The 70,827-nt window shown below is 46.9% G+C and overlaps 4 protein-coding genes across 4 annotated transcripts; 3 read left to right on the top strand and 1 right to left on the bottom strand.

The window, feature by feature from the left end:
* The first annotated feature begins 18,660 nt into the window (after window positions 1-18,660).
* Window positions 18,661-19,705, top strand: P2RY10 (P2Y receptor family member 10). The gene has a single exon (XM_065643480.1). It carries the CDS (start codon window positions 18,663-18,665, stop codon window positions 19,683-19,685), a length of 1,023 nt encoding a protein of 340 aa, XP_065499552.1. The 5' UTR covers window positions 18,661-18,662; the 3' UTR covers window positions 19,686-19,705.
* A 5,654-nt stretch (window positions 19,706-25,359) lies between these two features.
* On the top strand, window positions 25,360-31,555 carry LOC135993440 (putative P2Y purinoceptor 10). The gene is made up of 2 exons (XM_065643318.1): window positions 25,360-25,490; window positions 29,404-31,555. Exon 2 carries the CDS (start codon window positions 29,454-29,456, stop codon window positions 30,567-30,569), a length of 1,116 nt encoding a protein of 371 aa, XP_065499390.1. The 5' UTR covers window positions 25,360-25,490; window positions 29,404-29,453; the 3' UTR covers window positions 30,570-31,555.
* Window positions 31,556-42,775: 11,220 nt separating this feature from the next.
* GPR174 (G protein-coupled receptor 174) lies at window positions 42,776-43,802 on the top strand. The gene has a single exon (XM_065643446.1). The coding sequence runs from the start codon at window positions 42,822-42,824 to the stop codon at window positions 43,800-43,802; it is 981 nt and encodes a 326-aa protein (XP_065499518.1). The 5' UTR covers window positions 42,776-42,821.
* Window positions 43,803-54,928: 11,126 nt separating this feature from the next.
* ITM2A (integral membrane protein 2A) lies at window positions 54,929-65,812 on the bottom strand. The gene is made up of 6 exons (XM_065643523.1): window positions 65,655-65,812; window positions 61,367-61,498; window positions 61,039-61,227; window positions 59,540-59,650; window positions 58,256-58,406; window positions 54,929-56,014 (listed from the first exon to the last, which is right to left on the bottom strand). The coding sequence occupies exons 1-6, from the start codon at window positions 65,736-65,738 to the stop codon at window positions 55,926-55,928; spliced, it is 756 nt and encodes a 251-aa protein (XP_065499595.1). The 5' UTR covers window positions 65,739-65,812; the 3' UTR covers window positions 54,929-55,925.
* Between the last annotated feature and the right edge of the window lie 5,015 nt (window positions 65,813-70,827).

The raw sequence follows: 70,827 nt of genomic DNA, 5'->3' as shown, positions 1-70,827 counted from the left end.
AAAACCAGCAGTTGCTTCATTCCCCCATTACTGTTCTCTGCAACAGGGAGATGAAACACTTGCTGGGGTGAATCTTTGCTCAAAACCTTCAGCCACGTATTTACTGCTAAAATAAAGTTCAGTTGGATGGAAATGTCTGTCAGACCAAGTGGTTAAAGTGCTTTGTCTCAAAACTTTGTAAGGTTCTTTGTTTCTAAGAAACACCTTTTCCTCATTTCATATTTTCTCAATAACAGTGAAATAACCTTCTGCTTTGCCTGCTCATCAATATTTTTTCACTCTTGTTTTCATTTCAGCCAGAAAATGTTTAGAACTCATTTTAAATGATTTTAAGTGTCTTTTGGTTTGGTTTGGGTTTTTTTGTTTGTTTGTGGTTTTCTGTGGGTTTTTTTGTTTGTTTAGGTTTGTTTGTTTTGGTTAGAAATTAACGTTTTCTTATGTTGGTCCATATACGTTGTATTTCCAACTCCACATCCTTAGACTTCTGCACAAACAATTCGAGACAAGGTCCAAAATTAATAACACATTTCCAGTGTTTTATACATATGGATTCCTTCATTTCATTGGTAGCTACCGTATAGCCTGGAGCAAATAATTGCTTACAGAAACTTTACTATCTGAAGTGGAACTGAAGCTTATTGTTACAAATAGTCACATAATTAGGTTAAAAGGGACATAAATCTTCACAAAGTCAAGTTCCTTCCTGCTCTGAAGGCACATTTTCAGCAAGGGAAAGTCCATTTAGCCAGAGCTTGAAGTTGAAAAATAAGCTTAAAATAGCAACTAAGCCCAAGAAGCTAATAAGTCATAATTATGAAATATAGTTATAAAAATAATTTACTCTTTAAATACAATTGCGTGAAATTGAAATTAATTCCATAGCCAGGTCTGCCAGAGAGCAAGAAACAGGTCACAGAGGCTGGCAGGGAAGAAAGGGACTAAACGGCCCCTTTGCCAGCCGTTTCATAGTCGAAAGGAAGAAAAAGCAGCTCAGCAGCTGGAAGGGCACCAGGTTGAAGGAGAAGGGGACCCAGCTCCTGCTTTGACCTTTATCGCCAGCTGTGCCAGGATTTTAGCAGCTCACCCAAGTGAAATTTAGAAGCTTAAATCCCAAGCTGGTAACTTAAAATTTCGCTTCTGTCTGAACTCTATAGGCATATCTGATCTCAACCTTTTCGTGGCTCTAGACAGTGGGCATGGGACACAACTTGCATAATCTCAGATGCTAATCAGTCATCTTGACTTCCCTTTAGTCACTGGAGAAAAATAGGCACTTACAATAGCGAAGTTTTTCTTCTCCTAGAATAGGTATATAAAACAATCACACCCTAAACCATACCCATTTCCTCCTGGTAACTAAAGGAGGAGCCCAGCACAAGTGGTTCACAGCAAAGTGCACATTTGTGCCCCAACGAGGTCCTTACAGACCCTCTGGAGAGGCCGAACCCAACAGACATCCTTATTTATACCCTCCTGATGGCAAGAGCAATCAGATCCCCAACACAGGCAGCTTTTTTTTTGTTGTTATTGTTGTTGTTAAATAAAACAAAAGTAAAAAGTGGCCCCTGGCCTCAGTGCTCCCATGAGGTCAGCTCTGGCTGCTACATCTGCATGGGATGCTGGCTGCTCCAGATCCCATTTTAAGATACTTTACTTTTCCCTGAGAACACGTGGAAAAAAACAGCACCTTATCAAGTTCCGCATCCCCTCCAAAAACCTAAAATTAGCCACTCAAACACTGACCTGCAAGTACTTTATTTGCTCTAGCACTTTTATTTGCAAGGAAGCAGCTATTCAGGCTTTCTCAGGAGGTTGTGTATTATGTATTATTATGTATAATACAACCTCAGGCTGAACAGGAGGCAGCCAGGGAGCAGGAGGGCAGCTGCTCCCTAAAGACAGGAGCCCTGGAAGCCCATGCTGGAAACAAACTATAACACGCATCTAAGGGTCCACCCCAGAGACCAGTTACCTGCACACTGAGGTCCGTGCTGGAGGTAGATCGCAGACAAGCACGTCCCCACCAAGGCAAGAAAGAGGCTGATGGCCCCAAGCTGAGCTTAAATGGAGCTGTGGGCGGGTGTGGGGAGCCCCAGGTGAGATTGGCCAGGGTCATTAAGGGGTATTGACCTTTCCAAAAATTTAGTAAGTGGATGTAACAGCTGCCAAACATCACTGCAATGAGATTGCTGCCTGGGGAGCCCTGCAGCCTTCCAGAATTTTCCACAATAAGACACTGAGTCACTCTCACACTGGCTTCCTTTCAGCAGCCCCCCTAAGAAACCTTCTTCCTTTTCCAGTAAACCCATGTCCTGCCTGCGCAGGAGAGGCCTCTTTCCTCTCCTCACCACCGCAGCTGCTCAGCACAGCGTGGGGATGTGCTCTCGTGCATCCAGGATCGATCTTTTCCCCTCGGCAGATCTCTGCTGGCCTCCTCGCAGCCCAAAACCAGCATGTGCCTGGTGATGGTCTTCACCTCCCGTCCCTCCTGCGCTCCATCGCGTCTGCATGCTGGTGTAGACCCATAAGGCTGCAAGGAGCATGAATTTCCCCTGCAGAAACCATCAGCTGTGGCTTTGGCAGAGGCAAAACCCAAGAGCAAAGGCCCAAACAGCTTCTGAAAGAGTGGCGAGGTCTGTGTGAGGAACAGCCTCCTGCTGCGCTCCTTGCAATTCTATGATTCTATATGCAACTGCCTTCGCCTGCGTTACCCTTTTCAGCATCTTTTCCAGGGCTGCTTAGAAATAAAGGTCTAGACAAAGTGCCACACCAGCAAGTAAGGAGAAAGGATGGCCCAGCCTGGCAGCCAGCCCCAGTGACTGTGAAGTTCAGGTTAGCAAGCACAGAAATGAGGGGAGCTCTCTGTCCTGCGACGCCAGATGCATGTGCTAACAGTACGGCGGCTGCCTCCCTGTCTAGACGGAGCAATGAATGGATCTAGAACCAACTGCTGTTTCAGAAGGGAGTGATTTGAAACTGCCGTGGTCTGCTGGACACATTCTGGTCTTTAGGAAGGCTATAAGGCCCTCAAACCTGCAAGGATCTTTTTGGAGGGCTGCGGGCTGGCCAGCTGGTTTGGCACGGTGGCATCCATCAGCAGAGCTGCAGCGACAATGAACCTCTGCACATGGAGAGCTCTCATTAGGACAGATAGAAAGGCAGAGCCAAATAAACACTGTGCATAAAGGGACTGATACCAACACCAGAAATCAGAAGTTGTTATCTTAGCCCTTCCTGTTTCTTGGTCCTCTCTGTGAAACAACGCTAATACCACTGCCTTTCCTAGTAGGCCAAGCACATTAAAGACCATGAGGTGGTCAAATAATTAATCAGGGAAGTTATATAAATATCCAGACATTTGTCTATGCATCATTTCACAGCTTGGGGGCCTTCAGACCTGGGGAACTAATAACAGTCTGGCCACAGCTGCACAAAACAGTGTGGGCTGCGAAGCCTGCCCGCAAAGCTGCAGAAATATCGTGCGAGGACCTGTGTGGTGACAGCCAGACTGCTCAGGGCTGGAGCAACGTGGGCTGGGGGTAAAGCATTCTGCAGCGCAGGGAGACACGGGGATTTGTGGTCATCAGTTTTCCATCAGCAAGAACCCTCCTAAATGCTCCAGCTGAGGTTGGACGAAGGATTTGGGATTCTCACAAGTGGTTTTGGCAAGACAGAGGTACCAAAACTGCTGCCACAGGCAGCCACCACTGCTCTGGGTGTGCTCAGGTATTTTAGACACTTTGCATTTCCACTTGTGCTACAGAAAGTGCCTGGAACTGACACCAAACTCCTGTCCCAATCCATCGGGAATCCAGGAAAGAGCTCTTTATTCCTTCAAGCCTCTTGGACAACTCAGGTCCCCCTGTGTTCGGGGCACATGTACACTGGCAGGACCAGGCTCCTCTTTATATGAGCAGAAAGCAGCCATGTGCTGCTCTAAGCCAGTTTCAGATGGAGGTTGTATAAAGCCTTGCCTGAAGAAATAGCTACTTGGGCTTAAACGTGTCATTTTAAAAATACAGCTGTGATGGAAGAGGCTGCTAAGCTATGTGTGATGAGTTCACATCTTCATGTGAAAAGGGTCATATTTAAACAGCACCATCATAGGATTTAAATGCCCCCCCTCCATCTTTTGATCATCTTTTCTTAACAGAGGATTGAACGAGGACAGAAAATGAGTCCCTCAGCTGCAGAGCTCCTCTCACTTCTGCAACCGCTTTAATCTGTGCTTTAGGAAGCAAAAATAAATTTTGTTGTCATTGCTCATTCACTCCCACCAGAACAGGATTGATTACTTTTGCCACGTTTGACAAGAAACCACACTGCCAGCAAATAACGACCGTTTCCTGCTGCCAGATTTGGCCTGACTTCACCAGAAATCCCTCCTGTTTCTCTCTCACTTCTCTGCAGCTTCTGTTCTATGGTTCAGATTTGTCTGTGCCCGACACCGGCTCAGACTGTCCGTGGTCCCTGTTCCTGCCTCCTCCTGCAAGCTGCTCCACGGACCGCTCACGATATACATTTTCCTTTCTTTTTCCTACACGGCACCATTTTTGGGGGCAACGGCACTTCTTCCTTGTCTGAACTGTCCCAACACGCAGAGGCACAGCCGAGCTGCCGTGGGTACAAGCCGTTCAACTGCTCAGCCCTGGCCGTATCCTCACGTGCTCGGGCTGGAATTTCCCTCCTGCTCTAACACACGCTGGGGAAGGTAAATCTTTCCTTCCTCCGGAGCATCTGTTGAGACCACTGACAAAAGGCAGGATATGGTTTTGATGAAGCCTGATGTCTGGTGCTCTACAGCAATCTAATAAATACATGTTAATAGAGCTAACTTGAAATCCCTGATACAGCGACTGTTCTGAGCTGCTTCTAAATCTTAGTTCTCTTTCCAGTTGGGAAGAAAGAAAGGAAAAGGAATCACCATGGCTGATCTTTGCTCCCTGACACCATTATTCAATTGAGTAAAACTTGCACATCACTGTGCATGTCTTGACCGCAAACCAGTGGTTTCTTTTTTTTTTTTTTTTTAGTACAATAGTTCTCAGGAAAAAAAATGAGTGTACCATGTATTTATGAGATGCAGTTATCCAAGACAATGTATTTTGTCGCTTACTGAGGCTAAAAATGTTTTAATCTAGGTGCAAAAATGTTGTGATGTCCTGGGAATAGTACAGATATTGATGTGGAAGAGGAACCTGAGGATTACCAACAGATCTGGGAAACATCTGTGTTTTGGTAATTAAAAGTAAACAGAAAAACGAACAAAAACCAAACAAACAAAAAACCAAACAACAAAAAAACCCAAACAAGAACACTCTCAAAGTGTTTTATGAAAGCTCAGCAAGAAAAAAAAAATCCCCAAACCAAATAACCCAGCCTGAAATGAGAAAGCATGGAGTCCAGTTCTAGTTCAAAGGCAATTATAATTTCTCAGTCAAAGCCCAACACAAACTGGGATTAGATAGGGCTGAACTGACAGAGGGTCGTAGGACTGTTGTGCATCCTTCCACTGATTTCACGGAGGAAAAGTCATAAGAAACTTTGCTTTTAGTCTGAAATTAGACTTTTTAAGAAGCCTCAACTGTTTCTCTCTTTGACAACTTGGTGGGATGTTCCATGTGTGAAACCCCCCATACCACACTCTTCAGTTTCTCAGCAGGTTTTAAAGCCAGAGGCACATCTCCATCTCAAAAGCTTTCTTCTCAATCTCCTGAACAGATTTGCAAAGGTTTTCCTTTCAAAGCACCAGAAATTGAAAGTTATCAAATTAAAAGCCCGTTAGCAGCTTGCGGGATACTTGTTTCCTCAAGGGCGGGTGGGACCGTTGCGATCTGGCTTCTTAATTGGGTATCTCAGCAAAACCTGCGCTCTGTGTGTGTGGGAAGTCGTCTGCAAGACGTGTTTGTGGTAAATGCCCGCAATGCTTGCGCACACGGCTCCAATGCACGTCAAGCGGTCCTGATTTCTGTGCAAAACACTTGAATAGCCCCAGAAATGATGTGGAATGTTTGCATGGGATTTTGTCAGTTCAAGCTCAGATGTAAGCCCGAATGAACAGATAGGAGTTGTGGTACTGGCTGAAGGGCAGTGCAACTGGTAGTTGCACTTTCCCTCTTCAAGTGCAACTGTAACGGGGGGAGAAATAAATTTAGAATGACAAAAAAAGCAATGAATGTTCCTTCTCCAAGCTCATTAATCCTATGTTTGATCATATATGGTTAGAAACACCAACTTAGAGTCAAAACCCTTAAGGCAACAGATAATCCAGCTTCAGAAATACTACTTAAGGAAGAGGTAGTTTGATATAATCCACATTATGGGTAGAAAATGAAGTAGGTAAGAAGCAAAAAAAGTGAGAAAATAAGGAAAAAAGTAAGAAAAGTAGGATGTAGCTTAACCATTGTGTTATGCCAGAATTTGAAGGATGCTTTCTGCTTGAAACATGGCGAAACTGCAGAATGCTGCAGACATAATTAAGATATTGTTGTGTTGCATTTCCTCCCCAGGTGTCAGAGAATAACAGTGATTGATGACTGAAAGACTAATTTGAAAGAGAAAATAGGAAAAAAAGAGACAACTAAATACAGAGATATTGGAGAAACTGTCAAAAGGAGAAGTAGTGACTGAAGAAATCAACAGGGCCAGTGAATTATCATTGCCAAGGAAATCTTGACTCCTCTATCCAAATGAACTGCCTGTAATACTAAAGCCTTACTCATTCCTTCCAACCCACAGCTGGATTTAACAGTCCCTGTGGGATGCCAGCAAAGGACAATGTTCTCCAAAATGGAAAGCAGGCCCCAGGTTGGACACGCGGTCCTGTTGGCTGCTGCTCTGCTCCCTCCCACCGGTGCCAGAGACCAAATCCACCTTCTCGTGGGATGCCACAGCTCCTTTCCAAGCCTCTTCTCAGCTCTCCTTTGCCTATTTGCCTACAACTTGCTGGGCTGTAGGTCTTCAGTGCAGCTCTGTCTGTACCCACAGGGAGGCACAAACTTGGTGTTCACAACTGGTGGTGCTCAACTTCAGGGGAGGCCAAGCACAGCTGGGCACTTGGTGCAAGAATCATAGAATTATTTTGGTTGGGCAAGACCTTTAAGATCATCAAGTCCAACCATTAACCCAGCACTGCCCAGTCCACCTCTAAACCATGTCCCTGAGAACCCCATCTTTTAAACCCCTCCAGGGATGGTGACTCCACCACTTTCCTGGAGGTGTTTAAAAGAGGTGCAGATGATCACTTACAAAATATCTTTATAAGAAAAAAATCCCAAACGAGATTATCCTTGGCTAGTGATTCTCAGGAAGGGCTGAGGTAAAGCTGCACTATCTCCATGTACATACATCCCTGCACCTCTGCCTTTGGGCAGGGAAATTAAACCACCTCTCAAGACTTTATCCTGCTCTGTCAGAATCATGGAAAGTAGTGATAGGGGCAAAACCTTCTCATGTCTTTTCATTATTCCAATCAACCAGCAAAATCCTTGTCGTGGATGCTTGGACTTGTAGGGACTGCCAGCCCTGTTCCTCATCTTAATGAAATGATAAAATGATTGTTTCATGAGCCTGTTTTCTGCTATGTATCATTCTCCTTGGAGTCCTTTACCAGACAGGAGCTCCCCAAAGTAGACCTTCAAATCTGACTTGTGCTATTATATTAGCCCTCGGGCCTTAGCCCATGCTTTGCTGGCTGTACACACTGGATTATTACTTTGAAGGATGGCCAGGGAAGTTGAGAAGGATTTCATCTTCCTTCAGCTGCAGTTGGCTTTGGTTGAGGGCAGAAGACATTAAAGGGGTTTACGCCAGATTATCTTTAGTGCCAAGCCCCAATCAGTACTTAAATATATTGAGTTTAGTTGACTTTTGCTCTTGTAGGGTTTGATCGGTGCACCAGTCTCGATGGTGTACGTTAGCAGTCTGACCTCATTCTCGTCAAGCTATTCCTAGCTTTTAAATGTAATTAAGAGCTCTGTTTGCTGGAACCTTTGCTGCTGTCTACCCAGATGAAGTGAAAGGGGAAGCAACAGCCTTTTGAAGCAAACGTGATGAAGAACATGAGTGGAGGTTGCTCATATTTGTTAGGAGGGTATTTTCCAGTCTCGGGAATCCCCTGTGGAGTTCATTACTTTCTGTGTTCCAGTTTGCATGAAAATGCTTGTTCTTCACTTTGCAGCAGCCTGCAATGTCACAGACATTATCTGGGGCACTGGCACACCCATGGCTTTTGAAGCAGCTTCATTTTCCTTCCATTCTTCCCGATCCCCATTCCTCTGCCTCTCCACACATGTTAAATCATGATGTGCACTCCTCTGCTGGTAACCAATGTCGTGTAACGGATGGGAACTCCTTTGGTCTGCTGCGAGGAGGTACCACAAACATGCAAATAACTGAACTCAGAGCCGTGGATCTTCCCACCCCAGTTTCACAAACTTTTCCCCGCTGACCCAGGCACTGCCGCGCTTTACTTATCGTAGCAGCTTAGGCGGGAGGGTGAGCTGCGGGCATGGGGATGTCCCAATGGTTCCAAAACAGGTTGAAAAATCTCATTTTCTGAAAGCCAGCTGTTACATTTCAGGTAGGTTCCCAATGGCAGCAACCCAAGGATGTATGAGTTCACACCACTACCGCAGACTTTCATTACCGCTACTCATAAATAGTTTGCCAATCCAAGTGGGGTTAGTCACCAGCAGGCATAACTCCAGCAGGTAACTTCTGAGCTGATTTTGGTTCCCTTAGTGCGATGATCTGGTACTGGAAGATCCTTATGCAGAGAGCTCTAAAGCCTGGTTTAGTTGGATCTCCGCAGATTGTGCCAGTCTTTCTCCTCCAGGAACGTTGCTGGGCAGTGTGCAAGGGCAGCATAAAGCTCCTAAGGGCACATAAAGGGTGTGTTCAATACGCTGTGCAGGTAAGAAAAAGGAATCGCATGTGCATGCTCGTAGTAGGTGCTACAGGGTTACTCACCGCTATATAGACTCCCTTGGAAACAGAACTTTGCAAGCGTTTTGGCCTAACTGGGCAAAGAAATTAAAATCACCACTGACAAAGATAAGCACGTGTTCCCCCCAGGTCCTTCTCCCACAAAATTTTCTTTTATCCCCTCCGAAAGGCCACAGGTTACTGGATTCTGCGTGTTGTGATTCTGAACTGGAAAGGGTGGCAAAGACGTTCTAGCAAAGACAACCGACGAAGCTATTTTTAGTGTCAGTTGCATGGAAAATACTTCTCAGAGGCTCTGGTGTGCTAGAGTAGAAAACATATTTCCTCCTTTTTAGTTTCTGCTGAAAAACAGAACTTCGGAAGTAAATAACAATAATAAAAGGGCAATGGTTCTGATGGGTAAGTCCTTGCGGCTGGTACTGGCAAGTCCTGAATCTCCCATGAGAAAAATCTCAGAGTTTCATCCAGTTCCAGAGGCTCAAGGTGCTCAGCTGGTCTGAATAAAATCTGGGGTGAGCTTCCAAGGTTTTGGGTACTCCAAATTCCAAACCGTTCTAAGATTTCCTTTCTCTTTCTGCTGTCGGAATGTTTCTGTTACTGTAGAAACAGTAGGATATGAACATTTTTGGTTCATTATCTCTCCACTGTTTCAAGAGCCCACGGAAGGGAGTGAGTGTTGGTGGATGTCGTCAGGGATGAACTAAGAACTACCAGGCTTCTCTATTAGGAAATGCTCCTGTTTTGAATTAAAAACCTATCTATTTCAAACAGAATCCGCCTCTCTCTTGGACAAAAGTAACATGTACGTCTGTGCTAGGACTGGAGGAAATTATTAACAACATGATTTAACTATGCTATGTCATTTTAGCTCTGCATCAGCAAAAGGATCACTAATGAGCAATGATATTTCAGTTGCCACAAAAATACAGGCAAGTAATTAGAAATTATTTCTCACCGTACACACAGCTTTTACCTTTTCAATGTGTTTTGGTTTTTTGTTTTGTTTTTTTCCCCCAAGGGAAAAACTGCTTACCATCTGGGGGCCAAAATACATAGATAAGAGCACAGAATTTTGAAATGTTTGCCATTCTGTGTTCCTCTTTTTGTTATCTGACTTAGGGCATGCAAGAGGATTTCAGAATAAACAACACATTATTACCTTTCTGTACTTTAGTCTGCATGTATGTTTTTCACTTTCTCTTATATAAGTGATTGTACTCCTTAAAAAAACCCTAATTCTCCATAAGAAGAAAGGTAATCAAGATACAAATGTTTACTTCCTGTTTTTCATAGCAGAACTTTTGACAATAACTTCTTGACAATATCTTACACTGAATATCTGCTTTTCTTCACTACAAAGACTTGAATTGACAGCAAAATCAATTTGCTATCTGTGCTACGACATGAAATCTAACTCTAGATCTTTATTTCAGGCAAATGTTAATAATTATATAATATTAGTGATACTAATAATAGTTTAGACATGCAGGTTTTTTTGCCCTGGTTCCCACTAAAGGGCTGTAATTTGTTTTGTTGGAGACTGATTTTTTTCCTCACGGGACTTCTTCCCTTGTACATGTGGAAAACATGCATATCTGTAACAACCTGCTTCAAACATTCTAGGAACTAAAATGCATTGATGCTGTTATTGCCTGGTAAGAGACATAGTAACAATCTAATTTTGGATTTTGGAAAAGAGCTCCAAAAGGAAACAGAAGCATGAAAAAGGCACAGGAACATGGTTCTACATGTGGTCATTCCTGCATGCTCGAACAAGCCCCCCAACTGACAAACAGGCAAATTTGCAGCTACTTTTTTGCATTTAAGCCAACTGAGCGTGTATTGCTCAGTTATTCACGAAGTAAGGGTGGCGGGGCCCACATGGTCCAACACCTGCTGCGGTTGGACCCCCCAAGCTCCCAGGGCAGCCCCTTCCCAGGGAGGTGCATCTACACGGGCTTCTCCATTCTAAAGTGGAGGACACAGCATCATCGAATCACAGAACTATTTTGGTTGGAAAAGACCTTTAAGAACATCGAGTCCAACCATTAACCCACCACTGCCAAGTCCACCTCTAACCCGTGTCCTGAGAACCTCATCTCCGTCTGTTCAACCCCTCCAGGGATGGTGACTCCACCACTGCCCTGGGCAGCCTGTTCCAATGCCCCACAGCCCTTTCCATGAAGACCAGCCCATGGAAGGTCCATGAGCAACCAACCCCGAGCAGCACAAATACAGCAGAGGTCAAGGCCCTCGTCTGAACTCCAGGAAATATTGCCCATGGTGTTTTGCAGGAGCCGAGGTCTCCTCTACCATAGGTAATTATGGTAGCGAATATTTCTGGCAAGCTCATTATGGTAAGCGCTAACCAAGAGCAGGAACAGACTTTGACATGCTATGCAAATCAAAGCTTTACCTACCTAATTTATGCAAATAAATCTATTGGGAAAGCACATCTGTAACCAGTATCACTGTCTGCAAAATCCCTCAAGAAAGTTCAGTTTTACCAGCAGAAAAAGCCACTTCCTCACTCCCCGCCTGTAGGATAACTGATAAGCAACACTGGCAATCAAGCTTCCAATCCTCCAGGCTGGCCAGACCATGGTCCTCTTCCAGTACCAAGTGTGCATGGCACTGGACATGTCACCCACAAGTTTTTTGAATGCATATAATCTTCTAGCTGAGTTTTACAAAAGTCCAGACAGCAAATGCCCTTCAGTTACACACAGGAAAATGTTTTCCCCACTTTGCAACCAGGGAGATTTAAGGGCAAAGAAATTCAGCAGAACTATTCTGCAGGTTTTACATGACTCGTGCATCTAAATCTCTGTCTTGGTCCAACATTTCTTGTATAACAATCTGCCCTAAACCAGGCTGCTGGGACAATGGCTGTGCATGAGTAGCTGCAGCTCATCTGTAAGTAGACCTGTTCTTAAGTATGCGATGTATTTACACAAGCACCTATTTTATTGTTGTAATTTACTTTTGTGACTGCAATATTTCACATACCAACACGTACAAGTGCAGCTACACTTAACTTCGTCTCTCCTTTCTACAAAGATCATGGCTTTTGCTCAAATCATGCAGGTTTATGAGGAAGAACTGAGCAAGGGATGAAAGCGATAGGGATGGAAGTTCATGCAGACAAGAGAGCATCTGCAGAAGAACAGGAAATGTTTGTTTTCCACACATGCCAGTCAGGTCAATCAACAAAGTGTTTCTGAATTGCTGGTCCCAGCTGAGGCTCTGCTTAACTTGCCGGGCTGAGGAGTATAGTGCAGTGATTTAGCGCTAGAGACAACTCTGTGATTGGATAAATTCCAGTGAATATGTTCCCATTGCTGATGAACAACTTGAAAAAAATCAGCTAAACAGGATATACTGATAAACACCACAACATCAGCCAAAAGCTCACTATCGCTTTTCATGAGGCCAATGTAAATAATTTTGAAATAAACATCTGATAGTCTCCCAACTTCTACCAACCTCCTTTGACAATTCATGGGAACAGGGCAGTCTGTTACAGCACAGTGCTGCATTTTAGAGGGTCTTCATTGCGGAGTGTTCTTATTTGAACCAGAACCATTAGTTTTGGGCTGCTGAGCAGCCGGACATCAACATCTATATTGTCCCCAAGTCAGTCAGTGGGTGTAGTGATGTTCTGCTTCACACTTAAACCACAGCAGAGCCGAGTTTAACTGCTGAGCTGCAGGGACAGTTGTGCCACAAGCCAGAGGCCGATCCTGGAGGGGCCAAACAGGTCGGATTCCCAGCACCTTTCTGAAAATCCAAACAATTGGATTCTCTAAGTGGGCAAAGCCCTAACCTCACTCATGCATTTACCTCCCGGGATAAGGGTGAGGCTGGATTTCACCCCATTGCTTGAAACAATTAAAGAAGAGCCACCACCTGACATTGCTGGCAGCGAGCTCCAGCAAGTGTTAACTGCTTATTTGGTTCAAGAGAAATGTCAAGCCAGAAACCGGGCCCACACGGGCGCTATGAAAAGCCATTGGGAAGTCGGACTTCAGCAGCAAGAGGCTTTAGGTGAAGCAGAGCAAGCAGACCGGACTCACACACAGCGATGACCGTCTGCAGCCCCGCGACCGGGAGGTGACAGCAAAGCTGAACTTCCCAGGGTGAACAGGAACCTTGGTAGTGTTTCCATGGTCAGGTCAGAGCTGGGCTTGGAGAGGAGGAGGAGTGGGAGCGGAGGAAGGGCTCGGCACCCAGTGCCACTTGGCACCTTCTCCAGCAGCAGCCCAAGCAGCGCTGAGCAGAGAAAACACCGAGGACAAAGGAACGTGACCCCGATTTGGGGACAATTATACATATGGGTGACTGGGACTGAGGTCGGCATGGCCGGGAGCCGAGCGAGCAGGTCCCACAGCTGCAGCTTGGGGTTGTGAAGCGGAGCTGCAGGCAAAGCAGCACCTTGCAGCGCCTGTGATGTCAGGCGGGTCCCTGTGCACATGTAAACACGCCGGTGGGTGCAGCCGGGACACTCCACTTCCTCCCGCCGGCCGGGCTGCACGGCGCCGGGCGCTGCCGCGAAGGTAAGGCTGCTCTTCTGCTCCCTCTTCGTGATCTGGAACCAGCGCTTCCTACAAAAACGTTACTCTCCTCGGGCTTTTTTTCTTAGGGGTTGGCTCGTGCCAGGAGAAGATTTGTGGCACTTTTGAGTCTTGAAAAAAACAGCAGCCCTCCTGGCGCTCCAATCTGAACACACGGAGGGGTCGCAACAGCGGCTGCATGAAATCGCTGTTGCTAGAGAAAGCAAAATGCTACAGCGTGGGCAATCAGCAGTTCTCCAACTGCTCTACAGTGTCATTACGAGGCACAATTTCCTTCTTTTGCCTGATTTCTCTGGGAATATATTTTAGTTTGAAATCAGGGAAGGGAAACTTGCAAATCTGGTTTTTTCTAACAGTGGTTTATATTACCATAAAAAAAAAATCTACACGCTGCCTTTATGCCATCCAATGCTCTTTGATCGAGTTGCAACATTAGGAAATTAATATTAGTCAGGCGGACACAATATGACAAAAATAGTAAGATTGCTTCCACTTGTTTTTGTTAATGAGAATCATGATGCAGTTTTAATTTATAATTCAGACTGCAGTCACTGGTCTGGATTAAAACTTAACTTACTTCATGGACCGAAGCTTTTAAACCGTACTTTGTACAAGGCAGTTTGCGCTGGGCTTGCATCCACTTGCACCAGCAGCTCAGCTCTGCTGGGAGCACAGCGAAACACCGCGGACGCAGTTTGGCGATTACGGGCAGGATTCATAGCGGGTGGCCCCCGAATGTGAAATTTCTTAAAGTAAATCAAAGGGAAATTGCACTGAAGGTAAGTCAGTTTGTCAGACCTGGCTTGCTGCGGATTTTGGTAGGGGAGGACTTGAGCAGTGGGCTGGAGCAGGAGGGTGTGTGGAGTCAGAGGGTGATTTTGCTCAAGGGCATGTTTTCTGGTGCCAAGTGAAAGTGCTGGGACTGACGCAAACATCACCAGCCATGGGAACCGCATCCCTGATGCAAGCCCGTCCTCTCCAGGATCCTGATCCAACCCATCCTCATGTTCATACCCGACCTCTTCAGCCACCCAAGCTGCAGAAATGAGAATTAGGCTCGTGTTGCAAAATGAAAATATCTCATCGCAACAGATCAGGCAACCCAGATCTACTTTTTGGTTTTGTTTTTCTTTGTGGAAGAAGAAAACCAGAAAAAAGTACCCTTAACTGTAGAACTTTCCACTTCTGACTGTGGAGGTTTCACACCGAAGTGCAAGTTCAAAGGCATGAGACGTTCACAGGCGGGCAATGAGGGCAGAGTGCGCAGACATTTGTGTCTTCATCAAAGCAATTAACCTGTCTGCTCATGGGCATGCCAGAGAGATCCAGGACTCTGGAATAACATTCCTGTGCTTCTCAGTCCTATCAAGATGAACATGAACGTTTGGTTTCCAAACCTCCAGCCACAAGTAACACGCACAATTATGTCCCTAATGCTACAGCCTCACAAACACAGACTCAAATTAAAATGTAAAAAGCAGTAGTTAGATAACCTCGTATTTATTACCATTTTTAAAAAATTCATATTCTGAAAACAATGATGCAGTATCAGCTCTCTCTCTGTAATGTGTAAATAAGCATCGATAAAACCTGATGGAGCTTTTCAGCCTTTGTTGGACACACACCACGCAGCAAACGACTTTTCTTTCTTTACACTCTGGACTCCTAATTCCAGACAGACATTCTGTGGGATGTCTGTGTGTCTGCGTTTGTGCACAGGTGGAAGATAAGAGGACAGGGGGCATTAAGCTTCAATCTGAAGCAGAGAAGTGGGTGGAAGGGCAGAAATACAATTGTTTCATAGTCCCCTGTGCTGATGCTTGGGTGCAGTTTTTCTAAAGAGATGGTTTAATTTCATTATATTTTTATGACTTTGTAATGAAGTCATTCATTCTCAGAAAGTGCCCTTCGCTGACGAGCCAGCAGCCATCGCCCATGTACATATTATACTAATTGTTTTAATGCTTCTGCACTGCCAGCCAGCTCATCCTGCTCTGTCCACATCCCTGTAAACGGCCTGACGCTGAGTTCAGCCTTTTTCTGACTCCACGGGCCCCACGTCTCCTGTTCATCACTCACGGTGTTAGATGTGCTCAGGGTGGTGGGGATGGAACATCTCCTGCATCTCCACAGGTTGGGTTTTCTTACCTTTTGGTTCCAAGGTTCTAAGCAGCTCCCTAATCTCTTCAGGATGTAAATATCAGCAATACGAGGACTCCTGGGAGCATTTCTTCCCCAACATCAGTTATTCAGCAACACAAGATTTTTCCAATCTGGGATCGCTCTAGAAGACAGCACCACGAACTCACAAGAACACGGTCACACCACCGCCTCTGCCTCCCACCGCTCAGCCCGGGCCCTTGGGGTTAGAAAACTGCCTTCAGGAGGGCAAGGACAGGGAAGCTTGATTAACTCTGACACCTTGTGGACAACTAGCAGATGAAGACGAAGGGCAAGGGGGAACCTCCTCTCCACCCTGGGCTCGGGCACGCTGCAGCCCTCGCAGCCCAGCCCGGTACGCGTGCCCCTGCCCGGGCACCGTTTGCTGCGACCAAAAACGAAGTGAATCCTGATACCAAGCGCGTGCACTCAGCATCACCCTCGCAGTACAACAGACACATCCCGGACATGTCGGTTTGCCCTAAATGGCTCAATTCAGAGGCCAGTTTGAGTCAGCAGACTGAACTTGATTATTCTGATTGCTGACATTGCAGCCTGGTTCTTCGCTGTCACATGAAATGTAAATAAGGGCCAACTGCATCTAGGGACCTCAATAAGCAAGCAAACTGGCTGTTATGACTCATTTCAGCTGAAGAACACGCATCCACCGGCCAGCGTTTAAATATGAGCGTGCCCTTAAAATAGAATATTTTGCAAACGTACCTAATTCTTTGTGGTTTCAGTTGCCTTCTGGCCCTTGTGTTTTGGAGGAGCACCAGCCAGTCAGCCTAACCTTGACATCCAAGGGAACCCAGGCAGCTACCGACTTTGGAAGTGGCTCTTTAATGGCTTCTTGGCAAAGTGAGAGGTCACCTGAAGGGATAGAAATTGGTTGTAGTGAGATAAGGGCAGCAGCTGGCATGTCAAGCTAGAGCTGCGGGCGGTGGAAAAGGGATCGCAGACCTCCAGCGCACCAGAAATTCACAGCGGTCTCCAGAAATGGGATGGAAGCCCAATTTACCGCTCTGAGAAGCAACATTCTGAGTGAACACCCCAGTGCTCTGCTCCATACCCTGGCCACAGCTCCTGAGGAACACCAGAAAGGACAATGCGAGGCCTCCATCGTTGCTTCTCAGACGGGTGGTGATCAGGCCATGGGCCAGATGCATTTTTATCCCTCATTTCCAGCGCCCTTTGAGCCCTCTTCCCTCTTCACAGGCACGTTACGGCCTCGTGATAGGGACAAGGTTGTGGTGTCCTGGGATGGAGGCAGCTGGGGCCACCCCACCATGGAGCAGAGCATCTCATCCCAGAGCTGCCTTGGGGGACAGGTCACTGGGAGCAAACTGCAGACTGGAGGGACAAAACCAGCTCTGAGGGGCCTGGCCCCCATGTCCCCACGCTGTCATGGTGGCAGAAGGGGATCAGACAGAGGTTTCTGGTCTGCAGCGTTCCTTTGGTGTTGGGCGCAGCTGAAGGATGTAGCTCAGCTGCTAAAGCTGAGGGTGCTGCAGGAGATAAACACGCAGACCTTGCTTTTTGAAGATGGTGAGAAAACGAAAGACCGGTTTAAAAGGAAAAGCGAAAAAGTTGGCAGGAACATCTGCTGAGGGAGCGGGTGGGTGGCCCCGCTCACCGTCACCATCAGCCACCGCACCCATGTGAGGGTGGCCTCTGTCCCATGCTGGGACTTTGCCACATCTGGGCATTTCTGGGGCCTGAATTATCACATAACACAAGGCTTCCGCAGCAGCCTTGAACAGAGTCTGGACGAGCTGCCAAGTCCAAGTACTGCAACAATTAACAAGCTAAAAAACTGGCTATTTGTGTTTGTCACTTGAGCGCTCTAAACCTTGAGAGCTCTAAACGCTACTTCTTTTTTTTTTTTTTTTTTTTGGTAACATGAAGGAAAAAATATTAGTAACAGGGTAAGAGTTACTAATATCTACCTACAGAGACACTTTTTTTGGCAAATGCCTGTTGCCAGCAGTGCAGGAAATGAGTCAGAAGGAGTGAATCAGTGTCTGCAGTGCCACATGAAATAGGGAGCTGATATTCCATTTTTAACCATTATATTGGACACAGGAGGGAATCAATGTAATGAGAATTATAACCCTCTGGGGAAATACCTGATAAAACCAACCTCCTCCTGCATGTGTTGCTTTATTGCAGACAAGTCCCAGTTACAAAAGCTGACAAAAGAAAGATGGCTCAACGGTTCAACACGCGACATTTTGCCATCCCTACTCATCTGAATCGAAGGAGAGACAGAAGCTGGAAGTATCTAAAAATAAAATTATCTGATGGAAAAAAAGTGTTACTGAGGTTGTGGGGGTGATGAGAAATGGGAGCTGGTGATCTGATTAGGCCTCTGCTCGTTACATCAGCTTCAGTACACGGCAGCATAGGCTGCATTTACAACACTCAGAGGTTTCAAACCCTTTTCCCCACGGCCTGTCCCCATCACGCCGGAGAAGGTGGGTCCATGAGGTCCACGGATGGTGTCACTCATGCAACGTCCAACGTCCAACTTAACAGCAGGCGCAATACAGTGGTTGGCACCCACGATTTGACCGTTGAGCCATGTGGTTGCTCACACGCAGGGCTGTGGTACATCATTCTTCCATCTTTTCCTCCTCTGCTAGTCAGAGACCAAACCACAGGTGACCTTGAGCTGCCAAAAGCATAGGTAGCTTCTCCTGCTCCTCTGTTGGCAGCGTGGAACAACTTCACCCCTGCTTGTGGCACTCGGACAGCCCAGCAAGGGGACTGACACAAGAGGAATGGTCCCCTGCCTCTGCGTGAATAGCGGGAGGCTTCTGAAAGGGCAGCTTTGAAGAAAATAGCAGGATGTTTCATACAGAAGGCATTTCCAAACCTCTACTTTGTACTAAAAAGTCCATTACGAAATGCGAATGTGAATATCAGCAACTCTTGCGGTGCCTTTGCCTTTACAGCCCCTGTTTTTTGTTCTCTACAGGAATGACCCACCCGCCCTACAGCACAGCAGATGTTTCCAGCGGCCCAACCATGACGCAGAGCAACCAGTCCTGCTCCAGTCACCATCTAACCTTCAAAAACAGCCTGTACGCAGCCACCTACACCATCATCTTCATCCCCGGCCTCCTGGCCAACAGCGCTGCCCTGTGGGTCTTGTGCCGCTTCATCAGCAAGAAGAGCAAAGCTGTCATCTTCATGATCAACCTGGCCGTGGCTGACCTGGCTCACGTCCTCTCGCTGCCGCTGCGAATATATTATTATATTAACTCCACGTGGCCTTTTGGGAGATTCCTTTGCTTATTGTGTTTCTACCTGAAGTACCTCAACATGTACGCCAGCATTTGTTTCCTCACCTGCATCAGCATCCAGAGGTATTTCTTCCTCTACCAGCCGTTCAAGGCCAAGGACTGGAAGCGGCGATATGACGCGGCCATCAGCGCCGTGGTGTGGCTCCTCGTTGGGGTGGCATGCTTGCCCTTCCCCATCATGCGCAGCTACGGTCTGGCCAACAACACCAACACTTGCTTCGCGGACCTTCAGGTCCGGCCGATCGACAGCAAGGTGGCCACCGTGCTGATGATGGGAGCAGCAGAGCTCTTCGGCTTCATCGGCCCGCTCGCCATTATTTTGTTCTGCACTTGGAAAACAAAAGACTCTCTCCGGGGCTTCCAGATATCGCTGCAAAACAGCAGTGAGAAGAGGAAGGCTTCGAGGATGGTTTCCATGTGTGCCATCGTGTTCTGCGTGTGTTTTGCGCCGTACCACATTAACTTCTTTTTCTACATGTTGGTGAAAGAAAATGTCATTACAGACTGTTTCCTGAGCACCATCACACTCTACATCCAACCCTTTTGCCTAAGCCTTGCAAGCCTGGACTGCTGCTTGGATCCGATCCTGTATTTCTTTATGACTTCAGAATTTCAGGACCAGATATCAAGGCACAGCAGCACTGTCATCAGGAGTCGGCTGATGAGCAAAGAGAGTGCCTCATCAATTAAGGAATAACAAGAAAGCCGGCTGAAAATAATTAAGATATTTCGTATGAAATCTGGGACTGTTCTGTGACACTCAATTACCAACTCTCTTGTAGAAGATCATGCAAATTTATTCAGGGGAGTTTTGTGGCAGTGGAAACATTTCAATAGATAGAAGATAAAACTGTTTAAGACCGATGCGTTGGAAGCTGATGAACAACCCAAGTGGCTTGACTACACCTGCTGCTGTACAGAAGGGAGCGGCAAAGCTTTTGCTAGGAAATGGTGGAAACGTCCCAGGAGCTCTTCTATTTTCCCAACTCCGTGGCTCTGTGATCAAGCCAAAGACAATCCCACATGCATACACTGGCATCATCTCTGCTGAAAACACATATGAGAACCTGGAAGTGGACAGAAACAATAAACGGCAGTTTTGATGTTCTTCAGCCCAGAGGTACCTGCGATGGATCCACCCTGTGAAATCTCTGTTCGAGGGGTTCAATTGACACATCGTTTAAAAAAGAAAGGTGTCCTTTCAGGTGATTTCAGTAACAGAGCAAAGGCTGGTTTCTTAAGTAAATTATTCATTGTGATTTTTTCCACAAGCTCCTCTCGTGATCTTAACATTTACATTTTTATAACTTCATCCACTGTAATGATACGGAAAGCGGTGACAAGAAAGGATGCCATTTACCCCTTCTTTTAAATTAGCAACAGCTTTTCAGCCAAGTTCACCCCCTTTCTGTAACTTCAAGGGTTCGTGCTACCTGGCAATTGTTTTGGCTGAGCACGGGCACTGATTTATTGCGTTTGAAAACCTGTGTTTTTTTCAAAAGGGGTGTGTACAATTCTCAGTAAGCACCAGCGCCAGCATCTTACATGTTGTTACAAAAACAGAAGAAATACCAGAAACACTTGCTAACTATATTTTAAATTTAACTACACAATGCCACTTAATTACATTTTAATTCGGCCAAAATTTTTCTGCATATTATGTTTTCCCACTTGAGTGTTTTACAATAAAGCAGGGAAAAGCAAACAATAGCCAGGTTTAAATAACCGTAACACTGGAGTTCCTCTAAAAGGCAGCGAAGACGTCCTGATTAAATACAACGAGCTCTCAGAGTGCTCCTCCCATTTGTGAGAAGATGATTATGGGCTACATAATGATGAACTTAATCTTATGGGTAGATAAGCGAGAATACCAAAATATGCCTATCTGAAGGAAGTAACTTTCACAGAGAGGGTAGTATTGCAGGATTTTGGTGAGAAAGCTACAGAACAGGCAAAATCCATCACCCTCTGAAGTCAATGGAAATATTTTCTCTAACTGAACAGGTGGTTCGTTATGCCAATGACACACATACACATTTATGCACTGCAAGTGTTCCTTTGAAAATATGAGCAGAGGTCGATGCTCAGGCACACAGTTAAGAATATACAACGATTTTTTTGGTCAATTTAGCAGTTTTCTCATAAGCTAGACACTGTATAATATTGTCAGTGAAGGAGAATTGAGTTTCAGTGCTTGTTTTGAGGATTTTTATGGACCTTGATCAGCTGGCATATGACTGGAAGCTGTTTGCTGTGATTTTTTTTTTCCTCATGCAATTCTCCATTTTTCAGGTGAGAACAAGTTGCAGGCACTGTTATGGCAACCATGTAGCTTGTCCTACATTCTTCTTTCCAAAAACCTGATGCTTAAAAAATAAATGCAGTTTTGCAAACGTAAACTGAGTTTCCTAGTTATCACTTATACCCAGAAAACTGAATGGGATCAGCTCCTCTCTGAATCAAAGAGTTCAAGCAATGGAGTGCATCAACTTTTATTAATCTTAAAGAGATTGCATGCTTGTCTGCAGAAAGGTTTTCACTCCACTCTAATAAGACTGGTGTGGGGTGTTTTTTTGTTAATCTACAACACTTACATTGAATTTAGAGGTATTTTGGGGAGAGAAGGGTTCTCCCTGGGAATAACTGTGCGTGACTGGGGGAAGAGGAGCGACTGCTACCACCCTTACACGCAGGCAGGACTGCAGAAACCACCTCTTTCTCATTCAACAATCATTTTGCAGATCTAAAGCTACACAGCTTAAAAAAGCACTCACAGCATGGACAACAAGATTGGTGCTAAGACAAAGCAGAAATTGCTAACTACAGCCCCCTGTGCACTGACAGTTATAACGTGAACTCAGCAGGGAATATCTGCTCCTGCAGCTGAGTGTCCAAAGGGTGATGGTGGCTCTTCCACCCTCAACAAGGAATTTGGTGGTTCCATGACAGACAATGTTCCCCACCACTGTGACGGCATCCCCATCACCTCCTCCCCTGTTTCTACCTCACTTGCCCTCTGAACTCCCTTAGACGCCCCCAAAACTGCCCATTTTACATCCCGCAGCCCCAACCTGTGAGGAACAGTCACACACTCAACACTCTCAGCCTTTCAAGTCATAGACTAGTTCGGGCTGGAAGGGACCTTCAAAGGTCTTCTAGTCCAACCCCCCTACAATGAAACACTTCAACTAGAAGTCGAATTACTTTGATGTGCAGGTTAGACATGGTCTAATGGTGTCTTCTGGTTTGTGGGAAAGCATACTGGTTTTGGCTGGGACAGAGTGACAGCCCCTCGAGGGGCTGTGTGGTGCTTAGCTGGTAGATGGGGTTAAACCACGACAGAAGGTTGGCCAAGGTGATGGTGAGCCAGCCTAGACAGCAATGATTCAAAGCAAAAAGAGATCAAGGAAAATTCATGATATTCTAAAAGCATACAGAAAGTCAAAAGCCAGTCTGGTCTCCACAAACCCATGTGTGAAACTCAAAGCTTTCAGTTCAAGTGCAAAACCTCAGCAGTGCGTCTCAAGAGAAGGACAGGTAAGCCCAGCGATGCTGTTGAGGAGGACGGTATTTGGGCTGCCCTTGTGGACCTGACCCCAGACCTGGGGCTGCAGGTTTTGGCTTTGCTGCCGGTGTTCTCACATGTCCAAAGGCACAACATGCCCAGCTCCAGTTTCTATAATCTACCCCTTTTCCTGTGACCATGAAACATGTTTGTTATTTTGACAAGAGGAAATAGAATTTCTTGGTGTTGCTCCTGGATTGTCTCTTGTGCTGGTCCCACTGTCCAGACTCAGCTATAACGAGAAGACATCTTCACCCTTCTTGGGCAAACACACACAAAAAAACATCTTTAAGAGATGCCACAGAAAAGCAGAGGTTTACCAAGAGGGGAGGCTGGGTGCATGTTTGGGAAGGAGGGATCTGAAGGGCTTCGCTAGCACCTGGTGCTGGAGCAACCCTGTGTCAAGCCTCATGCCAAAGGGAACTGCTCAGGGTGGACACATGGCGAGGTCTCCAAGCCGCCGCTGACAGTGGGCGTCCCCTGATGGCACAGCCCTGGGCAAAACCACGGCGTGACAAATCCTCCTGCTCGAGCACATGAGCATTCACCTGTTAGCAACAGAAAAGATGTTTTATTGCAGTGCCGACAAACGGCCACCCCATCTTAACTGGGATCAGAGGTCTGGTAATCCCCGTAATTCCTCTCCTGCTTGAGAAAGGGCCATCCCATGCTTGACAGAAAGCATGTGGGTGAGATGCTTTGTGAGAACAAGACCTCCTCCTCCTGCTGTTTTTCAGACATCCTTCAGGTGCATCCTGTCAGATATTTCTGAACACTGAGCACTGAAAGAGATGCTGATCATATGCATCTGGCTGCCTGCCCACAGGATGCCAGGCTAAAGGCAAAGACAGCCTTTATCTGGAGGCCTTAGATTAAGCCTCACAGTTATTTTAAAAATATTGTCTTCTGCCTTTGGAAAATATACCATTGCATGGTGTAAAACACATGTTTAGTATCAGTAATGAGCCAGAAGATCAGAAATGCTACACAAAAATAGGCGTGGAGCTGAAAGAAGAATTGAGACGTTGATCAGCGTATGTTGAAGGAAAAAGCTTGGGGCTTGTCAATCCATCAGGAAGGTTGCGAGCTTCTGCAGAATATTCCAAAAAGCTGACAAGCAGAGGAAGGACTCGACGTGGTTATGAAGCCCGAGGTGGGAGCGTGACCTCTCCTTCCCCAGCAGCCCCGCAGTGAACACCCACCTAAAAATTGGGCTGGGAGCCGGCTGGGTATGGCGCTGGATGGGTGTTTTGGACACAGGCGTAGGATGTCCCAGGCAGGATATCCTGATGAAACAGCCGCTTCACTTTGGGATAAACCTCTAACCCCTGGCGAGGGGAGTGGCACGGTGCCAGCCTCCCTTCTGCAAAGGTTTTGCAAACACACGAGCGCTGTTCTTGCTCCCAAGGCTCAGCATCAGCTGCTGAAAAAGATGCACAAGAGGAAAACCTGGAATCATAAGCAGCTCTTGCACCTTTGCTCTCAGCTGAGATAAGAAGCACAGGGGTTCACAGGTCATTGTTTGCTAGCAAGCTACATTTACACAATGGATAAGCAACGAGTAATTAAGCAGCCCATAAATATGTCGATAAAGGCTGGTATATAAACTGTATATATGCTGGTCTTGCCTTTGCCTTCATGAGGATGTTGACCAACAGCTGCAAGCAATGGCATCTCCACCCATCACAGGACTCCACAGGTCAAGGATCCTCTTCTCCATTTCCTGGGCCACTGTCATGAAGCACCATGTCACAACACGGGAGTGACTCAGTTTCCCCATGGGCAGCATCGCTGCCAGCACGGAGAAACCCCGAAACCCCAGCACTGGCACCGCTGTGGTGGGAGGAGATGGACCCTCCATCCCAGACCTCGAGCTGGCGACTTATTCTACAATTAACAGCTACAATCACTTCCTTCTTTCATTTCTCTTCCACGGTTCTGTTCCTGTTAATTTTGCAGGGAGCACTACAGAAAATAGATTAATAGAGCACAAATAGTTCTATTTCTACATTACCTACAGCCATGTTGTCTTTGCAAGCCCTGGGCTGTAAGATGTGACACTATATATCAAGTAAAACTGTTCAGCTAGAGATGAGAGAGCTCATAAGCAGCTGCACTACAATATATGCCTGCCAGTTTTCAGCAGTTCAGAAAGGAGGCGGCCACGCTTAGCAGACACAAAAGAACTGGAAAAAAATTATATATATGGGAAAGGAATTAAAGGAGAAAAAAAATTGGGAATGATGCACATTGCGGTTTGGGTTTGGTTTTTTTGGGTGTTATTTTGTTTGGTTGTTTGGTTTTTTTTTTAAACAACAGTATCTCCACCTTAAACCATCATATTATTTTGGAAATGAAGCCCAAACTCCTAGTTTTAGCCTGTAGCCTTGATAGTCTGAGGCTAACCAAACTTCCAAGAAAATGAAGGGAAATTACTGCCTTCCAGTAACTCGCACTGGCGCAGCAATCAGTTTTCCTTTAGCAAGCACTTATTGGGAGATATTTCCTTCTGTGTTTTATAGGTTTTTAGCAAGCCAACGCCAAGTGACAGCGGATAAAAGCAGAAGCAGCTTGACTGAAAGACACGGTCACCCAACACAATTTCTGTGCGAAAAGCAGGGAAAAAAAATCCACATCTGAGGTGGCCGTTGGATCAAATGATGTCATCGCCTTCCCGGTCATTTTAACGTCATTAAGCCGTACACGTTGTGTGGCGAAGAGAAACAAAATACAGGATTTCCTGTTCTGCAGCCACTGTGCCGGGCTGCAGATGCCGGCAGGATTCCAGTGCTCCGAAAAAAACCATGTGGGAGTTGAACGAGGAGCCGGCGGGGACGGGACCGCTGCGAAAATCGGTGGGAAACGCGAGCGGGACGCTCGTCGCTCCGGCTCTCTAGCATGGGTGCGACCCCCCCGGAGGATGGGAGCCGCGGGAAGGTAAGTGCTGTTTCTGCTGCGTGTTTTCTTCTGTAGGTCGAAGCCACTGCAGTTTTGAGCAATGTTATCAGTATTTTTTTTTTTTTTTTGTAGTTGTTCTTCAAGAGATGTGTATCTATGGTACAACATCCTGAGCGGCTTCTGCCTGTGCCCATGTATTTGTATCTCAGCCGGGGTGGATGAGCAGAGCTCGGTGCATCCAGCTGGCTGCTGTGTGCAGCTGTGCCCAGGAAAAGCCCGTTTTACCCCAAATATTTCAATTTTGTCATTACCGACAGAAGCTGCCCTAACTGACCACCTCTGTTTGTGCTTTTCCTATTAGTGCCTAGATTAAACAAACAAAATCATTGCTTAAAACAAGCGCCAGAAAGCCTCCGCTACTTCAAACCCAGCGCTTATTTCAAGCCAAAAGTTGATTATTTTTATTTTTCCTAGCCTGTTCTTCCCCCCAGCATCCCAGGCGTAAGGGAGGCAGCTCTGCCCCAGCCCCCGGCTCCCCCAACCGCACCTGGGGCGCAGTTTTCACCAGGTTTGTCCAGCCAACCCATGGAAAAGATGAGGGTGAATTCGGCAGTGAATTTGGGAACAGCAAATGCAATCCCACAGCAACGTAGGGCTGGGTGGGGCGCAGGGTGATTCAGAGTAGCCGGGCTATTTCCAATAATGACGGCCACAGACACTTCCAGGAGCAGATACTGTTAACATACTCAGGAGAAAAGGAAAAAAAACCACCCCACCACACATCAACAAGGGTGTTTTAAGAGCTGCCTTAACCTCCTAATTAATTGCAAAGTTACTTGGCATTTAATGAATTGCAGTGCTACATCCACAACCCGTAGTCTCGCCCCTCCGGCAGCAATACCGGTCTCCCGTCTGTAACTTCAGCGTGTAGCTGGATAAAACTCAGCTTTGCCACTTAAAGCCCCCGCAGGTCCTGCCCACGTGTGGATGAAATAGGAAAATAATTAAGGAGTGGCAGGGGGGATTTTGTACAAGCTTTATGAACCTGCTGAACAAAACCCCTGTCCAAGCCCATGGAAGGATCTCTGCCCCAACACCGGTGTCACCGGCAGCAGAACACGGCGGGATGGAGCGGTTTGGGGCAAGGCACAGCCAGGAGGGAAGGTCAAAACTGAAAAACAGCAATATAGAAAGAAACGCACCCTTTTGGGAAGCATTGCAGTGAAGGAGCGCTGGCCTGAGCCCAGCCCAGAGGGAGCTCCCTGGTGCTGTCACCTAAAACCAGAAAGCGCTGGGTACCAGGAGTGACATCTGGCCCTCCCACCGAGAAACAGGTGCTGCTGCTCTCCCAGGGAAAGCCAAAAAATGGAGAAAAACTGGCAAAGAGGCTCCTCATGGTCACATCTACAGGGACAAGGTTTAGGGTTTGGGCTGAGACACATGGCAGGGAGGAGATGGTGGGACAGGGACACCGGGCACTCAATCCTTGTCACGTGCACAGACCAGCAAGTGTCACCTCTGTCACTTGGACGTTGTGACAAGAGCAGGGAATGGCTGCATTCCCCAGGCTCCCCGGCAGTTTTCCCTCCCTATTTTCTGCAGGGATATGAAGACAAGGTGTCCTGCCCCCACTTTTCCAGGGTACAGACTCGGTGCAAAGAGCACGAGCATATGGGGATGCTGCAGGGACCGAAGGGGTTTGCATCCCGCTGTTCCCTCGTGACGGATGTCCCCACTTCCCTGCCTTGTCCTGGCTTGGTAGGAAAAAAAAAAAAAAATTAAAAATCAGAAACTTCCAACCCAGGGCTGTGGCTCATGCACCATCAGCATCAGCCCAGCAGCCAGGGTTTCACTGCAGCCTCGCTTTTTTGCAGCCTAACCCTGACGAAAAAACACAAACCAACAAAAAAATCCCGCCACAAAGCAGAAGGCAGCAGCTTGGTCAGGGCTCGGTTCAGAGCTCAGGGCGCCAGCACAGAAGCGGGGGGAAATGCACCAGACCTTCTCATATTAGAGGTGCGGGCAGTGAGCAGCCAGCAGAGAGGATGCTGGCTGTATTTCATACATATTTATTTAAAAATACATAACCCTCATCCTGAAAAATGTAAACATGGCAAGCCCTCCAAATTACAGCCCAGGGGAGGAGGATGAGGGTAGAGGAGCCTTCACCCAGCGCCTCGAAGCAGAAGCCCACTCCCCACTGAGGGCAATTTGCTTCTACAAACCCACTCCTGTGGCAAACACCGGACCCAGGGCTGTGGGAAATGGCACCACTGGGTGCTTTTTAATTAAATACCACTGATTAAGGGCTGGGTGGCAGCAGGAAGAGGAGCTCAGGGCTCTGCCGGGTGAGGCTCTGCTCTCCTGGAAGGGAAAGACAGGCTGCCTGGCACCTCGGGGCTCTGTTTCCAGGAGGAAAATTACACTGTTCTATTGCAGATGATGCTACAGGCCCTTGGTTTGTAACCTGCTGCTGCCAAATCACCTCATCCCGAAAAAAGCAGATGGTTTCCTCCCTGGGTTCTGCTCACAAATGTTAAAATCCATCAGCTCCCTGGAGAGTTGCCCGGGTACCTGTGAACTCCCCTGACCCCCTAATACCCCCAGCGCTGTCTGGATGAGGTGAAATGGGTAAACGGATGAAAAGAATTTCTGCTCTAACTACAAGGCAGATCTATTTATCTTCCTTCGCGTCCTGAACTGTTGCTGGAGGACGATTCCTGTTGCTACAACACAATGCCTGCACAATGTGCCATCAGTGCTGGAATTGAGTTAGCGGGACCAGCCGAGCGGCTGGCGTGTGTTCGGCCAGCGATCAGCTTATAAATCCAGCCTTAAATCTGGAGCCAGAGCCCTGATGGATCCGTCTGCACCTCTGCCTGCCAGCACCATCGTTCGCTGATGCTAATTATTGTCCTTGCTGCCCATTCACATCAGACCACTGCATGGATCTGAAAAGACAATGTGTAGCTCCATTTAGAGTCGCTATTTATTTATAGTCCCGCCAAAATCGCTTGTAGACGTAGAGAGCACCAGTTTGATGACAGTTTGAGAGAAAACTATAAGCAAGAAAAGTGGTCCTGAGAAACCCCAGGCAGCTGAAGCAGCTCTCTGGCATTAGCAATGAAGAGACTAACGCTACGGAGCTCAATTGCAATGTCACTGTCATTGCGGCATTGCCCGGGGGGGCGGCAGGGGGTGGAATCCTGCTGAGCTGCCTGGACGGTGCCAGGATCACTGCCTGGAAGCAGGTCTGGCTCTGCACCCTTCCCAAAACACGCACGGTCCTGTATACATACCTACACACACTGTACATACACCTACACAACTTATTCTTCTGCACTGAAGCACATTTACAATCGCAGAATCATTTTGGTTGGAAAAGACCCTCAAGATCGTCAAGTCCAACTGCCACCCCAGCCCTGGCACTGCCCCCTGTCCTGAGAACCTCATCTCCGTCTGTCCAGCCCCTCCAGGGATGGTGACTCCAGCACTGCCCTGGGCAGCCTGTTCCAATGCCCCACAGCCCTTTGGGGAAGAAATTGTTCCCCACATCCAACCTCAACCTCCCCTGGCACAACTTGAGGCCGTTTCCTCTGCTCCTGGCGCTTGTTCCTGGGGAGCAGAGCCCGACCCCCCCTGGCTCCAAGCTCCTTTCAGGCAGGTCAGAGATCAGAAGGTCTCCCCTCAGCTCCTGTTCTCCAGCTGAACCCCCAGCTCCCTCAGCCGCTCCCATCACCCTTGTGCTCCAGCCCCTCACCAGCTCCGTTCCCTGCTCTCAACTCGCTCCAGCACCTCAAGGGCTTTCTTGGCATGAGGGCGCAAAACTGACTCCAGGATTCAGTGTCTGGCCTCCCCAGTGCCCAGTCCAGGGGGAACAGGGGGATTTACTCCATGTGGGGAAACACAGGGGAGTTCTTGGCTTTACAGCATCCATTTTTACTCCCTACAGAAAATCTCCATCCACCTTAATCGCCTCATGAGCGAAGAGACTCAGCCAAGATGGAGAACAACGCATCCTCCGGGAACTGCACTGACCCCCAGATGTCCTTCCAGTCCACCCTGTACGCAGCCACCTACACCCTCATCTTCATCCCCGGCCTCCTGGCCAACAGCGCTGCCCTGTGGGTCTTGTGCCGCTTCATCAGCAAGAAGAGCAAAGCTGTCATCTTCATGATCAACCTGGCCGTGGCCGACCTGGCTCACGTCCTCTCGCTGCCCTTACGGATGTATTACTACATCAACCACACTTGGCCCTTTGGAACTTTCCTTTGCCAGGTGTGCTTCTACCTGAAGTATCTCAACATGTACGCCAGCATTTGCTTCCTCACCTGCATCAGCATCCAGCGGTACCTCTTCCTCCTCCACCCCTTCAAGGCCAAGGACTGGAAGCGCCGGTACGACGCGGCCATCAGCGCTGCCATCTGGCTCTTCGTGGGGGCGGCGTGTTTACCCCTGCTGGTGGTGAGGAGCCCAGCCTTGTCCAACAGCACCAACACCTGCTTCTCAGACCTGGGGGTGAAGCAGCTGAGCCCGAGAGACTCCATCGCACTGGTGACAGTGGCGGAGCTGTTTGGGTTCGTCATCCCCTTCGGCATCATCGCCTGCTGCACTTGGAAGATGTGGCAGTCCCTGCGGGAGTGTCCCACGCCGCTGCAGAACGCCGGCGAGAAGCAGAAGGCTTTGCGCATGGTCTTGATGTGCGCAGCTGTCTTCTTCATCTGCTTCACCCCCTACCACATCAACTTCCCATTCTTCATGATGGTGATTGAGAACATCATCCAGGACTGTGCCATCCACAGGAGCACCCTCCGCTTCCACCCCATCTCCCTCTGCCTCGCGAGCCTCAACTGCTGCCTGGATCCCGTCCTCTACTACTTCATGACCTCTGAGTTCCAGGACCAGCTGCTGCACCACGGCTGTGTCGCCCTGCGGACTCGCTTCATGCGCCGCCGGAGCAGCGTCTCCATCACCGAAACCAGCCACAACATCCGGATGAAAAGGAGAAACCTTCCACGCTTTCGGTTTTGGTCTCTTCCCAAGTTCTTTGGCCAAATAAACAGCATGGAAATCCCTGCAATGCCACCCGACGAGCTTCTGCTGGAGTCCATCTCTTGAGACATAAACCATTTATCTCCGTGTACGTGCTTCTCATCGCTTGAGTGAAGATCACGTTATGTCTCCAAATACATCTTGAATTACCCCTGGGTGCAACAGCTGCTAGGATCTGACCTAGGAGGACATTTTGGTGTCAAAAGACTTGCTGGCTGCATTGTTGCTGCTGGGGACTGTTCACCTTACAGTGTTCTCCATCACGTTACTGTTAAAATATCTGACACAGCCATCGCTGATGCCAGCATTTCTGGGTCCCCCTCATTGCTGTTGTTTCAGTGCTCCTACATATTTGTTATTTTTGAAAACCCTCCTGAATCCTGAGCTATAAGCCATTGGCTCAGCCTCAGCACAGCTCGGAGCACCATGGGGGTTTTAGCCCCAGCTGTGTGGACCTGCAGACCGTGATAACTTGCAGCATCATCCCCTGAGGCTCTAGGTCAGGATAGTTAATTATTTCCACATAAACTGAACCTATTTACATTTAAAAAAAACCCCAAAAAACAAAAAACCACAATTATCTGGGCTAATCTAGCCTAAACCAGACTGCAAGACTATAACTTTACCAACATATACCAAGCAAAGATTATTAACTTATATACACATCAGTGTTAAAAGGAGTTTAAGTGAACTGGGGTCAGCTCATGCTATTGAAAAAGGCATCCAGAGCTGAGCAAGGGAACCTGCTTGGCTCCCAGGAGCTATGGGATGCTCAACGGATTACGTGGGGACGAATATGTAGAAGGTAAACTGTGCATGGACATGCCACGAGCAAAGAGGAATACGAAGGATGCCTCCCAGGGCACGTTTGCTCACAGGGACCCGGACCGAGCTGCAGAAGTGAAGACTAGTAGCTGGCATTGCCATTTCTTGTGTTATTACAAGTCTTGTGTTATTTGGCATCTTGCTAAAGCCTGTGGTCATAGATAAGATGTTACCCAAACCTCTCAGTTCTGCCTTAAAAACCAGAAAAAGTCCCAATGCTCACTGGGTACCGAGAAAAGTTTACAAAGGTGACATGAGTGCACCCTTAAGGCTTCAGACTCAGGAGGAAATAAAATGATCTCAACACCTATTTTGGCATCGTGAATGTTATTTTAAGGGCCTGTAAATTGTCTCCTTATGCACCACGGCTGCTCTCAAAGCAACGGCACAATCTGCAGAAGAGGAGACCCCAGTTTGGGGCCACTCTGGTCCTGAGGTTTCCTCCCCGTGGGCTACAGCATTGGTGGCTGTGATGCCAGAAACCCCTCGGGAAACCATATGAGTAAACATCAGCAGAGGGGTTTGACAGAAAACAGCTTTGCCAGTGATTGGAAGCACATTTCCAACCCGTGCAGCGTTCCTGGGAAGTGCTGAGCGGGTGGTGGTTTATCCTTGTATTGCCAAAGCCGGTCGTAGAAAGAGGAGGGAGATCCAGGGAAGCTGGAGGGATTTGCTTTGGGACTTAGAGCACGCAGAGACGGCAGAAAACATGCTGCCCTGCAGCTCGTTCTGTCCCAAATCTCCTCCTCCCCTCACAAAAAAGAAAAAAAAAAAAAAAGGAATAACAAAAGGACACATTTTCCTTGTTTGCTTGCGGGGGGAAAGAGTTTTCAGGGCTGAAAAAAAGCCATTTTTTAATGGCACAAACCCAGCAGTGTGCACAGGCAAACAGGACACCCAAGGATAACCACAGTTAGATATTTGTATTACACAAGTCCTGCTGACTGACCACAACGCCCGTATTGCGGCTCCGACCTTACTGGCCACCCCAGTTCCAGCTTTCCCGATAGCTCCAGTTACCGCTGGGACTTCACCAGCGTGTTTTGAGATTGCACAGCTTTTCTGAAGTTTCTGCAGCTCGGCTTCCCCCTTCCGAAGAGAAAACAGGAAAAAGAAAGCAAAACAAAAACTCTCACTGATCTGTCACACGGAGACGCAGCAGCGGCTCCTGCCGCCCCTCGGGGGCTGGATAATGAGGATTTTTACTGGTTTTAAGGCAAACTAAACGCCAGTGCAGATCGGGGGTTCTGCCCTTCAGAAGCCATGAGGGGGGTTGTGGGGGTTGGAGTGGGCTGGGGGTGTCTGGCTCTGTGTCATCAAGAAAATTTGGGTGAAAAACTGCCACGTTGAGGATTTGCTTTGCCGAGGCCAAGGTGGGAACTAATTTCTTACGGGGAAAATCTCAAGGAGGGAGAACAGGGGGATGGGGCTGAGGTGTGGGGGGAGAGGGCAGAAGGAATTAAGAGCTTATTCAGGAATTCTTTCTCAAAGCCATTACCTTTGAGCATTAAACCTTTTATTCACATGGCAAAAAGTCATCCAGTAATAACCCTGGTGCTGTGCTTTAGCCACATTAATCTTCAGATAAGGGAGATTTCCAGGTGATTACAGATCCTGGCCACGCTCTCCTGAGTGACACCAGCACCCAGGGCACGTCCCTTATCCAGGGCACTCTGGTCCCCACGTACCATCCTCAGCTCCCCGCACACATCCCCGGCACGATGCTCTGGGATCGGGGCACCAGTGGCCTCAGCCGTCCCGACAGCTCAGACCCATCAGCCACTGGTGACAATTTTGGCTGTGACACTTTTCCCCCCAGCAAGGCAAGTGGGACAGAAACACCCCCGGCAGCAGCAGGAAAGCTGTAAAGCCGGTGGCTGAGCTGAGCTTTGCTGGCACCAACAACATCCACGCATCCTGAGCTTTACACGTGCAATTAATTATTCTATACAGCTTAATCCTTTACAACTGGCTTTGACTGGAACTGCTTAATTGCTTTTATATATGCATGTCCATCTATATACACAGACACCCCTGCACACATACTATAATTGCATATACCTAAAATTATGGAGTACTTTGGAATAGCCAAGCGGCTGTCTCCTGTGCACAAAGCTTTCAGGGGCACCACAAAAAAGGAGGGAAGATTGCTTTTCCTTTTGCTAAAAATACCTTTTTTCCTCCTTCCATGACCTCATGCTTCCAGCCCAGCCCCAGCAGAGTGACTTTGCCTCTGGAAAACCACTCAGGCTCAGCTCTGGGCAGAGCTCGCACTCCCTCCCCAGCAGCCAGACCCAGACGGGGATGGTTTTTGGGATGGGGCTAATGGTGACCGGGGCCGGCAGGAACTGCTGCGCCATCCACCCACCCCACAGCAAGGAGCAGGGAACACATTGAGCCTGGCAAAGCAACAAACACACCAACACCAGTGTAACCTAAACGCACAGAAAGCAAATTTTGCTGCTTTAAACTAATCCAAGCCAGGGAGCCGTTTTCCAGTCATGATTTCATCAGACCCAAGTCCAATTTTTTGATTTACGGGCTCAGCCAGTAACATGCTGCAAAGCCCGAGTCACTGGTCACCGTTTGTGGTTTATAGGAAATTAACCTCTTGTGCGCATTAAGAGCTCACAAGTCACCATTTCAGAGATGCGGGGCTGTCCGTCGGTCCCTCCTGCTCTGCCCGGTCCCTTTCACGGCAGAAGGAAACAAATTTTTGGGGACTCAGCATCATTCGGCACTGTCAGGGTTCACTTTCCTCTGAGAAACAGCCAAAATCTCAACTTTGCAGCAGCCACCAAGCCCTTTCCAGCAGGAATTGCCATGCAGATCACTCAATCCTACTCCTCTTTACAGTGGATTTTTTTTTTTTTTTTTACATTTCCATGCTGTAGGTGGATGGGGCAGGCATTGGGGCTGGGGAGGAAAACCCAAAGCGTTTCAGCCCCACGGCTGCATCCCTGCGATGCTGGGAGCTCCCCCTTTGCAGACACGCTGTTCTCTGCTGCGGGTCCTTCCCCGAGCAAAACATCCCCAGCCACGTGAAGACAGACATGCAACCTGTTCTCAGGAATGATTTCTATTAAAGACCACCAGCACAGATCATAAAGACCTTTAGCTGTTTGTCTGAGGATCTCCAACAAGGTCACAAAGTACCAGCTTAGATGAACTCAAAATTTCAAATTTTTATAAGATAAAAATATAAGAAAAAAGTATTAGATAAAATTTTTATCTTATACTGTAAAATAGTTACTTTGTGGTGCCCAGCTCTAAGTTCTCCTGATTTTTGGTGGCCTCAACTATGGCAGGTTTGGGGAGGGGGTCTGGCCAGCGCTGTCACTTGTGTTCCATGCCAGGGGACAGCACGGACACCGGCACAATAAAGGTGACCTGGGGCTCCCGCACCCCGAGAAGCTCCTGGAATGACGGGAAGTGGGACGGATGCTGGTGGGGACGCACAGCGGCTGCGCACAGAGCCGGGCACCGAAAACAGGATATGGTTCCGCTCTGAAAGGTGTTTTTGAAACAAAAAGTCTGCCTGTACAGTAAATACACACGCTGCCCCAGGCGCAGGCTGCGCTTTCCTATAAATAGGCTGGTTTCTGCGGAAATGAAAGTGCAAAACTGAGCATCCAGCAAACGTTTGATCAGGAAAAGAAAGAGACAAGAGAATCTTCAGAGCCCAGGTGCTGTTCAGCCACAGGGGGCTGGTGCTGCTGTTATTTTTGGGACTGCTCTCAGCTTTGCTGTCAATTAAACTGGTGTCCGAACTGTTCCCCTCAGCCCCACAGCCCCTTTTTGGGGGCAGGGATTTGCCAGGGTCACACAGAGAAAGGCTGGCAGCGCGTGGGCACTGCCAGGCTTCACATCACATCACGTTCGGCTTGGGAGGGAAGGAAATAAAAGGTTTTTCTTTAAACCACTACGGTGAAAACACTTTGCAAAGCGTGAGAGCGCACGGCAGAGGCAGCTGCTGGAAAGGGGCAAACACGGGGAAAGTTTCGCACCCCAGATCCTACTGAAATTACAGAAATGTTCCAGAATTAACATGAACCAAGGCAGCATCCTCCAGCGAGGTCTCCACACATCTCCCAGGAGACTCCACAGCAGAAACAAGCCCCTTTCAAGCAATAAACCCTGAAAACTCCACCGCTTCTAGTCCAAAAGCATCAGCAGATTAATCCACGCCGGCACCCAAGGGCGCAACTCTGCGGCAAAGATCCCACAGCGCTGAAAGCTCTGGCTCCTGCACAAGATTAATTAAGGGACAGTAAGTAATCACCAGGCTTAAAAAAAAAAAAGCTAGAAGCTTTAACTAGTAGGAACATTAGCTGCTGAATATTAGCCTGTGTGTTTTGGGAGGCACAAGGAGCTGTGACACCACAGGGGTGACAAACCCGGCACATTGCAAGGCTAGAAAAGCCCACGAGGTGCCCAAGAGATTAAAGTCCTATAAACCACAATAAAAAGAAGTATGCAGAGCTACAAACCCCTGCTATAAGCTGGAATTGTTATACAAGTAAATCAATAATGCTTTAAAGGAGTAGAAGTCACTGCGCTCCTAGTACCTGCTGCAGATGTGCAAGGCCACAGCGGGGACAGTGGTGACTGGGGACACCGCAGAGGGTGGCACTGCCAGGCCCCTGCGTGACAGCTCTGCAGAGCTGCAACCCGCTCCATCAACCATGCTGCCAAATAAGCCCTGTTTTCTCAGCAGACAGGCAAGAAAAAAATATTAAATTAAAAAGTTGCAAATCATTTTTGAAAAAAAAAAAAAAAAAACGAAAACCAAACACTTTTTCAAAATAACTGATCGAATCAAGAATCCTTGATCCCTCTTGCTTTTAAATTATATATATATATTTCTTTTTTTTTAAAATACTTCTTGAGCTAGAGACCCCAGATGGATGGCTGCAGAAGTGCTACTTTTCAGACTGATGGCAGTGGAAATGGGGACGGCACTGCCCTCTGCAGACGCCAGAGCCCGCGGGTGACACCAGCACTCAGCTGCAAAAATCCACTGAATAATAAAATAACGACCACGGAGAACCTCTTGCTTTTGGGGAAGCACAAAGCACACCACGATGGGCTCCAGTGTGACGATCTGAAGCCCCCAATTCACCAGGTGAGGGAGCAAAAACATCTGGATGAGAGCAAAGGGACCTTCCCGGAAAGCTGGGGAAGGGAGAGGAAGAGAATTGATGAAGCATCTCGCTTCATCAGCCTTGTTAGTCCCGTGTCCTGAGCAGAAGGGGACTCGATGGGCAGGTGCTCGTCAGTGGGAGCCTGAGCTTTGTCAGCCAGGTGCTGGGGGGTGTTGAACCCCAAAAAACTCTCACCCCAGCACCGGGACAGGCTGCTGGGGCAACAGCATCCTCGCAGCAAACAGCGGCTGCCATTGCCAAAACACCCCCGAACCAACAGCGCCTGTATCTATATACACACATATATAACCACGAAAAAAAGGAGAAACAATAAGGGTTGGGTCCCTGGGCCCCGTGGCAGGAGCAGGGGACGGAAAGGGACAGACAGCGCCAGCCCCGCTCCCCCCGCGTGGGCGCCGCGGCTGCTCCGGCAGTTGCACTTTTGCTTTGCACGCCGAGGGGTGGGGACCGCGGCACCCGCCGAGTCGCAGCCCGCCGGCACAGCCAAGGTAGGACCCACCGGCCTTTCTCTCTCGTTTTCTTCAATTAAATTGTAATATTTTCAATTATTGCTACGTAGACTCAGTCCTTCTTCTTACTCATGCTAGAAGGGACGGGGACACCCCAGAGAGAGGGGCGGGGGGTGCGGTGTCAACCACCGACCCCCCTGAACCTTCGAAAGTAAATGAGCAGAAGCAAGGAGCCACGGGCTAAGCTCAAGCATAGGCAAGGAGCCAATATCTCGATTTTTCAGAAGACTGAGCTCCTGTAAGCGCTCACGAGATGCTCCACGTATCCGAGGGAAAGGAGGGGAACGGCTTCAGCCAAAATAACCAGCCGCAAAGTTGCAAACCGTATTTTCTATTGCTGTTGCACGAATATCACAAAGCCGTGCTTAAGAGCAACACCAACTGTCATGACTCTTAACCTCTGCAAAACCCACAGCTGCTTGTGAGGGGACTTGTCTCTAAATGGACTTATGGAGGCCACGCAGCCCCATCGCCACAAGTTCAGGGATAACCGGTCCCAGTTACTTGCTGCTCCAGGTCTCGCTTGGCTTTGTCTCACTGGATTCATCCCACGGATCCTGCAAAATGGCCCATTCCTCACAGGCAGCAGTACAGTGACTTTCCGCTGGCAGCTTTCCACTTGCTTACAAAAAGCGGGGTGGGGAGGACACGGGGTTATCGGTGCCACCACCGCTGCTCCGGTCCCAGGGTGTGCACTGGTGGTTTGGGTGGAAAACTCCAGGTTTTGGTGCTCGTTGCCGCGCACATTTACCATGGACACCAGGGTGTGCAAGGAAGGAAGGAGAGGGGTGGGGGATTAAGCTAACGCACAACGCCACTGTTCCGGGTTTATTTTCCTTTTTTAACCAGGATAAAAATAAACGAGAGAGGATAAGAGCTTTTGCAAAAGATTAAGAGGCAGGAGCAGTGTATTTGACACCGCATTAAAACGGAGTTTGCGGTTTTTTCCTGCATATTCTTGGAATCTACCAACCGAATTCCCCCTGGTGTCCCCAGCTGCCTGAGTCACTGTCCCCCCGTGGCCCAGCGACACCCCCGGGCTCCAGCCCCACGGCCCCTTCCCAAAGCCTCCGTGCCGGACGGGGGGTCTCTGGCGCCTCCCAGTATCTAACTGGGAGGAAAAGCAGGGGCACAGGAAGGCAGAGGGTCAGCACACCACGGGAACACTCGTTACCTCAATAACGAGAAATTAAGCATATAAATAAACCTTTTCATTTCACTGTGCCAATGCCCCACAGTCCTAAGCTGTAAAATCTTGGCTGTTTCGCTGCTTTTTTTTTTTTCCACTGGAACAAACATTCAGCACCTTTAGCGACCCACGTTTCGGGTAACCCCGAAAAGGGGATGGGATGAACATCACCTGCTCGCGTACCCTGCAACCCAGTCAAAACGAAAACCCAGCTCTCATCCGTATTGCTTTGCAAATGCAGCATTGGCAAATATATTCCGACAATTGAGATTATATTGGGGGTGTGATGCTACTGGGGGGAAATGAAAGAGTGAAATCTCCACAGTTCACACAGAAAGAGGCAACATTAGTATTTAAAGAAGATATAAAGCCCAAATATCTACCAGAAAAGTGCTTTAAGGGAGAAAAGCTTTTATCCTCCACAGACATTTTTAAAAAGAACTAAAAAGCAATCCTAAGCGACAATCAGTTTCTATTTCTGTGATTTCTGTTTCCAGCTAATACCTACTAATTACTAGTACTACCAGTAGTTACCTCTGCAAAAACACAGGGTCTTTCAAAAAGGTGAACCCGGTTTCAAAGATATGGTGATTTCAAATTGAGTCCATCTTTTTGAAACACCCTGCAGGACACCAGCACTTCAGGTGACGTAGAAAACCAGTGGTTACTGGGAGAAGCCCAGCACAGGACCCCACAGCCCTGCTCTGGTCCCTGGGCCACCTCCCATGTCCCCACCGCCACCACCAGTCCCAGCATCTCCACTTGTGCTGCTTCAGCAGGAAACTCAACTGCTATTTAAATTTACCCCTGTGATGTTCTCTTTTTGGTTTAGGCTGTAGAGGAGAAAGAGGAAAAATCAGAAGAGGGGTCCCAGGCTGCGGCACACCCCGAGCTCCCCCAAAAGGGTAAGTCAGCGGGTGGCACCAGGGTGTCACATGCACTTGCGTCACCTCTGCCTGGGGCTTTATGTGTTTCCACAGCACAAACACCAGCCCCACACCAAATGCAGGTGCCCATGAACCCCCTACTCACTTGCACCAGCACAAAGGGTGCTCAGCAGCAGGGTCTGCCCAGGCTGGGTCTGCCCCTGGTTCTGGGATAGGACGGGAGGTGTCAGGGACCATCCTGGGATCCCCAAGGACCTGAGCTCCAAGAGGGGACCAAGCACAACACTCCAGCCCCAGCCCGGTCTAAGAGCCTCTCCTCCCCTGAGCTGGGTTTTAAGAGCTGCTGTGGCTTTGCTTCCTGGGGTAAAACCCTCAGGATTTGCTAACGAGGGTCTTGGGTTGACCTGGGTAATTATAACTATAACCACCCGCAGGTGTGATGGGCTCTGATGTTGGGTGGAGCCCCCCAGGTGTTGTGGCTGCTCCCCCGGCTCCCGCACTGGTTTATATGGAGCATACAGAAAATGTTTGACACAATATACGCCCAGCTCTAACAAGCCCTGGCCTTAAAGCCTGGCTACAAATCTGACCCGGTGTTTCTGACTCGTTAAGTACAAATGAGAAATCCTCACCCAGTGCCCTGAGGTGGCCAACGGGGGGTTTCCTTGGCAAAATAATGGGGGGAAAAAAACCATTCGGCAGGAGAAGGATCTGTGCCCGGGGGAGTGCGGCACCCCCTGCGCCGAGGGGAAGCGAGCACAGAGCATGTGAAACTAAATTTCCTCTTTCTGGAGCTTTTTTTAGCATCCTGCTTTTTTTTTTTTTCCTTTTTTTTTTTTTTTTTTTCTTTACATAGGGCTGAACTTTGCAATGTTACTGCTCGGGATTTCCGAAGCGCCGTTTCTTACATCACCGTGTTTTTACCCCACCCCCCCGGGGCAGCCGGGGTGTTTCTGGGTGCCCGAGCGCCCCGGCTGCTTCCCGGCTTTTGGGGACCCCTCGTGCTGTTGGATGCAGCCCCAGGGAGAGGCAGAAGCAGCTGCCAGCGCATCCCTGCCCCAGCGCCGGGCTGGGAGGGCTGTGTCGCAGGGAAGTCGCTGTGCAGAGGGATGGGGAAAGGCAGGAACTGGGGGGGCAGCAGGAAAAATGTGAGTGTGTCTGGGGACAGAGAGAGGACTGGGACTCCGCGCCGTCCTTCTCTTTGCGTGTCTCGGGTCCAGTGGATTTGCCCACCCGGGAATGCAGCCAGAGGGAAAGGAGCAGAGTTCAGCCTGCCTGGCTGGGTGAATGGAGCCGCTGAGCAAGAGATGAAAGACAAGCTTGTTTTAAAATGAAATTTAAAAAAATCACTGGGAGAAAGAGCTGGGTGATGTGGGTTTAGGGCTCCATCTCACAAATGTCCCTGCAGAGACAGGAGCAAGAGAACGCAGCCGGTCCCCGATGTCCCCGTCGCGGTGCCCGGGCACAGCTCAGGGACCCACAATGCGGCTGTTTTGCTCGGACACGCTGGCAGGACCAGGACCTGGGTGGGAAACCCGGCCACATCGTGCTGAGGTGTTTACAATACGGACAAGCAGGTCTTCACAAGGCCTCAGTATCGCCCTGGAAAACCAAGAGGAAAGCGCATCCCTCCCACCCGCTGTAGCTACCAGTCCCCATAAGCAGCTCTGGATGCGTTTCCACTGCAGCCCACTCTGCCTGTTCCTTATATTCTGCATTTTCTCAAGCCTGGCAAGGCAATTGCCCCATCCCTGGAGCATCCCAGGCCAGGCTGGACGGGGCTCTGAGCAACCCGAGCTGGTGCAGATGTCCCTGCTCATGGCAGGGGGGCACTGGGGGAGCTGGGGAGGGCCCTTCAGCCCAAACCATTCTGTGGTTCTATGAATTTCTGGCCACTCAGAGAGGATGTAATGGTTTTGGCCAACTGGTTTGGCTCAATCCCAGTACAGAGAAGCGAAGAACCTGCCCGAAGGGGTCAACCAGCTGCTGAGGAAGCCCCAGGGAGCCCCAGGGCACGACAGGTTCCACCAAAACCAGCCACCTCCACAACCCCCTCCCGGTTACTGGTGCCAGTCAAGCTCCAGCAAATGGAAACCAAAGCCCTTGACCCAAGTTACCCATCAGTGGTGGACAAAACCTAATGAGTAGGTGAGCGCCAATTGGTTTTTCTGCATGATGAAGAAATTACATTTCTAGAATTAGTCATGGAGGTTTGTGCATCAGAGGCTGGGCGGAGAATTAATACAAGAATTGGAAAGTGTTTGCACAGAAGGCTAATTGACTCTACAGCTTATTAATCATTGCTTCTGAAGTTTAATGGGATTATTTCACGAGCCATTTTGCGCTACTGATGATGTTAGATGCTGGGTCCCTCGAAGAAAGGAAGACATCCCAGTCTCCTTGGACTCGTTACTCAATGATTTGCAAGAGAAACTACACGAGCAGACACAGAAAAGCTGCCCCTGACCAGCTGCTTTTGTAGAAGATTTTTTGTTTCCACCCAAAGCTACTGCAAAGTTCGGTGCAATCACTCTGGCAAGTGTTGAACATCGGCTTCTTTAATAAACGTTCACGTTTTAATTCCTATACCTGACAACACAGGGAAAACCATCGGGGATTGCAGAAGGATATAATTTTGCCTTTATAAAAGTGCTTTCTGTGTTTTGGTTAGTACCTACAAGCTTCTCCCATTTAGACCTGTAGGTTAGTTCTTCACGCTGAAGCAAAAGGCAAACCTGAGAGAGTTTGGACAGAGAATTTCCTCTATATTTACCACTTTTTTTTTTTTGTCTGACAGCTACAGATAATATCAGCTGCTTACCATGCAAACAGTTTTAAAATAAAATCCACCTACAGTCGCTTTAGTGACGATATCTGGTATTTCCAACAGCCACAGCAGTCACATGCACAGGATGGGTAAAGGAAAGGCTTAGAAAAAGCAGTTGTGAGCGAGTCAAATTAAACATAATGCAGGTAGTTCTGCAGCAAAAGGTGTTTAGGACGTGGGCCAGTGTTCCCTGCTTGTACGCAAGTACGGTTTATATTCTGGAAAAGCTGGAGCTGGGAAAGACGTGGCTGCAGCAACCTGGCAGCAAGTGAAATGTGCCCCGCGATCGGGGTGACTTCTGCTCGGCGGTACAGCACGGCAGGCTGGTTTGTAGTGGCAATTGAACACATTTCCTATTTATTCCTGAGTGTTTTTTCCGCCTCCCTTCGCCGGGCGAGGCATGGCGCGTGTGAGGCGGGAGGAGCGAGCGCCGCAGATGCCACCAGCAGCGGGTTTCTGCTAGAGATGCTCCCGCGAGCTTCCCAAGCCCCGCGTCTCCACAGGGTTGTAACCACACCTTTCTGTCTTGCAGCTGTCAAAATCCCACGTAGAGAGAAATGCCACCCGAAAGGTGACAGCGGCGCAGCTCCGCTGATGAACTGCCGACAGCTTCGGCACAGGGCGATGCATTTCTCGGCGTGGATCCCCCCGGTCAATCCTGCAAGCGGCTACAGCGACTTCTGACGCAGAGCACGAGCAAAGCGCGCGAGCAAGACTTTACTTAGCTCACTCACCCCATAACGAAGCTCCTCCCCAGAGTGGACACGATGAGCTGGTAACCGAAGCCTCACACACTGATTCCAAGGCTGAAGGTTTTTATTTAAGCCCCGAGAACCTGGCTGCAGAACACGGTTACCGCGTTACCGTAGTGAAGATGTTACCATGCCGGGGCTGAGCACGGAGCCGGAGGACAACCATGAACAACTACTCCACCTACATCGAAACAGACCTTAAACTCTACTATGCCGTTACGTACACTTTAATCCTGGTCCCTGGGCTAATAGGAAACACATTAGCTTTGTGGGTCTTTTACGAGTACATGAAGGAGACTAAAAGGGCCATAATATTTATGATCAATTTAGCCATTGCCGACTTATCGCAGGTTTTGTCCTTGCCCCTGCGGATTTTCTACTACTTGACGGGGATGTGGCAATTTGGAGAAGGCCTCTGCATGTTCTGCTTCTACCTGAAGTACGTCAACATGTACGCGAGCATCTACTTCTTGGTTTGCATCAGCGTCCGACGGTATTTGTTTGTGATGTACCCCTTCCGATTCAGCGACTGCAGGCGCATCTACGACGTGTACATCAGCATCGTGGGCTGGGTCGTGGTCTGCATCGGCTGTTTGCCCTTCCCGCTCCTCAGACTGGACAAGAGTGCTAAGAACAAGTGTTTTGTGGACCTCCCCGTGAAGCAACTCAGCCTTCCCATCTCCATAGCGATGATGACCATCGGTGAACTGGTGGGGTTCATCACTCCCCTGCTCATCATCCTCTACTGCTCGTGGAAGACGATCTTATCGCTGAAAGAAAAAAACTCTGCTTTGCGTGACCTCGGAGAGAAAAAAAAGGCTTTAAAGATGATTCTCACCTGCGCTGTGGTATTTCTGATCTGCTTCGCGCCTTATCACGTCAGCTTTCCACTAGATTTCCTTGTCAAAACACAAAAGATCAAGAACGTGTGTGTCCGGAGGGTGATTTCGGTGTTTCACGTTGTCGCTTTGTGTCTCGCCAGCTTCAACTGCTGTCTGGACCCCGTCATTTACTACTTTACTACAAATGAGTTCCGGAGACGCCTGTCCAGGTACGATCTGCAGGACAGCATTCAGCTGCACGACCTCGGTTACGTGAGGAGGAGCTCCAGAAATATCCTCAGGAAGGACACCATGGACTGCTAGCGCCGGCCTTCCCCAAAACGGTGCCAGGACTTCCCGCGTTCACTATATTTTGGGGTTTGGCTCAATTTTCTTCCCTGGGACGCTGAGGACAATGACTCGAGACAAACTTCTGCTGATATGAGTGAGGCCTGGAGAAAGAAAACCAACCAAAAAGCCAAACCTGATAGAAAATACATTGATTTAATACTTTGGTTGCAAATATTCTCTGAATATAGATAACAGCGTGTAGTTCCCGTGTCCCGTCACGTACCCTGGCTGCAGCAAGAGGCTGCAAAGGTTTGGGGGGTCTGGCTACGTGGAAAGAATTTGGTCCTAAAAATTAGTAGGTGACACAGGATTATATTTTTGTGAAGGGAAAGACAATACAGCGGTGACAAATTTCTACACCCTGGGCCACACTGACCATGGAGTGAGGTGGCCCCAAGGGACTTGTCATTTAAATAATTACCAAGCCTCCATTTGGGGTGTAGCAAACGACACATCCACACATCACAAAGTCATTGAAGTGTCCAGACACTATTTCTGTGCCACCAGTCCCCATTTCTGGCTCGAAAGCCAGATGGTTTGGGGCCACATCGCTGCCCTGGATAAGCTTTTTTATTTGTCAAACCTTCCAGGTCCTCTTCTCACCAGAGATGGGGCAAATTATTTCCCTTTCATTGATAACTGACCCTGTGCCATCACATCTACTCTTTGTTAACAGCAGCGTAAATAAAACCCCATCAGAGGAACCAAACCTTTCTGAAGTTTATTGTAAAGGGAACTCACTACCAGCAGAGTCAAAGGTGCCACTCGACAGATTTTTAAGAAAAGGTCAACTGTGGATTTATTTTTAAGAGTAGTTTCTTTAAAATCAAACAACAGAAGCTTTGGGCTTGACTGGTATTTCATTTGCACCTTCTTGTAAAATTTATTTTCCTGTGAACATTTGAAACGTTACATTTTGAAATGTAAAAATACTGTGATGCTATTGGGTTTTATTTAATGCAAATGTTGTTTTATAGATTTAATTTATAAAAACATATCTATTTTGTAGAAAAACTGTGAGAACCCTAGAGACTGCTGGAACGTGGAAAGACTTTTTTTTCTTTTAAAAAACCCTTCCATATAATAAACCCGAACTCCACCACCTCATCCCTCCAGGAGTCCGAGCCAGCGTGTCTGTACCCGAGTGTGTCGGCTGAGGACGCGCTGTTAATTCATGGAAACCGATGAATATATTGTAATTTGTTCACAGCAATGAAAAAAATATTTATTTTTTGATTTCTTGTGGTATGTAATTAAAAAAAAAAAAAAAGTCCTTTTTTTTTTTTTAAATTTTAAATGTAATTCTTGCCCACCATCCCCTCTCTCATCACCTGCATCAGCCCAGGCTGCCGTGGACCAGCGTGCGGCGGCCGTTGGGTTGGATGCAGGATGGTCCCGTCCAACCCCCCCCCCAGCTACTTTGAGCTTCCGAAGCGGGGGAAAAAAAAAAAAAAAAAAAAGATGTTACACAAAGCGGTGACAGAAGTTCAGAAATTGTTCAGCGAGAAAGACCTCAATAAGCTGCAGTTTTCCCACGTAGAAAACACGTCGGGCACGACATGAGCTGTTTCCCCCGCTGCCATAGCAACGGGGTTTATTCATACGAATTTTAACGGTCTCTCGTTACAGGAAGGTGGGTGTAGGAGCCGCGGTGGCTCACGTGAGCTGAATTCGGGACGGAGCGCCCCGCGCTCCCCTGCGTGGCCTGGGCCGCGCTCTCCAGCGCCGCGGTCTCACAAGCCCTTGGCTGATGTTGCCGCAGCCATCTGGAGCATCAAGATGTTAATTAGACTAACGGAAAGTGTATTTTCATGCCCTGTCGATGCCTCAGGTCCACGATACCAGCCCCTGTTGAGCCCTGGAGCAATCACACGCTACCGGAGAGATGTTCCACTGCGCTTCTGCCACTCGAAAAAGCTTTAAGTGGTGACGCGGGGTTTGGAGAGGACAAGTAATGCTCAGCCACTGCAGCAGCAACAAGCAAGTGCTGTTTAATCGCTTTTCTGCCCAGCTTTGAGCTCTGTCCTGGGCAAGACCTGATTCTTCAGCTGGACTCCGCTCAGCCCTGGCTGCAGTTCTCCCTTACCCTGCTCAAACCCAGCAGAAGCTGATATTCCCATGGAAATATTTTCTCCAGAAACCCAGAAGCTGATATTCCCACGGAAATCTTTTAAAAAAATCTGGTCTGCGGCACTGGACCGGGAATCTGAATGAGAATGTAACTGAAAGCAAAAAACCCCCAAACATCCCCTTTATTCTGCATGAAGCGGTCCCTCTGGCCGCTCAAGAAGCGCCTCTGCCCCGAGGGGGTTGTTATTGCTGAGAAGTGAAGCACCAAGGCCCCTACAACCGCCTCGCCAGGGTGACTTGGTGCTGAAGTGACAAGTGGCTTTTTGACACAGAGTTCAGTTTAATTTGTGCTGGGCCCAAAAAAAAAAAATATATGAAAAAAGGTATTGTGGCAACAGCACAGACATCCTGGGGGATGCTTGGGGACCTTAAGCTGCACAGAAGCAGCACCAAGACAGGGGTTTTTTTGGGAAGTCCTATTTATAACCAAAGCAAGGCGAATGAGGATGACAGTTCTGGGTGGGAGCAGAGCTCTGGGGGTGTTTCCGAAAGCTGCACATCGCAGCCCCCCCTTTCCACGGCCTCCCACGCAGCCGCTCTGAACCCCCCGCCGCGGAAAGCGCCAACACCTCCTGCAACAGCTGCCGAGGGTTTCATCACCCTCATGGCTTCCTCCGGGTCACTGGCATCATGAGAAGAGACATGACGGGTGGTTTGGTTTTTTTTTTTGTTGCACGTTGAGACTTCAAGCTGTACTTACAAGCGCGGGCTGCTGCGGAAGCGGGGGAGCGCGCCCGCAGCTCTTCTTGTTCTCCTCTTTGTGCCTTCTCGAGAGGGTTGAGTTGAGCCGCCACCGAAGCGGGTCACTTGCTGCTGGCGGCCACGAAAAGCTCTTTTCCAACCTGCTTGAGCAACATACATCTGATCTCTTAATCGCGGCGGCAGTTCATTCTCTATTTTAGTTATCCATATGTTGTTTGGAAGCGTAGCGCTGTTGCTTTGAGCTGGTTTTTGGTGCCCCCTCCCTTTTCAGCTCCTGGTGCCTCGGCGAGGTCTCGGCCGCGCTCGGGGCCCCCGGCCACCTCCGGGGTGGCAGCGCGGCCACGTGCTGGTGGCCACGGCACAGACATTTCCAACGTCCTCTTCATCCCTCCACACCAGCCACTGCCCAGGAGCTACCTTGTAACTCAAAAGATCTCCTTTCTCCATGAAAATGCCGACTTCCAGCTCCTCTTACCCAAGCAGAGTTTTCGTTTCCCCGTACGCATCTTTTATTTTATCAGCACTAGACTTTATTTGCTGTCTTGTTATCTGGTTGCTCAATTTTCTGAGAAGACTCCCCGTTTCTCCGTAGCCACTGTTAGATTTTCCTGCTCTGGTTAACGCTGCATCAGCAGCAAACTTTGACACTTTTTACTTTGCTGTTTACTTCCTTTTTTTTCCACTTTGCTGTTAGAGGCTAAAAATTAATATTTTCACCAGCATCACAAAACCAGCTTGTTGGCCATAAAGGCACAAAGAGCATAAAACACCCCTCCTCAAACCTTAATAACTAAAATTAAAACCACAGTGAGTTGACCCAGATACAAGTCAATTCCATCCAGTCCAAAAACAAACAAAGAAGATAAAATCTGGTTAGAGATGGTTTGATAAATACCCAAAGAAAGAGAGAACAGATAAGCCGGAGCCGTGTGGACAGAGCTCGGTTCACACTGCCAGAAGCTCCGGCATTCGGGCTGATAAACTGAGCTCTGCGTAAATATGATGCATATGATATGCTTAGCGGTCAAAAAAACCTGCTTTTGAAAAAAAAATCCAGTTACTTAAAGTCATCAAGAACAAAATAAGAGTAATAAAAAGCCAGAACACATCTGCAACAGCTGTTTTGGTACCACCACTCGCCGCTGTAATGAGTTTGATGGGACCAGCAAGAACCATTTACCTGGTTCCCTCCCCTTCTCTCTAACGCAGCGATTTGCACTTCAGAACGTCCCTGCACGGGTAACACAGCTGAAATAGAGGAAGACTCTACGAACTTCTCGAAATTAGAAGAAAAACTTGCCACAAAGGAGAGAATTTGGGAAACTCGGGGTGAAAACACGACATTCCAGTTGAAACACACAGTCTGAGGTACAGGGATCTCTGTTTTGCTTCTCACCAGCTCTTTCCTCCAGTGGTTCTTAAACGCTTTCTGCTCTATTAAAGACTCATCCATAGTCAGCATTGAGAGACAAATTACCCCAAAAAAAACGTTTCATACTTTTTATATCGTTCCTTATTTCCTGCAACTGAACTCCACGCAAAGCCTCTGCTGACGCCAGCAGGCCCATTAATTTCCATTAAGGAAAACACTGACCTTCCCAGGAGGAAACGGGGACAGACGCGATTGTATTTTTGGATGTGAGGTGACTTCGGTTCAGTCTCCTGATGGCTCAGCCCCTGTCCAAGGCTCTGCTCCACCAGAGCCAGGGCAACCACAGCAGAGAAGCAGCAGCAATGTCCTTTCTCATCACAGTTCCAGTAGCAACAAGGGGAATTAATTTAGGAATTATCTCCAGCTGTAACAGAGATTGCTTGTGGACATCAAGAGATCATCTTTCAGGATTATTATTATTATTATCATCATCCTCTTCCTCAGAGAGTTCCTGATCCAGGGTCAGGTGCATCCTTCTGACACACTAAGGACCAGATTTAATGTAGGATTGGGGTTTCTGACAATTCAGCATCACCTAAATTTCTCTGGGGGGAATGTACCCTGGTTTTAAAACACAGGGAAGGGGTAAGGCTGTCACTGCCCCTCCCTCTACGTACAGTCCTGGCCTAAGAAGGAAGGAAAACGGTTAAAATTCCTCAATTTAAGAGAAGGTTTGAATGCCTGATTCTGCTTGCTAGGAGGACAGTCTCTGCTACTCCATCAAAGTGGGAGGAAGGAAAAAAAAAAAAAAAAGAAATATCGCAGCCCAGTGAGCTGGTCCTGGGCACAGGGAACAGACACAAACACGACTTGTGGTGGTTGGTGCCGTCTCCTCAAAGGGGAAGACCTGGGTGCTTGTTCCTGCTCCCAGCTCTATTTCTGGATCCTACGTCAGAGCAACACGGGACACGCTCCGTAAACATCCCGGCTGCTGGGGGCTCAGGTGGGGTTTGGTGGCAGTCGGGGCTCCATGGTAAGGGATCTCCATCCTTTGTGGAGGTGACAACTGAGCAATGGCCACCTCTAAGCAAGCCAATCCAGCAACATACCCAGATGTCCCCAGAACCCATTTCAGCATCAGTTAGACCTAAAAAAAAAAAAAAAAATCCTTATCCCAGTCAGAGCCAGTGCACAGCTCTGGGCACCGACACAGGTGCCAACAAAGCTACAGGGAAAGAAGAAACGAAGCCGCTCAGAGGTCAGGTGCCTCCATGGTCAGAAAGTGGCTGAGCTACAATCAAAAGAAAAACCAGAACCACCACCAAAGGTGGAATGAACAGAAGTGACGTAACCAATTTTCGTAACAGATTGTGAGAATCAACAGATCTCTTGACTCATCTGCCCATCCGTTTTCCCAGTGGGCTCAACAGGGATGTAAGAAAGGAATATTTTGGTGGGGTTCCAGCTAAGTGAAGGTCACGGCTTTTACCAACCGCAATGTCGGCTCCAAGCACCCCATGTCCAGCTTCACCTCCCTGCTCGCTGCTCCAGCACTCCCAAGGGGGGAGGAAAAAAATTTAAAAACATATTTTAAAACTTTTAATCCACCCAAACTTGCCTTGGTGGACTGGTTTCTCTAATCTGCCCTCAGCCTGTTTATCAGCCCTGTGATTCAGCACCATTATCCTGCACAAACTCCACTATTATATGACATAGTCGATATTTAAAGAAATGGTAACTCCTTGTGGTCAGACCGAGGGCTGTGCAGCTCAAGAGAAAGTTCCCAAGGGACCTATGTAAAACAGAAGCTAAAACACATACAGCTTTGAGTTTGGAGTTTAATGAGAGGTTTCTTCTTTAAGTGAGTTAACGCCAACCAAAGCCCCACATCCCAGCATGTTCCTCTTGGTTTGCAGTCTGTAAAGCCCAGAGCAGCACCAGCACAAGCCCAGAGGCACCAGTGCAGTGCCGTTCCTGCAAGTTCCTTCACCCCAGATTTCTCCCTCTGGGTTCATTTGCCCCGACTGACCCATCCCAGGTGTCTCCCACGGATGGGGAACCAGAACAGTTTGGTGTGGGGCAAATATTCCCAGTACTCCCCAAGACCCAAGACAGCCCCAAACCTACAAAACTCTTCTTTTTGCTTTCTCAGTGTCATTTCATGTTTGGTTTGGTTTTTGTTTTGGTTTGTGTTTTGGTGTTTTTGGTTGGTTGGTTGGTTGTGGTTTTTTTAATGTAAATGAAAAAAATAAGAGTTTTGTACAGGGAAACCATTAGCTCCACTAAATAAACCAACTAATATTGTGAGTCTGCAAATAGGTACTGCAGATCCCCAACATATCTGTGAATAGAGTATTTATAGAAGAACTACAAAAGCTGTCGAGATCTGGAACTCACTCCTTTCTCTTATGCTCACGGCACTGAGCCAAGAACTTTGTTTTCTCTCCAGCTGGTGTGAGTCATTTCCCTGTTGAAAATCCAGGCTCTTGATGTGCGGTGCAAACAGAGCCTCAGCAAGAAGCAGTGGTCAGCAATTCTGGGCACAACTCAGCCCGGCCCCTACGCACATCCCTGCCACCGCCACCCTGCAAACGTTTGCCGTATAAAACACTTTTGAGGCAGTCGGTAACAGGAGACGGTGTCTTTGGGGTGCTGTTCCTACTTCTCAGCCATCCACACACCCATCCGAGGCAGTAGCGGTTTGTGAACTGGCAAGAACGGTTAACACAGAAGCTTTGGCAAGAGCAGGAAGAACTTGGGCATCAAGGAAAAGCAGCTGATGCTGCAGCACAGGTGTACAAGATAAGCAGAAATGCTTTCAGTTCTTTTCAGACTAGAACCTTAAGAGAAAACCCCAGCAGTTATAGCTCAGCTCACAGACACAGAAGCGTTACCGTTTGCTTTGTGAGAAAGTCTGATCACACCCACCCCCCATTGAAACCAAACAAACCAATAAAAACACCACACAAAGCAAACAAACCCCCCCAAACCAAACAAAATCAAAAAAACTACACACATTAGTTGAGGAGGCAAAGCCGTAAGCGCTTCCAGCTCTACATGGGGTGATATGGCACACTGGGAAGGGGTGAGTAGCCCCACACCTCTCTCATTTTTCTAAGCATTAAGGATTAATTAGTGCAAGGGGCTGAGAACAAGAGATGACAAAGAAGCTACAGCCACTGACTGCAGAGAAACCAAAGTACCAAATTATTTATCAAGTGAGAGCGCATGGTCACCACTGATATCACCACCCCACAAAACAAAAATCCCTATACACGCTCTTCTCCCACAAGGGATTTCTGATCATTAACTGGAAACCAGAGGATTTTTCTCTCTATGGATCTGCTCCTGACAAACCCCACACACCAGCGCTCTCGCTCCAGAATAAATGCACCTGGTTCCACTCCAACAAGAGATTACTGCCTGTAGGAAGAATGTCCTTGGTCCAGAATCGGGTGTCCACACACGGGCTTCACCCACAACAGCTTCAAACATCAACAGGGCCTAAAATGGAGCAGCTCATGAGAACCTGGACATCCTGGAGCAGACACACTATGTCTCCAGCCGCAGTCAAAAGGCCTTTTAGGACAATAAATTCACATTCACATTTGTTAATGTGGAATTTGCAGGTGACGCAGTACAAAAACAGAGAAAATACTCAGGTAAACAAAATAGTTGCACTATAAGAAATAATTTCCTTTGGAGGTGGAATGCTAGGTGGAGAGTATTTAATTATTCTCCAGAGAGGAAAGACACCCATTTATATTGCCTAGGCAGTATCACAAATATACACATAATGAAGAAATAATTTTAATGGAATAATGTGACCGCAATTATCAGTATATATAATTACTTTAGCTGCAGCCCAGAAGCGTCGATCAGTGCCAGCATTCGGGCCCTGTGCCGTAGCTGGCAGCCAAGCCAACCCCCACGGCTCAAAATTAGGACAGTCACAGCAGCTTTAATCCTTCTGAGCCCGACCTCCAGCTCAGCCTCAACAAAAGGATCAATGTACAGAATCTAAAGCTGGCAGCTGCTCCATCATCAATAAGGGAACCATCCAATTCAGCCCACCCTGGTGTAGGCAGAGCTGCAGCACTTGGGGAAGACAGAATCCCAGACACAGGAGGATGATTTTAAAATAATAAACCAGAATTTTTTGCTGAGAAATTCAGAGCTGATTTCAGCTCTCTGATACCTCTGCTGTCATTCACCATAACCTCTGCTGAGCACGCCTTAATTTTTTGTAACTTTCCCTGCGATGCCAAGAACTACTGAAGTCCATAGGTCAGTCTGGTCCTGCTCAAGTCCCGGCAGCCTCCTCATCCTCCAGACAGACACACTGTGACTTTTGCTGTGGGTGTTTGCTCAGAGCTTTTCACTGCTACCCTAAGCACGGCTGTGCCACAACAGCCCACAGTACAGAGCTGCGCTTATTGGGAAAATGTCTCACATTTAGCCAAGTTTATCAAGTCTGAGGTGCTAAAGCTCTATTTCATACAGGTTGAGGCCTCGGTATGTCTTTCAAAGGTCTCCATGCTGTCCTCATTTTTAATTCCCCAGATATTCATCTCAAGGTATTTATATATACAAATACTAGTTTAATTCCTATCAATTTTTACAAAGTCAGGCTGGAGGAAACTCTGCAGTTCTGCTATAGACAGCCACCTACTATAATGGGAATGTCCATCCCACACACCACCAGCAGCCACCCCATTTTACCACTCAGAGTCATCGGGCTTCTGCAAAGGTCAACAGCACCTCCTCCAATTAACAAAGTCAAGTTTGTTCTTAATTGTGAGGGTTTTCTTCGATTAGAGTACTTAAACTTGAAAAAAAACCTCACAAGTGATGCTGGAAGAAGAACCACGCAAAGCACTGCATTGTCAGCATAGCATTCATAAAGGTATTTAAAACATATCTAAATATACTGCGTCAGAAAAATAACGTGCAAGCTAAAGATAACTTGCAATAAGTGAGCGCACAGGTGCTGGTGATTGTCCTGTGTACACCGGTTGCTTTGTCAGTAAACACACCTGTAAACAGAGGCTATCACAGTAAGTAAGTTTGCATTTGCATCTCAGTAATGTTATCCCTGCAGATACCACACCCACACGTGAAGCACAGTCTTACTCAGATATTTAATAGGGTTTTACCCAGGTTACAGTTGGATTATAAACATGTTCTTTACTATAGATACAAACTAAGCAAAGACAACAAACACCACCTAGAGGAAGCTTTTATCAAGCCGTTTTTAGGTGTAATTTTGGCAAAATACCTGAACACCTTCATATTGGAATAAATACACCAAGTTCTTAACCAGTTCCGCACACTTTATGCCCAAGTGCTTGCCGACTGTGCCATCTACTGGTGCCAAAGACACAGAGCTCCTCCAACTGAAAAACAGCATTAGAAGATCCCAAGAGTAGCAACTGTTTTCAGAGAAGCATCCTTAAATCTGCAGCCCTTGGATTTCAAGGCCCACCCCCAGCACAAAATGCTGATGGGCAGATAATAATCCCAGGACACCAGATGTACAACCTGAACTTCAGCTGCTTCCTCAGCGCAAGAGCAGGTAAGAACAATCTGTTCCTTCGAGCACGCTGGCTTATTGCCTAGAACATTTAATAACTCTTATGGAACTGACTTCATGTCTTTTAAAAATCTTTACCAAGAGAAACTGTTTCAGCCCATCTGGAAGCATTTCTGGCATTCCTGTTCCATGTCTGGAGGTAGACAGCAGGTTAAAGCTTCGTCTAGCACGAGCCTTCTGCTGCATCGATGCTCAAAGATGGGAGAACTTTTTTTGTTTGTTTTCAACAATGTCAAACCTCAAAGCTGCAAGAAGATGCTTCTTGCTCTCTACAACCGACACATTTTCAAACACTTCTGCTCAAGACTACCAAAACAAACGAGACACCCAACCTGCCCTCATTATCCTCTCGGACAATCCAGAGGAGGAGATCCCAACAGTGACTTGCCCAAGCACCCAGCAAGTCTGCAGCAGAAACTTGTCTGTGCAGCCACGTCCCACAGTACCACACACCCGTTTCAGTAAAGCACATCTGACCCGCAGTGACAGTAACTTCAGCTTTCTGCAGCATCCTATTGCAGTCAAGTACAGTACACAATGAAATACTTTCCTACACTTACTGTTTCAGAGATAAGCAAACCAAAGCTCTAGTTTTGGGATGTCCTCTGCATCACGTCAGCACACACGTCAGAAGCCAAGGCAGAATTCCCTACTCTCAGGAGTCGCACCCCGCTCCTTTCCTCCGCACAGCTTTGTAAACAGCAACTGAGAGCAGCTACGCCTATCGTCACTTACTCCCTAGTTCTTGGTGCAGAAAGCCTGCTTGCTGTGTGACTTCCAGCTGTGTAATCCCAGTTACTTTCCTAGAGAGCCAGAAGGGTTCAAAACACACTTTAGCTCTGAGCAACCAGAAATCTCACCGCAGTGCTCCTGTAGCTCTGAGCTTAAAGCACAGCAAAGCTCATGAGTAAATGCTGAAAAGTGTTATAAGCTGTTGATTAACCCTCTGCTGTCTTGGTCTATTATGATACGCTAAGAAGAATTCTCATTGACACATAAAGACAAGCATACCTTTAATCACCAGCCTCATCTACACCAACATTCAAAGGGATTAATTACAGAATGCAGCCCTCCTTTGCTGTACCACAACTGACAGTCTTCTCCCTGTTGCCCAAGTTTGTTTTTGCACCACGAAGCACTTCCACAGCAACAGGAAGAAGAAATTGGGCTTCACAAGCTGAAAAAGAGAGGATGGTGAGGGGGAAGAGCGCTGCATGCTGCCCCAGGCCCCTAACCATCGTGTCCCCCACATATCACGTGCTGCGCTCTCGCCTCTGAGCGCCATGAAGTCACACAAACGCCAAAGTTTTAGAGAAACATTTATTATAGGGTTGCAGAATTTATGCCAATATAAAGTCCCTTAATAAAACTCTCAGGTTCATCAACTGCAGGACACTTAACTCTTCATTACCTTAATACTGCAGCTTTCAAAAAAAAGGAACGATGCTCTGACTGCAGTAGTAATGCTACTTGCTCATAAAAAGTTGATCTAAAAAGTTCATATAAGCCAGAGTAGTTTAAGTTTACAACTACAGTCACGTTCACAAGTGACCTACACCAGAACAGATTCTTGAAATAGGAAGTTACAGGATAAACCAATTCATAACCAAAAATACTGACAAGCTTTAAGAGCAACTCTATCTGAATCTAACAACTAAATACCACAAAATCAAATAAAGGTAGAAGAATTAAACGTAAGCTCGGGGAAGGTTCCAAATATACATACGAATTCAATACAGTAATTGCACAAAATGAAAGAGGGTAGTGTTAGAGGTTTATGATTACTGAGGTTGGATTTTACATGCTTCACACATGGCAGTTAAAATAAACCTTTAATGATACGCATCAGAAGGGTTTCTTAGCCAGGATGCCTAGTGCAGAGCTATTCTACAGAACTACACAAGATGTGCAAACCACAGATTATTACTATTAATCATTCTGTGAAAGTTAAGGTGAACAGAACTGGTTCCAGCCAAGGAATTGGTTAACATTTTTATATATATTTTTTTTTCTGCCATTCCCAGATTACACTAAATCAAACACATTCAACAGATAAACTGATATTAACCTTCTAAACAAAAACCTTACTCAAATTTAAGTTTTACATGAGACAACTAAAAAGTTATATCAAGGATCAAAGAAAGCTGAAATGGTGACTTTGTCTTTTGAAATACAAGCAATACACAGAAAATGCATAAGGCTTTTGATTATCACTGCACGCTTTAATTTAAGAAGTCGACGTCTAATGCTCGGACTTCTCACTGAAGGTGTGAACTAGTCACCTCCCATCCAACACCCTTCACTGCTGACAGATCTTTGTTTCAACAACGAAAGAGTTTTCAAAGTGTCTGATTGAGTGACAGTTCTCCACTGAACGTTTCTGCAGACCTGAGGACGAGAGAAGACAAGAGCCTAAGTAAAGCAGATCTAGAAACCAGCAGCAAGTATTTACAGGTTTGGTATCGTTACGAACTGCAGCAAGATACAATCATTCAGTGTGTGGTGTTTCTGCAGCCATTAGTTGCCACCAGAGCTTGGTACCAGTTTGTTTTCTACCAGAAAAGCCTTCCTCATTTTCAGAATGCTCACAATAAAAAAAGGGGGACATACACCACACAGGGGACAACGTAAGCACTTTTTTTTTCCTAGTATCCCCACCACCATTTTAGTGTTGACACTTCTGTCACTAAACAGATAGTTTATGGCAAAGTAAGCACAAAGAAAAAGCAAAGCAGACTAAAATTACACAGAAAGAGTCTAAAAACTCAGGGTGCAGAAAAAAACCCAGTTCTTTATCAGCACTTCCTCCCACCCAGTATGTATGAACACAGAGCCTGCTGCTCTAGAGCAGTCCGCGCTCTGATGAGAGCCCTGGGAGGATTTGCCACTTGGCTGATCATCTTACTGAAGTTTTTCCTAACATTATTAAAGTGATTTTCTCTATTTTGGGGCATGCCAGCGTCAGATCTCACACAGGCAGTTTACCAGCTATCAGTTGTGAATCTTTACTAGGAGACAAGAATATTATAGTCCTGCCATCAAAACCAAGCTGCCCAACTAAAGCACTTCAATATACAACAATTACAAAAGATTTGTAACTCGTTTAATAAGCAGAGAAGTGTTCAGAGTAAGCAAGAGACACTACCCGAAGTCTAGAAGCACTAGCTCTTAAATCCAAGCCAGCGAAGTGCCACTTTAGTTTATAAACACTTCCTAGGTAAGGCTGGCCTTCAATTAATCTCAATCTTAATGCCTGTACAAGCTAAAACTACCTGAATACAGAACTGAACGGTGAGGATAACCTGTCCAGTTCCTTCCACACCTTCAGGTACAATTCCCGGGAGCTGCCACAGAACCCAAGGTCAGATTGATCTAATAGGTGAACCCATGAACTCCACAAACCTAAGAGCCAAGGCAGCACCAGCTAAAGGAGAAGACTCCACGCAAATTACAGGAGTTTAACCATTTTAGTCTAATGATTTACGTGTGCATGGCCTGTACACACTAGAAGAAAGGCATGCCAGAAGTTTGATCTGCACAAGACAAGCCTTGTCCCTGCACAATTTTCTCCTCAGCGGCAGCTTTCCATTTGACTAGATCCCCTGCCCTCCTCCTCCCCAAGGGCAAACAAGGTGGTTACAGAACAGAAACCGTACCACGAAGCATTACTCATCCACTAGAATCCTTCTGTGCACATATTCTGTAGAAGTCTTTTACTATGCAGCAAAGATGTCAACAACATGCTATAGCAAGATGATTTACAGAAACGCTATGAACACTCTTTGCAGTTTTGCCTGTAGACTACAGTCAGTCACAGCAGCAGCCAATTTAGACTTGTTCACAAAAGCATCTTCACAATAGCTAAGGGACACAAGCCTCTCCCTCCCTTAAAGCCACATTTACTGTTTCTTCACATGTCCTACACTCTTGGACCAGTTTTATGCTCCCACATGCAGAGTCCTCCATCTAGTATCAGGCTGCAGGCCCCAGCAAACAGCGGATGTGGCTCCTGGGGCTGTAAACTGGGACTGGGCTGAGGAAACTCGTGCCTAAGAGCTTGGCAGGAAAACCAGAGCAGTGAGTGCTGACAAACCAAACATGGCAGTACAGAAACAGAGCTCAGAAGTTCCCATGAGGTGTTGTTCCTCTTTTAGAGAGAAGTCTGGGATATCCAGAGCTCGTTGTTCAATTATTTTTTGGTTTTCAGAGCAAGTGAACCAGAAGATAATGCATTTACTTGGTTCTCCTGTAAGCCAGCATTAGACAGGACAGGACAGTGACAGACTAAGCTGCACCTACAGAGACTCACATTATCAGATGGATTATATGAATTTTGGGGGCAAACTAACTTACAACTTCAACCAAAAGTTGGAACAGAAACAGGCATGAGTTCAAATTTGGTTTGTGCATGTAACCTCTAATTCCATAACCGAAATTCTCTCTCACCACGTCAAAATGAAACTTCAGATACATGCTTGAAAGTACAGGAAAATACCCACCAGCTCTCTGAGTAGACTCAGCTCACGTTGAACACTCACAGATTTCCAAGTCTAAAAACTCCGAAGGTTTAAGTATTTACCCTTTCCCTACTTAAACAATAGATTTATTTTTTTACTGAAGGGAACTTACCCGTTATCTGGTCTCTGCGCTGAAGTCTGAATGTCTCTTTTCCAACACAGAGTTGGTAAATGAAGATACCCAGGTCAGACACATTATCTATCTCCTCTGTAACCACCATTTCCTCACGGACTAGGTAGGTCTGGGGCAAGTAAGAGCCAGTCTAAAACAGAAAAAAAACTTGAGAAACGGTATTCTGCTAACAATGGGGCAAACCACTACATTTTATTCTTTGCTTTGGAAGGGCTTCAAGCAGTAGATTTCAGCTTTCCTTCTTTTTAATACTAAGATATGCTGGTCTTGGACAGCTGCATAGCACAGAAGTCAAAAACTGACAAAGGCTCTTTCAAACAGTTGCAGTTTCACCCAAACAAAGCACAGTTAACCTTAACATTACCTCACCCGAAGCAAACATAAACAGAACCTGGGAAAGTTTACAGTTAAAGTAGAAACAAAGTATCATGAAAGTTTCCATGTTTGAGGCAATATATTTCCGATAAAAGAAGGTAGTGTGACCTACAAAAGTTAAGTCTTCATCAGAAGATCAGAGCACTTGGAAATTACTTCTCACCCCTCCTGAACAACTCTTAAAGATAGGGACAAGCAGACACACTTAAGAGTTTGTCTACATGAAGCTAAAAATAAATAAATAAATAAATAAATAAAACAAGCTAAGCCAGATCAGGTGGCCTCTAGCACTAGATGTAGAGGAGTCTACTTTTTTTGAAAAGTATATTTGACACAAGATAACTCGGTAGCACATTTAATTTGGAAGTAGCAGCAAACTATCAACTTGACCTATAAGTCATCTTGGGAAAGAAAGAAAAAAAAAAAGTTTTAGCTACTGAAGAGTCAAAATGTTCATGGTGAGCTCCTAACTCCAGTGCCAATAGAACAGCAGTGCCAATAGAACAGAAGAACAAGTGAGCATTGTGCTTTTCATTCAAACTCTTGTGGCGCAGGTGAGCTTTCCAGTAGTAACTTTCAGGTTGAGGCTTCCAATGATATTTGAAGCTTTATCAAATTCCTTTATAACTGCTAAATTTAACTTTATTCGCTAGCTGCTTTCAGCTTTCATAAAGCTAGGTATTAATAAGAGCATTAAGCATGAATCTACTCAACATAATATACACTGACAGCTGGCCTTAACTTCAGCACACTGACTGAGCCAGGGGATTATGTACTTTGATGGCAAGAGGACTGTTCTAGCAAGAGACTGTAGCTCAGGAGCAACACCCAGCGTTCGTATCCAAAGGGATCTGCTCAGCATAACTGAACAATAAAGTCTCCACGTACCGCCAGTTTTGCAAAGAGATCCATCAGATTTCTTGGTGGCATAACTATGGATGTGTTCAGCGGAATCACGTAGCAGTTACCCAGTTGCAAGTCAAGATACGCCGTCAGGAGCTATTTTGAAAACAGGTTTTCAATTGATTAAGCATGGCCTTTGATTGTTAGAACACAGTTCTACAAGGACTGAAGAGGAAGCTTAAAAAGCTGGAGATCACACCCAGCAAGTATCAAAGTGATGCATTCCAGGACTGTCTAGTTTAAGAACTTGGTTATCGCCACTTTCGCAAAGAGGTTTCCAACAGGACTTCAGTGCAGAAGTCAGAGCTGACTATAAAAGCTTTTTACGTCATAATTCTAAATGACTATAGTTTGTATTAATACAGAGAAAGTATTTGGGAGTACGCTTTCGTAACTGAAGAGGTCCAATTAAGCACAGCGCAAACAAAAGGCATCTGGCTGCTGATAAGCAACCATTCCCCATAAATCGTTATTCAGAAAAAGTATTAAGTCTTGAGAAAGTCACATCAGGAGCACCACTGAGTGCAACAACTGCACAAACTAAAATTATCAACACATCTACTTGTTTTATTATTATTTTGCATAGCACTTCGCCAGAATCAACTGAAGTTCTTAAGTCACCTGAATCCTTTAAGTTATAGCCAAGATTCTGTCAAGACACCACAGATAAAAGCTGCGAATACTGCGGACACAGGTAGCGCAGCTTGGCCGCATCCATCCTCTGCTACCTTTAAAGGCAGCACGTGCACAGGTCAGTTCTAGTGGGTTTATTGTGATTATACCTGCGTTGCCAAGGTTTGATTTGCAGACAACCTGCGAGAGCTTTTACAACTAAGGATAACTATGAGTCCTATCAATGCGACTTTTTAATTAAAAAGTCAAATTAAAACCATCCTCTCATCTTTGCTTTACAGAAACTACATGCGACTAACACAGATTTTTCAAGTTACAGGTTTCAGCCACTTGAAGTGACTTTTCAGTTCACTTATCCAAGGAGAAACAACCCACGTTTCTCTGGAATTCTACATTTTGCTGTAGCGCAGTTTGGCAGAATCTCAGACCAAATCCTCAGTTTCCTTGTTTCTTAACTCACATTTACAATGTTCTCCTATCCTCAATTTCATTTACATACGAATCTTGACCAAATAGCAAGCGTCACTTCCAGACATCCTATGGGTAACAATATTTAAAGCTGTAGAGCACCGACACACGTTGTTCTGAGTTAGAGTCATTGTGGGCATAAACTCCCCTAACATTCTTGTAATGCTCCCCCCTTGCAGAAGTTAAGTCTAGTCTAGTCTATTACAGAGTTAAAAGGGTCAGATCTCCCACACTTGAACCCATCTCCAAAGAGAGACTTCCATTGACAGGAAACTTTGAAAGCCTCCAGAATGAAAATCCTAAAGTTTTTATGATTACCATCCACTCCGATTTCCCAGTGAGCAACAAGACCGGCTGCTTCTTATCACTTCCCGTATACTCACTCTATCAAAGTCATGAACGATCGCTGCTGGGTCACTGTCCGAGAACTTTGGAACGGGCACATCAATGATGGCTATGTTATCATCTTCTCGAATGTCAGCTTCTTCAGCAATCGGGAGGAAATAAGGTTCCACCGCACGATCACGATTTTCATTTTCGAAGTAACACATTTCACCACGGTACACCTTGTGCTGGAAATAAGAGCAAGTCTAGTTATTTTTACAGCAAACGTTGCTTTAAAACTGTATTTCTAACACTTAGTAGTAATCCGTTTATAATTACACTTTTTTTATTCAGTGATGCTTATGGAAACAAGAACTTTCACATCACCTTAGGCATGAAGTACTTGTAGATGCAGGCTCCACCGACGACGACTCCTGCCAAGATGAACGCCAGACCCAGCAGAGTCAGCAGACATCTTCCAGATGAGCCTCCACCTCCGTGTGTGGCAATCTCTGGATCCTTTACATAAAAAGGGATGAGAACTTAGAAAGCACAGCCACTTTGAACCTGAAGTCAGCTGGTGTCTGCTCTTCACTTTGACCCATTATCTCCTGTTTCTTCTAGATGTGCAGTAAGAATTGTAAGTCAAGCACCATATAATAAGAAAACACATAAAATAGTACTGCATGATATTAAGATCAGCTTTCAAACAGTAGAAAGGGATATTTTCTTAGTTAGAGAATGCTTTCTAGACAAACCTTTATCAGGAAACTATTTGAGGTGTGAGAAATTTAGAAAACTGTAACAAAAGATACAGTGCTGCAGCTGCAATATAGCACAAGGAAAGCAAGATTTGTAGAGCAAGGTAATTTTAAGGCACACAGTGTTTTCGGGCCTATTCCCAAAGGCCTATTTCGTATCCTCCTCTTGCTATCAGATGGAATAAGATAACATTACTTTTCCTTACAAAGCTGGACTAACAGAAAAAACTAAGATGCAACTTTGTCTATTAGCTGGGGAACATCTGACACTCAAGTGAAACATTCAGGTTTTAGAACTTGCAACATGCACCAGTGAGGTCTGCTAAGAAAGAGAACCACTCATCATCTTAAATGCAGCTTCAAATTGTGCCAAATAAAAATAAGTCCCTGTGGCACATTTTACCTTACAGCTTCAAAAATACTCTTTTTTTTCCACTCAAGTCCCAGCAAAGCTTTATTTCTAGCAGCCTGAAACTAAGCTCTTTAGGTCAATGACTTGTTTTTTCCTCCCAGTGTTCTCTCAAAGAGAAGACAACTGGATCCAAAGGAAATTACTACCACCATCACATAACATAGTGATGATTTGTGTGATACTGATTGGTGTCTGAACAGCAAGTTGTAATGCTCCAGAGTTCTTTCCGTGCCTTTCTGGACTTCCAGGTGAAAGATTCACACAAGCCAAGTTGAGAAGAGAGCAGCAACAGTACTGTCAAATACTAAACAATCAGAAGTGACATTCCCTTTGGGCAAATACACAGCATTTTGGGTCTTCAAAAACAAAACAACAACGAAACCCACAAACAAACAAAAAACCCCCGCCACCAGCAACACAACCCCCAAATGTTGAGATAATCTATAGTTTGGTCAAGTATGTCCCTTTAATGATTCATGACTCAGGTATTTAGGAGCTCACTTTCAAGATCTGTTCTTTCTACTGGTCAGGAAGAAAAAACTGGATTTCACAGCAAAAGACCTTTTCCTTCATGTTGTTCCTAGGGTCAGTAGCTGGATTTAGCACAGCAGCTTCCATTGCCTTTCATTATTTGGGTCCCACTATTTGCATTCTTGTAGAATGTATTTAAGTGACCTGTGATCACAACAAGCCACAGTATTATTACAAAGCCTGCACATATTTCCATGCTCGGCAAGATATAGCAGTATAAAAGTTGAACACATCAGCTATGCAATTACTGAAACAAATAACAAGCTGTTTTGCGAAAGTCAATACTCCTACATTCCTCTCTCGCATCCTCCGAACAGAAAAATGTTGGTTCAGCAAGACATAAGCTGCCACAATTGGCTAGTTAAGCATTTTGTCAAAAAAACCCCCAACTAGTTTCAAGTCAGAATTATGTCACATTTATACGCCATTATGTGAAAACCATCTTTCAGAGTTAACTGGCTTTTAAGATCAAGACTAATTCTGTTCTCTTTATATTCTGCCACCTTCATCTCCACCTTTCAGTATATTACTCATCTAGTCTATCATTACTTGAACACAACAGTCTGCAGGAGGTTTTGGCACCACAGCCGTCCTAGTGCTTGGATGATGTCGACATGTAATTAGCTATGATTGCTCGACATGCATTTCAAACAAAGCAAAGGTATTTATCATTTCAGAAGCAATGTAGGCAGCCTGAATCTGAGAGAAGAGTTGACGGAGCTGATAAGAGAACACAATACCAAGACTTTGCTCCAGTAGGTTACAAAGCCTCTGCTCAAAAATAATAGAAGTCATTAAAAACCTGCAAAGAAAATGCAGTTTTAAGCTGTGCAGTAACAAGCAAAGCAAACTAGGAGTAAGAGGAAAGAAGAAAAAGCACTTGTGTTAACACCTACAGCTAGTTCAAGAGATACTGTTGACACTATCAGCTCCAAAGTATCTGCAGGGAGAGTATTCTGCAAGCTCAAGGGTTTTGCACAGATATTCTAGGGGACTTTTATTGTGCTGTTTCAATCAATGTTAGCCGTTAAGTTTGTTTGCTCTGCACAAATATTCCAGCATAAGGAGACATTAACAAGCACTAGAACAAGTTTGTCTTGGAATAAAATGGTGAACTTGATGTTTACATGCAACTCTAAGCCCTGAAATCAGAGTGAAGAGTTGTTAAAAAACCACGTACACATTTGCAAGCACGGAGAATATCGTGACAGGTATAACAAAATAGCACGAGTAGCTTCTAAACTGCTAAGAGCAGCTATCAAGCGAAGAAAGGCTGGAAGTGTATATTGCAAGTATTATATTCAGAACCAGCATGATACAGAGCCAGTAAAATATGTACAAGTTGCCTCAGAAGTAGCTGATGAGTCTGTCCCACAAGAAAGTGGCCAGACTAATGACATCTTCAAAATTTAAATTAAGCCTTTATCTACACTGTTTCACTGCTTTTTTACCCTCCTCTTGATCTAGTAATTGGGTGGTACTGTATTAACCATGCACACATACAACTCCTACAGCCCAGAAGAGCAATAACACCACTGCTTCCCCTTTCCATGGGAGGCTATTTCAGGAGAGGAAGAGGCTCTGCAGGCTGGCAGACAAGCTGCTTTCCTGATTACAGCTTAGAAGGGGAAAAAAAAATAAAGGCACTGGAGTCCAAGTCCATGGGTGTTTGCTTTTTGTGTTTACAAATAAACTCTGTGCATCCCATATTCCTCTTCTGAAGCTACTGATTTATTTACCTAGATGTTGATCTTCTTCACCTGGCTAAAAAAAAAAAAAAAAAAAATCAGCAGCTAAGCAGAACATCTTCAAAATAAAGTCTGCCGCAGATTCGGAAAGTTCAGTTCCAGCCAGCGACACAGCAACTCGCTGGGAAGGAAAAGCCAACCACAGAGTACTTGTCCGGGTTTCTATTTAAAACCCTTTATGGCAGGTTTCTTAATTTAAGCTGGACACAGCAGAAACCCGGACACCTCACCGCAGCATCGCGCTCCAACCCGCTGCCTACGAGGCTTTCAGAGCAGCAGCGAGCAGAGCACGAGCCCGAACTCACTTGGTGTGCTCGGAAAACGTTGCTGCAAACCAGCGTTTTCCTGTGGGGTCCAGGCTGCAGCCACCAGGAGACTGAGGGGTGGCCTCATTAATGTTTATCAATATGTAAAGGGTGTCACAAGGATGGAGCCAGGCTTTTCTCGGTGACAACCAAGGATAAGACAAGGGGCAATGGATATAAACTGGAACATAGGAGGTTCCATTTAAATTTGAGAAGAAACTCCTTCACAGTGAGGGTGACAGACACTGGAACAGGGGGGTTGTGGAGTCTCCTTCTCTGCAGACATTCAAACCCGCCTGGACGCCTTCCTGTGTAACCTCATCTGGGTGTCCCTGACCTGGCAGGGGGGTTGGACTGGATGAGCTTTCGAGGTCCCCTCCAACCCCTGACATTCTGTGAATTCCGCGGGGTTGGGGACGGAGCTGAACCGCAGAGCGCAGCAGGACTCCAGCTCGGAAGGTTTAAAACCCCGTCAGGGAACAGGGCCCTGGCACAGGCCCAGCTGCGAGATAAACAGCCCGGGCCCGTCCCGGGGGTGTCAGTGCAGCCCGGAGCTCGGCACCGCCCCGGGCCCTCCCGAGCGGAAAACGGCCGCGGGTCACTGAGGGAACCGCGAACCGCTGCGCAGCGCGACGCGCTGGGGCCCTCACAGCCCCGCACTCCCTCAGGGGAGCGAGCCCCCCCTTACACACACACACACACACACACACTCCCCTGGTCCCCAGCGCCGGGGAGCACCGAAGGGAGCGCTGAGGAGAACCGGGGACCCCGCGGACACCCGCCTGCCTTCCCCCGGCCCGCTGCCTCCGCGAGAAAATGGCGGCGGCTGCTTCCACCTCCTCCTGCCAAACCCCCCCTCATGGCCGCCCCTCGGCCCCGCTCCTCCCGCCAAGCGGAGAGACCCCCCACTCTCCGCACCTTGTCGGCCACCAGCGCCTCGGCCGCCTCCTTCTTCGGCTCATCCTTCTGGGCGAAGGGGGAATTAAAGGCGATCTTCACCATGGCGCTGTCGCTGCGCACCGCCGGCCTCCCCGCTGAAGACACTCCGGGCGGCGGGGCGGGGCGCGGCGTGCCGGCCACGCCCCCCACGCCCCGTGAGGGGCGTGGGGGGCGTGGCCGGCACGCCGCGCCCCGCCCCGCCGCCGTCTGCACAGTGCCCCCTGCAGGCCGGGCGCTTCACATAAGCATATTATAGAATAGTTTGGGTTGAAGGGCCCTTCCCAGCTCCCCCAGTGCCCCCCCTGCCATGGGCAGGGACATCTGCACCAGCTCAGGTTGCTCAGAGCCCCGTCCAGCCTGGCCTGGGGTGTCTCCAGGGATGGTTCAGCCACCACCTCTCTGGCCAGCCTGGGCCAGGCTCTCACCACCCTCAGAGTCAAAAATTTCTCCCTCATGTCCAGCCTGAATCTCCTCTCCTTTAGTTTAAAACCATCACCCCTTGACGTATCGCAACAAGCCCTGCTCAAAAGTCTGTCCTCATCTTTCTTATCGGCCCCTTTTCAGTCCAGAAAGGCCGCACTAAGGCCTCCCCGGAGCTTCTCTTCTCCAGCTGAACCCCCAGCTCTCCCAGCCTGTCCTCCCAGCAGAGCTGCTCCAGCCTCGGGTCATTTCTGGGGCTCCTTGGCCCCTCTCCAGCAGCTCCATGTGTGTCCTGTGCTGAGGGCTCCAGAGCTCAGGTGGGGTCTCACCAGAGTGGAGCAGAGGAGCAGAATCACCTCCCTCGACCTGCTGGTCACGCTCTTTGCAATGCCTGAAAATGGTGGTTTGAGTAGAGGTACAACTGAGTCATTATTTACAACAGCAGGGACATCTGCACCAGCTCAGGTTGCTCAGAGCCCCGTCCAGCCTGGCCTGGGGTGTCTCCAGGGATGGTTCAGCCACCACCTTTCTGAGCAACCTGTTCAGTGTTCCAGTGTTTATTTGAACGGTCATTTTAAGGGCAACCAATAGGTCTAATTCTTACAAAATCAACATGCTATCTTTTGATGTGAGTCCTTCTGGAGGAAAAAAAATTACATATATATATATATACACACACACACGCATATATAAATTTAATTTGAAAAGACATGTCAAGCTAACGCACCCCAATACTCCTCTCCCAAAATGGCGCTGAGGCCCAGCCCGCCGTGCCAGGCACTGCCGGTGCGACCTTTATTTTCACGGAGCGTTCTAGAAGCACCGTGGCTCTCCCTGACAGGGATTCTGCAGCTCCGTGGCTGCACGGAGCTTCACAAGCAAGGGCAGAGACCAAAGTCCTGCCTTAAAAGACCTGCACCCTAAAATCAGGGAGATCCTGGCTGTGGTGCGGGGAGGACGAGGCGCTGAGGGGACAGCAGGAGCGCATTTGTTTCGTGCTTCTCAAGTCTGTCTTCACACCAGTCATTTTATCTCCTCCTAGCTTTGTGCACCGTTCGTGCAGACAATCATACACACGTCTAATTCTCTATTTTACACCAGGAGCACATCACTGGGGAAAAGGAGGCGTCTCTGGGCTGCACTCAGCATGGCGCAGGGATGGGGATGGTTTAGTCAAGCTCCCTCCCTTCTCTTGTCAAATACATCCCAAGGGATCTTTAACAGCCAAGACGAGGCTTCACCATTCATTTAATGTCTCCAAAGGGGGAGAAGAAGAAAAGGCTTCATGCATCAGACTGTCTGAAGCAATCTTCACCTTCACAAGGATGAAAATCTGTGTCTGTCTCACTGGAGTTTGACTTTACAGCTCCAGAAAGAAATCTGGTTTGAATCTGGTGCCTCCACCACTGAACTCTTCCTCGCAGACAGCTGTAATTAAACAGAACTGAACACTATGCAAATATTGCAATAAGTAATTCTTCTAAGCATAAACAAAATGCAGCATGTATTCCAGCATTCAAAGCATGTGCTTGTTATTCTGCAGATGGAGCACCGCTGTTGTTTCCATTCAAGATCATAGGTTTGATATTGCTGCCTTTCATGTTCATAAGAATTTTGACTCTGACTTCAGTCAGACAACAAAGTCTTTTATGTCTAGTTAACCTGACTTTGTCTAGTAACAGAAAGTACTTTTACCTCATGTTACGAAGAAACTAGCAAAAAATTAATTTTCGTACTTTCTAGCTTTAGCACATTAGGAGCAAGTTAAGCCATACTCCCATCAAAGTCCCTGAAACACAGATTTTAAACCAGATAAGGTCAGTTTCCTGTATAGTCAATGCAATAGCTGTTCTCTACAACACGGTAGTTTATAAATTATATTAATAATTTTCAGTATCTTAATCTTGTATAATTACTTCATGCTTAAACCAATTTACTCTATCTTCCAGTTACCCGACACCTTTACTTGAGAAGGCACGCAGAAATAAAACTGAAATGGCCCCTTGCTATTTATCAAGATTGGTGTCTGTACATCCCGGCTTGTGTTCTGTGATCTGCTGCAAGGGATGGACCCACCTTGAAATATTGTGCTCGTATAAAATTTAAAAATATAATTTCTTTGGACATTTGGCTGCACTTGCTGAATTTGCAAAACTGGAATGCTCAGAAGATTTTTTGTGTGTGTGCATTTCCATTTGTTGCATCTGCAACAATTATTTATCTTGTCATGTTCAAAACTTAACTAAATTGTGCAGTGTCCAGAAGGTAATTCCAGTATCCTCAAACAATGTTTCCTATCCTTACACGCCTGATAGTAACTGCCAATTCAGTCAGTAACTACTCCTTCCAAATAAAGCTCCTCCTACGATAGTCTGACTGTATTTTGTAGAGCAGTTGCAATCTGAAGTACCAGCTCTGGGAAGACAAATTGCATCCTGAGATGTGTCGATGTAAGAAAGTTCATAATTTTTTTTTACCATCCTGAAATCATCAGGCTGTTCGACTGAATAAATATTAGAGATCTCACTGGTGACTCCACCACTTCACCTCTAAAATGCTTTTGCATCAGCCTCTTGGTACTGGCCCAGTTTCCTTTCAGACTTTTGCCATATATTGGCTGCAGGCCTGGAAATCCCAAGACATCTAAACAAGTAACATCACTTATTCTTCTGAATTCCATCATATTTCCTTTCCACTGAAATACCCTGGGTTTAGTTTACTGGTATTTATTCTGAGATCATCTTTATCACCTGGAAAGGCAAGAGATTATCCCCTTATCCTTAATTATCCTTTTAATCCTTCTGGTGTTTCTAATGTTAAAGCAACACTGCTTAAAAATTTAACAAATATACAGACTAAATTATCTTAGAGGCTGGAGGAATTTGGCCAAAAAGAAGGTTGAACTGGTATGCCATAGCAGCTGTGGTTCTGTTGGCTTTATCTTATAAAGACCAGCGACCTGTATTTCTTAAGAGAGACATTAAGCACTGACACCTCCCTTTGTAGCAGTAATGTGATGTAAGTGGCTCAGACAGACTAAGAATATTAAAGAATAAGGTTTGTAAGGTGAGGTAGTATCTTTTATTGGACTGATCATTGGTTCAGCAGCTAACGCCACTTGAAGCATCTTTCTGAGCAATCCTCCATAGCACTAAAACTAATTTTTGCTGCATAGGAATTTTTAAAGTATTCTAATATACTTTTAAAAAACCACAAATTTTAAAAGACATTCACATTTATTCTATCTCATTCTCATGGGTGCCAGGAGAATACTTCCTTCCCTTTTAGGAATGATGTGATATTATATTTGTCCTAGTTTGTAAAGTTTTCTCAGGCTTTGAAGCAGAAGGCACTACCCATGTGCATAACATCTATTGTTCTAGTTCAGACAGAGCTGGCAAGACATGTGAGCACACGCTTCACATTTCAATGGCCACTCACAGCTTCAAGTTAAGCGTCTATTTAAGTTTTTTATTAGACCTAAATCCAAGTATATAGTTGAGCACTGAAGTGCGTATTCACTGACCATGAACTTCATATTCGTACAGCGCCCAAGTACAAGGGTAACCAGGGCTGCCCCTATGCAGAGCATTATACGCACGCAAAGCATTGTTCAGGTGAACCCCAGCCCAGAATCAATCATTAATATGTCATTAGTAATAGTTTTAACTTTACACCGTATCTATCAGTTGAAATTTGTTGTGAGTAGCACAATTACTGGAAGAAGGACAACACAAGTTAAACAATAAGTACGTCACGTAGGGCTGTTAAAAATGAAAGAGAAAGTGCAGACTTGCTCCTCTATGGAAGGAAACCTCCTCCAAGTTTGACGGTCTATGTTTATCCAGATGTCTGAAGTTCTGCTTTTTGCTTCCGGTCCTTTTCCAGCTGAGAATTCCTCCTTCGTCACCCCCCCGCCCGTTTTCCCTCCCTCTCGAGCTCTGATATTCGCTGTCTCTGTTCCTTCACTAATCAGTGACCCTCAGACCTCTTCTGCATTTCTACCTCACTCTTGTTTATAGGGCTGTCGATAAGGAATCTGTATTTCAGTCTACGAGACTGTTGTACTGTGAGCTGCTAATAGAAATGTTTGTAAATGAAATTTTCCCACTGAGTTGAGATGAATGTGGGTCCTTGACTGAGGATCTCTGTTTCTGGACAGCAGAGCTGTGTTTGCTCCGCTGACTTCCCCGACTGCCTGGCACGCTTTGCTTTGCTGCAGATTAATATCTGTGGCAAAAAAAAAAAAAAAAAGAATCATACGTTAATCCCTTCTACTGACTGCCTTGTTACAAAATACTGTAGCAGGAATATTACATGGAAAATATCTTATTTCTGTTCAGGGGAAAGCCATGAGTCCATTTTCTGACAAACTGATGAGCAGGAGACAGAGCTGAAGCTGTAAAGTGATTTACCGATTGAGCAACAATGTCAAGGGCAGATATTCTAATGGGTGTGCTCGGACCAGTGTTGAAGAGGACTCGTTGCCCACACAGCCATTGCCTCACCGGACAGAATTCCACAAGAAATTCCAGTCCTCCAGAAAATCTGCTGAGCAAGCAGCACGCCCAGAGTGATCAGCAACCCCAAACGATTAAAGGGCCAAATTCAGCTCTGGTGTAACTGCAGGAAGGCAAACAGAAGTACACCAGAGATATATAAGGAACCCAGAGCCTTGGCAGGTCTGAAAAAGCATTGCTAAACACTGCTATTAGAGAAGGAACAATAAACA

This window comes from Caloenas nicobarica, chromosome 12 (genome assembly GCF_036013445.1).
Source record: "Caloenas nicobarica isolate bCalNic1 chromosome 12, bCalNic1.hap1, whole genome shotgun sequence".
Classification (NCBI taxonomy): domain Eukaryota; kingdom Metazoa; phylum Chordata; class Aves; order Columbiformes; family Columbidae; genus Caloenas; species Caloenas nicobarica.
The sequence above is the reverse complement of the archived record's forward strand: the minus strand, read 5'-3'. Positions and strand labels throughout refer to the sequence as shown.

What these genes read in the sequence shown, in the direction of transcription:
- GPR174 (XM_065643446.1), top strand. Translation starts at nt 42,822, where the DNA reads ATGAACAACTACTCCACCTACATCGAAACAGACCTTAAACTCTACTAT.
- P2RY10 (XM_065643480.1), top strand. Translation starts at nt 18,663, where the DNA reads ATGACCCACCCGCCCTACAGCACAGCAGATGTTTCCAGCGGCCCAACC.
- ITM2A (XM_065643523.1), bottom strand. Translation starts at nt 65,738, where the DNA reads ATGGTGAAGATCGCCTTTAATTCCCCCTTCGCCCAGAAGGATGAGCCG. An exon ending in ACAAGTACTTCATGCCTAAG is followed by an intron (nt 61,228 to 61,366) that starts GTGATGTGAAAG and finishes TCTTATTTCCAG; the next exon opens with CACAAGGTGTACCGTGGTGA. An exon ending in GCGCAGAGACCAGATAACGG is followed by an intron (nt 56,015 to 58,255) that starts GTAAGTTCCCTT and finishes TCTCGTCCTCAG; the next exon opens with GTCTGCAGAAACGTTCAGTG.
- LOC135993440 (XM_065643318.1), top strand. Translation starts at nt 29,454, where the DNA reads ATGGAGAACAACGCATCCTCCGGGAACTGCACTGACCCCCAGATGTCC.